Source organism: Ischnura elegans, unplaced genomic scaffold (assembly GCF_921293095.1).
Source record: "Ischnura elegans unplaced genomic scaffold, ioIscEleg1.1, whole genome shotgun sequence".
Classification (NCBI taxonomy): Eukaryota; Metazoa; Arthropoda; class Insecta; order Odonata; family Coenagrionidae; genus Ischnura; species Ischnura elegans.
Window position 1 is genome coordinate 118,544 of NW_025791691.1, and position 72,089 is coordinate 190,632.

The 72,089-nt window shown below is 38.9% G+C and overlaps 2 protein-coding genes across 4 annotated transcripts; both read right to left on the reverse strand.

The window, feature by feature from the left end:
• Window positions 1-4,772: 4,772 nt before the first annotated feature.
• LOC124173508 (chymotrypsin-2-like) lies at window positions 4,773-26,942 on the reverse strand. The gene is made up of 7 exons (XM_046552955.1): window positions 26,770-26,942; window positions 26,026-26,116; window positions 18,224-18,380; window positions 17,344-17,510; window positions 11,476-11,565; window positions 5,383-5,522; window positions 4,773-5,017 (listed from the first exon to the last, which is right to left on the reverse strand). The coding sequence occupies exons 1-7, from the start codon at window positions 26,818-26,820 to the stop codon at window positions 4,856-4,858; spliced, it is 858 nt and encodes a 285-aa protein (XP_046408911.1). The 5' UTR covers window positions 26,821-26,942; the 3' UTR covers window positions 4,773-4,855.
• A 17,114-nt stretch (window positions 26,943-44,056) lies between these two features.
• Window positions 44,057-61,846, reverse strand: LOC124173510 (brachyurin-like). 3 transcript variants are annotated; one of them, XM_046552958.1, is made up of 8 exons: window positions 61,741-61,846; window positions 61,018-61,108; window positions 54,900-55,056; window positions 54,144-54,310; window positions 53,299-53,388; window positions 47,379-47,515; window positions 45,070-45,151; window positions 44,057-44,095 (listed from the first exon to the last, which is right to left on the reverse strand). In XM_046552958.1, the coding sequence occupies exons 1-8, from the start codon at window positions 61,789-61,791 to the stop codon at window positions 44,088-44,090; spliced, it is 783 nt and encodes a 260-aa protein (XP_046408914.1). In that variant the 5' UTR covers window positions 61,792-61,846; the 3' UTR covers window positions 44,057-44,087. The 3 variants fall into 3 exon arrangements, with proteins under 3 accessions (XP_046408914.1, XP_046408913.1, XP_046408912.1); XM_046552957.1 differs by lacking the exon at window positions 44,057-44,095 and having other exon boundaries at window positions 44,975-45,151; XM_046552956.1 differs by lacking the exons at window positions 44,057-44,095; window positions 45,070-45,151 and adding an exon at window positions 45,930-46,168.
• Between the last annotated feature and the right edge of the window lie 10,243 nt (window positions 61,847-72,089).

Consider the following 72,089-nt stretch of genomic DNA (forward strand, 5'->3'; position numbering starts at 1 on the left):
AAGAATTTTCAGATTCCTACTCGAGTATTTGCAATTTTTTTATGAATAAGCATGTATATTTTGCTAGTGTGCGTAATATTTCTATGACCGTGCGGTGTGCATGTAGCGGTCCTCTTGCATGCTGCATGTAGGTGATTTGTCAACCCCTACCAAACACCCTAGAGGTGGCTCGTAGAGTATTATGTAGATGTATTGCGTGGAGGACATTTCCAGCGCAACACTACGTCCGTCGGATGGGACGTTAAGCCGTGATCCTCTTGACGCCTTTCGTTAAGAGCACGCTAACGCCGACGACGGGTTTTTCGCCACCCTTCCTTTCATATTCTTCCTTCATCATTCATGTTTGAAAAACAACGTTATCAGTGACTATGGATTTCGAGGAATCATACCTGTTTAGCAGTACTTACCTTATAAGACGTAAGATGGCAGTTGGTGAGAAAAGGTTTTGTGGGTGAATCCAATTTATCAGAAGAGGCGGACGATGGGCGATTACAATCATTTCCATATAGATTCGGAAAATGAACCGTCAAAGTTTACACAGGGTAGAACGGGGGCCGGGACAGAAGGGGGTTTGGTTTTTTTTGCGACTAGGAGGTGCTGTCAACTATCATAGAGATGTTATTGTTCATCCTCTGCATCCATGTCAGTTTAGATAACTGAGCGTTAAGATGTAAACTGGAGTTGCGTGACTTTTAGCTGTTGTTTTCTAACCTCGGAAGATTTTGTATCGATGGTAAGTCATATTCAAACGTTTAAATTATAGTAACTCTTGGTATGTTTTTGAAGTTATCGTTAGTTTCGTATAACGTAACGTCTGAATAAATGTAATTTTCGGTCAGTCACTGGGCTTCAGTTCCTAGGTAAGCGTAAACGTGTCCTTGGGGCAGAACGGGTGAGGCGGAATGGGGAAATTAGAAAAAACGAGCGTGATGCGCCCGCTCCCAGCGGGCTTCCCCCGCTCTTTTCAATGCAGGTCCACAGAGGGATAGGCGCGTTTCTAATTTTAAAATTTAGAAAAAAAGGCAGGGTCTTATGTACAAATTTAATTGGAATGTTCATGTACAAATTGAGGTCAGAGGACCTCTTTAAACACAACTTTGGAAGTAATTACACTATCCTCTGTTAATACTTGTTTAGCGTTTTCCTTAACATTTACAAAATATTTTGAAAAGATCTTACTCTAGAGAATGCTACATAAAGTTGGCCATGAGAGAATACAGGGTCAGGCAGGAATAAGCCAGCTCTTTGAAAAGTCTGACCCTGAGCTTTGTTAATAGTCATCGCATAGGAAACCTTAATGGGAAATTGTCTGCGAGTCAAATTAAAAGGCATGGTGGGATCCGACAGCGTTAACTGTATTCTTGGGATAAGGACAATCTTGCCGGAATCGATTATTTTTTTATCGATTATTTTTATTTTTTTATTTTTAAAAATCAATTTTAGGAAACAATAGCAATATTTGGAAGTAATATATGCCGTCGCATGTTCTCTGATAAATTCTGTGCATTTTGGTACCTCATTTGTATAGTTTGGTTGCGTATAAGTTGAGAAAAAGATATCTATACAGTTGAAATAATATAGAGGATGGAAAAAAGAATAGGGTGTTTTCCTTCATCAAAGAAAACGAAAGGCATTGAATGCGATTCGTTACCCACAATTAGTGTATTTATAACATACAAATTAGTTGGTTCTATAAATTCCAGTTTAGACGAAAGTTAATGGTCAATTTTAACCTCATTTGAAGAAGGCCACATTGGCAGCCATGCGATGCCACTCCACGTGACGTCACCGGGACCTAGATGCTATACGAGTAGTCAGGAGTTTTACATAGTCTGAGATTACCAATGCATGCATGTGGCAGAGAGCTAAGGGAAACACATCTTAATAATCACCTATTAAAATAGCCTATGGTCGGAAAGTTTTCTTCGTTTGATAGGGTATTAATAATACTTATTTAAGCCAAGCGCTACCTGCTAGCAGGGTAATCTGCTACCTGCATCGTATCAGCGCTCAAAGCCTCGCTCCAAAGTCACCTCACACGGCGACAGCTGCAACAAGAAATACGTCACACTGGCTTTTCCCCGTATTCCAACTTAGCCGACGCGTTTTCGGGCGCTTGAAAATTTTCACTTTTCGTTTAATCACGAAAAATAGATATCGTATTTAAAAATATAGGAGCGTGAATTCCAGGAGTGATAATCTTTCGATTTAGGAAATTAAAAAAATGGGAAACTATCCTATTATGGAATGAAGAGACAACTCTATGTTTATGCTGTGGCGATTTTCATTGAATATCAGTTGAAGGCTGGGTCGACTGTTCCATTGGTAAGAATTTGGCTCACAACTCGTGTGCTATAGTGGATAGCGAAGCAGATGATTCTGTACTTGTGAGTGAATATTGTGATCAGGCTTCAAAAAAGACTGTGTACTGGTATTAAATATTCATTAAAATTAAAAGACAAGAACATACAAATCAAAGACAAAGAACATCCACATTTCCTTCAATTTCATTTCTTTCGTTTGATATTTTAATATCATGCACCCCAGCTTCCTTGCTGTCTGGCATAAACTCGGCGTTTTCTAATAAAAAAAATCATCATCACTTGACGGAGATATCTAGACAACTGAGGACTAGAACTCGTTTCCAGCTTCTTACGTGAAAGGCCGAAAAAATTGCCGGCGCTTGTAAACGCCGGAAAAAAACTGCTGGTTTTCAGGCGCTTGTAACCAGCGTTTTATGTGAACGGCCGAATTTCTTACGCACCGTAAGAAATTCGTCCGTAAGGAATAGTGCATTAACCCTTCAATGGCTGTGCCTTGAAAACTTACGCAAATCTCACGGGGTATGTCAGGTACCCCATTTATAATTCATAAATTATGTGCTGTATTTTAATCTTTCCTGTAATTCAACACCATGACTCTTTTTTAATGATATAATACCTTGTTATACTTAATTTTTAAATACATTGTTGACTGCATTTAGGATTTTACGTTGATTTTGTGATAATGGCAGGTATCTTTCATATTTTGTTTTTGTAACTGCTCAGGGAAAAACGTTTGCTTTGCAACTGCATTGGAACACTTTTGAAACTGTTTTGAAACTCAGTGACCCCACCAATAAAAATTGAAGTTTTCGAAAACAATTCAAATGTAAAAAAATCAGTCGTCGCCTAAATAACGAAAAAGTGGTTGAGCTCGAATGCAAAAAATATCAAGGGCTCAAAATAATAAATAAAACAATTTTACAGCATTAACATTATTTGGGGTAACAGAGCTACCCCGTACAGTTACGAAAGGGCTGACGACAGCTCACAACATCAACAGGTTGTTTTTTTTTGACCCTCAGACAATCTGGAAGAATCAGCGCAGAGAGATTACTTGGACCTCCGCAAGTGTTCGCAACAATTGACTTGGAAACCAGAAATATATGACCGAAAACCTTAGAATTGATTTCAGACTCGGTCTTTTTTCTATCTCGAATGTTTTAGCCTTGAAACCCCTTAAGGCAAATTCAAAAAATTTTGGTTTGGACCACGAACTTAGAATAATAGAGGTTTGGACCCATATTGTTAGATCAAAAGATCGTATTTGTATAATTTTGCTTAAACTCAACGAAACTTAAGACCTTTTCCCATAAGTATGCCAATTTTTAAGAATATTGCTCGAGGGTAAATTGATAAAATTAGGGGTCGAAAATGACACACGGCCAATGGGACAGTCTGTATTGTGCTGCAGGCTTACCCTTGTTAGCAGTTGTGTCTTCCATAACTAAAATAATCAAATGTCTGAAAACTGAAAATAATTTAAATGTTCAAAACACTAAGTAAACTATTAGCTATAACTTTGACACTAGTAGGTTTAAAACACTGAAACGGATCATTCCTGCTTACGAAGTGACTTGGAGGACTACCAGAACAGTGATAACATAGATGGGGTTGGTGAGGTGGTGACGGTGCTCGCGAGGAATATACCTGAACTATTGTATTTCGTGATTACACTCCTGAAAGGTGAAATGAACTGTGATGGATAATTAGGATGAATGTATTGTACTTGAACAAATTAATAATTATAATATTAATTATATTATAATAATTATATTATAATAATTATATTATTTATAATTAATTAGAGAATTCACATTAAATGCCCCCTGATTTCCTAAAACGATAACGACTGAGAAGAAAATGATTAAAATTATTCAATTTTAATGTAACATGATTAAATTATAACTTTAGGTGGAACACATCCTGAGATACTGCAATATGCTCCTGTGACTGTAATATCCAATGATGAGTGCAGTAAATCCTACGACGAAAGCTTTGTGACTGACGGCAGGATGTGTACACGCGGTGATTCGGGTGAAGGAGGATGCACGGTTAGAACCTCAGTTAGGACCCAGTTTTTAATTTTAATTGTATTGCTGATTCACCTCCAAGCAGCTCCATGTTTACATTTCCTGGTAACGTAACACCACCCCAAATTGTAACATTGCCCCTTGTGCGCTATTTTTCGAGAAATCGAATCGAACCATGCATCATTGACTTAGGCTGGTTGGAAGTCCATAGTCCCTTTGAGTTACTGCTCTTGACGGACCAAAATAGCCTTATATCTAGTAATGTGTACTTCGGTAAAATTTATGCGGGAATTAAGGAATTATGGATTGCGCAGTGGTACGGAAAGGCAAAGGTCTGAAAATCAAACCAGGAAAATTTTTTCCAAAGGCAAATCAATATGTCAATTCACGCGGCAGGGTTGAAAAATATAAAGTGTGATTAATTTTTGAAAATTACAAAGCTTGTTAATTTCAATTCATAATACAGTTTCAATGTGTAGTGCCTAAAAATTTTCAGATTATTCATTTCACATTGCTTAGTATCCAATCTCTGTAGTAACTTACTCTCGTGTAACCATCCGGTGCAATGCCACATCCTTTCGAGCTGTGAAATGAGGTTATTCCAATCAAGAGATTTGGACCACCTCCGGATAAATCCTTAAAAAGCGGTCCACCTTCATCACCCTAAGTATAAAGGAAAATATTCGCTGAATGAGGTACAAAAGTATTTCAAATGTGCAGCACTCGATATTTATACCAAAAATCAAATAATTTTTTGCTATTGTTTCATTTTATGGCCTTTAAACTTTAATTTGATAAGGAAAATTGTCTTGTATATTGATGTGTAAAAGCAAAAGTAAAATAATGTTTTCGCTTGACAATTTTAATTGATAAAAAAAGGAAAACATTGTTTACAGGTTTCAAAGAGCTTTCTAAGACTTTTCAACCTTGTTAAGTTAAAAGTTTTGTTTTGATAATAAGTTACGCTCTAGCATAATTATTACTTTTATTCCAGTGGTAATTTTTAAAGGTAAAACTGAGGTTCTGACCGTGCATCCTCCTTCACCCGAATCACCGCGTGCACAAATCCTGCCGTCAGTCACATAGCTTTCGCCCCAGGTTTTAATGCACTCATCATTGGATATTACAGTCATAGGAGCATATTGCAGTATCTCAGAATAAGGTCCATCTATAATTATAAATAATTCATGCTACATTAAAACTGAATAATTTAATTCATTTTCTTCTCAGTCGTTACCATTTGAGGAAATCGGGGGGCATTTACTATGATTTCGCTAAAAGGAGACTTTGCCTAACTGATGTCAAAAAAGAAGATGAAACCTCTTTTATTTGAAAGAAGACACTAGGGTGGTGCGAAAAAAGTCAAGTTCCAAATTCAGTGTCGTAATAGCGCGGAAAAGTTGCGATACGTTAGTACAAGAAAAACAAAAAAAGAATTATTAAAATCGGACGTCATCTTCCGATCCCGCAAAGCACCTGAAAAATTGACAAAAATGAAAACAATTGTTTTTTTTTGTTGTACAAAAAATTAAATAAACTTTATATTTTTTAACGCTATTGCTAAAAATGATTACAAATAGTATAGGTTTTTAGTAATATATACATATTCATGGCTTTAAACAAATATATCCGGTCGCGAAAAATCATTAAAAATGTATAAAAATTGCAAATTAGGCGATTTTTCAGAGTTGTGTAATAATTATTTTATTAATAATATTTTATGCTCAAACTTTTAGTCTAATATACATGTTTGATTATGCAGCTCTTCCTTTATTAAGATATGATTTAATAATATTTAAACATCCCAGAACTCTCCGGGGGGAGGTGGCCTTACTTCGGGTTCAACCCTTTCCCTTCCCTCAATCCAACCAATGAGGGTTAGTGCAACTTAAATATTTACATTTTTTGTCCTACTTTTAGCTTTTAGTTTTTGAACGCTACTTTATACTACGATTTGGTGGTGAAGTCTGACATAATGGACCTTGATTTGAATATAGCCCTAATAAATCCATCTCTGGAAAGATAACCACAAAGCTTAAGGGATGCCTCTGTTACCAATTTCACTCACGGCTCCACTGCTTGCGTGTGACGTGGGAAGATTTAATATCCCAATCTGTTTTATCGCCTGATTCAATGAAGGAAGCTATTTCTTCATTGGTCATTCTCCGAAGAAGAGGTGGAGTAGATAGTTTTACTATACTCCGGTCAATCAATTCTATATATTCAGTTGCTTTGAAGTCCATGGTAGGAGTAATTAAGTTTCCGATGGGTTTGCCTTTTGGTTAAGCCTGTGGCTTTTAATACTCTTTTTAGCTGTTGCTCTCTAATGTGCCTCCTATAATAAAAAAAACATCGCCATCAATACGTTCTCTGGGTGAGCAAAGTAAAAGTTCCGTTCAATAACCGGGAAAACTACTTAATTTTAATCTTAAGTCAAGAATCAAGAGGTTTCTATTGCTCTGTACACACGAACAGGCATGTAAGATTTAAAATAAAAGTAACTACGTCTTCAAAAGCATCTGAGGGGTTTTCGGTACTTACGTAAAGTCGGAGAACTCGATTTGGATAGGTAAGCCATCTAGCATGTGAAAATGGTCCTGGATCACGGTTTGCTAAGTCATTTGGAAAGTCACCACAAATAATTGCTTGACTTATGTTAATAAGGTATCTTTGGCCCTTGCTCAAAATTTATCCATCCACTTGTAGAATTTCATATTCAATTGTTTGGAAATGCAGTAAATAAATTGGAAGCTTTCCAAAATCATTCAGTTTTAGAATTCCCACTTAAAGATTTTTGGCCAGTTAATTCACAATCCAAATACTGAAAAAGATGGCGGAAAAGTAATTCAATGAAATGAAGCAAACAAACTGCCCACTGCAGCGGATGTCCAATGTGTTCTTCGATTTCTCTCATAGTGCCACCTTTATATCCAATGTTGGTGTTGTGCCATCACAGCAAACTAAATCTAAGTACTTCAACGATACTCCTTGATCAGAGAAATGAGATAATATGAAGGCCAAATGTCTTTAGCAGACCCGAAGCTTGGATAAACATGACTTGCATACACAGAGGACGGTTCTTTTATTAAGGAATGGTGTTCCTCTTTAACTGTCCAACGGTACTCCTTCGATTCAATCATTTCTATTTCTAGGGTATCGTCTATCCTTCCGTCAAAGTATTACCCGTGTAGTTCACCTAAATCAATTTGCAATCACAATGCAAAGCTGTAGTTTGTGATTTACCCCTCTGGATTTACTGTAAATCGCTTTTAGTATTTCTCATTTCCCTTCTAATATCACATCATTCAATGAACTTGAAGTATCTCCTTCAGTTATAACACCAATGTCTTCAAGTGCACTAGATTCTATAACAGCAGCTGCACGGTCACAATCACAATGCAAAGCTGTAGTTTGTAATTTTACCCTCATTTGCCGTGGTGACAAATTTTTCTTGGATATACTACACATTTAATCTTCAAAGTCATCAAATTGCTCCTTGATTGTAAAATTTTGCGTGGCGTCATTTAAAACCTTAACATCTTCACTCTCGATTTCAACAGGGTTTACATGCTGCCTTTTTAAAGCACAATTTTGCCTTTCAAGTCTAGTGGTCAGCTATATTGTTTTTTTTTTGATCTACTGGATTAACTAAAACTTCAATAAAATTTGTCATAAATAATTATTACATAACTCTGAAAAATCGGCTAATTTGCAATTTTTATACATTTTTAATGATCTTGCGCGATCGGATATAACTGTTTAAAGCCATGTATATGTATGTATTACTAATAATCTACACCGTTTGTAATCATTTTTAGCTATAGCGTTAAAAAATATAAAGTTTATTTAATTTTTTTACAACAAAAAAAATACAATTTTTTTCATTTTTGTAATTTTTTCAGGTTCTTTGCGGGATCAGAAGATGACGTCCGATTTTAATAATTCTTTTTTTGTTTTTCTTGTACTAACGTATCGCAACTTTTCTGCGCTATTACGACACTGACTTTGTAACTTGAGTTTTTTCGCACCACCCTACTAGACACTCAGATAGGAATACTGTTGAAGGGTTTTGTCCAAATACGCCCGGGTTTAAGGGAAAAAAGCATTTAAAAATTTAAAAATATGGTTACCTAGATTATAATGTTATAATTTTCTTTCATTGTTCAAGGCCGATTTGGCCGAGTGGTAGCGAGTCGAGTTTCACTGTTGAAGGGTTTTGTCCAAATACGCCCGGGTATAAGGGAAAAAAACATTTAAAAATTTAAAAATATGCTTACCTAGAATATAATATTATAATTTCGTTCATTGTTCTAGCCCGATTTGGCCGAGTGGTAGCGAGTCGAGTTTCCGTTTTGAAGGACCAGGGTCGAGACTCTGAGTGAGTAAATTTTTTCCAGTCTGCCAACTCCTCCATTTTTTGTAATCTGTCCCATCGTCTTCAGATTTGTTCATTTCAGACGTTTTACATTTTTTTACTTCACTTCTTTTTGAGAATATGCACTAAACTGACATTTATGTCGCAAGCTAATCCTTGCTTCAAATCATTCTTTCCGTTGCCAAGGTTCATCCAAGCAGGAATCACAAAACCGTGGTGCTGGCACCGAAGTGCAGGGAACGGATTTCCAAAGCAAAAGATTTTAAACATACTGTCTTCGGAGAGTTTCCAAGGCTCCATACGGGAGAAAAATATAAAATCAGGGGGAACGAAACTCGACAAACTTGAAATGATCAACAGATGGGTAAACGATTTGAGGAAGCCAGGAACAGGAATGAGCCGGTGATGACCCGGACGTTACAAGAATATGCTATTTCAGCACATATCTCCAGGATTTGAATTCTCTGCCAGTGCTTCTTGGATTGCATCTTTCAAGAAGAGACACCGGATCGCAGGACCTAAAGTAACATAATACGAGTCAACGAGCGAGCAGGCGTGTGCTGAAGTAATATTGCAATCAGCAGTGACGTTTCAGGAGCAAACACAAAGCCCAATCCGCAAATATAATAGATTTTGTAATTAATACAGATCAGACCGGGTGTCCGTAGAGGTGGATATAAAGAGAACGCTCCCCAAGAAAGGAGAGAATATTGTTCAGGTGGCTCTTGGGAGTGCGGTCGAAGTAACACACTCGTACACAGAGCAGGATGCTACTACGGCCTCAGGAAAGCTGCTTCCTAAAGTTTTTATTGTGCATGTCAGAACCTGGAGGTGATTTTGGTCCGCGAGTGTGTGAAGAAACAGGAGAGTGAATTTTTAAATGTTTCTGTTGTGTATTCTAAATCTGGAAAACTTACGACTGGGTTATATTTCAAGTTTAAAAAAATGTTCTCCAGCCATGCGTTAAGAACAATACATTTTATTGCTTATTGCTGCGTGGGGGACAAACAAATAGTGCCATTTTTGATGAACTATTTATCGACGAGGAAGGAGAACCGATATGCAGCGTAAAAAATATACCACCGAAGTGCACATCCGTAAGCCAACCGTGCGATGTATATTTTTACAGGAAAGTAAAGCTGTTTATTGCACGAATCCAGAACAGCACCTTCCTCCTTCAAGGGAAAAGAGAGATTTCCTCACGTGAGGATGGAATAAAAATCCATTCAATCGTGCATCATCAGTTGTCCCCACCAGCGTTCAATGATAAGCAGACGTATGCATAGTATGCCTCGAAGTTAGTAGAGAATTGAATTGTTTTAAAAAAATTAAGGGAAATATGTTTCTCTCAAGACTTAAAGAAACGCCAGTACGAATACTCAGGTAACAGTTTCATAGAATGATCATGGTGATTTTCAATTGTGTGATTTACTTGTTTTTATGACAATAGGGAAGTACACTAGTGTTTCAAATGCACCAAACACATTTTTAAAATTAGAGTTCAGAATAACATAATGTCGTAAAACCACAGTTTAAATCCTAATTGTGAATACTTGATTCGAGATAACCGTCCGAAATATGGAAAAATTCAAAGGCCGCTAAAGCGGGTGTCCATGTTGAATATTGGCCGTGACGTCACATCGTTTTCCCATCTGTTGATCATTTCAAGTTTGTCGAGTTTCGTTCCCCCTGATTTTATATTTTTCTCCCGTATGGAGCCTTGGAAACTCTCCGAAGACAGTATGTTTAAAATCTTTTGCTTTGGAAATCCGTTCCCTGCACTTCGGTGCCAGCACCACGGTTTTGTGATTCCTGCTTGGATGAACCTTGGCAACGGAAAGAATGATTTGAAGCAAGGATTAGCTTGCGACATAAATGTCAGTTTAGTGCATATTCTCAAAAAGAAGTGAAGTAAAAAAATGTAAAACGTCTGAAATGAACAAATCTGAAGACGATGGGACAGATTACAAAAAATGGAGGAGTTGGCAGACTGGAAAAAATTTACTCACTCAGAGTCTCGACCCTGGTCCTTCAAAACGGAAACTCGACTCGCTACCACTCGGCCAAATCGGGCTAGAACAATGAACGAAATTATAATATTATATTCTAGGTAACCATATCTTTAAAATTTTAAATGCTTTTTTCCCTTAAATCCGGGCGTATTTGGACAAAACCCTTCAACAGTATTCCTATCTAAGTGTCTACTTTCAAATAAAAAAGGTTTCATCTTCTTTCTTGACATCAGTTAGGCAAAGTCTCCGTAAGCTTAAATTGATGGACTACTTGGATGGTAGTAATGTCGCATTAAATATTATTGGTTAAGGTAGCTGACTGGCGATTACTAACTTAATTTCACAGATGCAGAAACTATATTTACGTATATCCACAATGATATACCTACCTTGGAATGAAGAATACCTCATTTTTATATTAAAATAGAATGTAATTGCACTTTTCTGGCACAAGGACTTGTCCCAGATTAAGGCCCTTCGAGTCAAAATGCGTCAGATATGCGGTTAATTTATAATGGAAAATTGCAATTACATTTTATTTTCTATGTTAAAATTCCACTCTATTGCTCCTGAGTGAGTTTTTTTTATAGATTTTTTTCTCCCAGGCAGCTGAATTTTGTGACAGTTGTTGAATTCAAAATTTAATGAATTCTTAGTGCTGTCCAGCTTTCTTTAGTTCTTGAATAATTATCCGTCAGAGGAAATAAGCCATACAAAAACGCGAATAGTCTTACCCTTATAAGAAGAACCCCATCCACTAATCCACGCTGGATCATTGGCATATGTATCGTTGTTTGCTGGAAGCAAGGCCTGTGATATGTTCTCTGGAAAGAGATGAGAAGCCTTTGAATAGATAAGTTCTCATGTAGCCGTTGAAAACAATCTTGCGATGAAATTCTCTACCATGTGTTTTGTGGAATTATTAACTCGGCCGGAAAAAAGGATGATTCCCTATCAGTAGGGCTCTTTGATTTTCGCGAACGCGAAATTTCGCAATTTTTCGCGAATTTCGGCACATTTTCAGTATTTACCCGAATTTCAATGCTTTTGACTTTTTCTGCGATTTTTTCCATGATTTTGAAAGAATTTTTGATCAATAGCTACTTTTTAAATTTCAAACAACCAAAAAGCGCTTCTGTTTTTTTAAAACAAATCCGCGAATAAAGTTGAAGCCGCGAAGTTAAACTACGGACTCTCGACGCCGCCGTATTTCCCCATCCCAAAAACTCACATTCGAAACGTTATCATTGACATCGCTACGCCGCCATTAAGTTCTTTTTTCCTACCAACTAAACATTGCTTGTCCCGACAGTGTCGTGAAGAAGAGCTCCCAAAGCGGCCGACAGTACGTTGAAGACACAGGTTCATTCAGGAGGAATTTCCCCTAGTCCCCGATGCACATTGGAACCGGTCTCTACGCGAACCTCAATTGCCCTCAAACATTGTTCCGAAAAATAAATCCGCCCTCGAAGTGCGAATGCGTTGAGGGCCGTGGCTACTACTGTTGCGCTCTGGGAGCCCCCAATCCCAGACTGCGTGCGAAGAAGGTGGTATGGTGACATATTTGGAATCAAATGCACACGTGCTGCGATAATTTCCACTAAGATCGAGTATTTTAATTCGTCATCAAAACGATCTTTTCATGATGGCCGCCGTGCGCAACAATTTTCGAAGCTCCTTTTCCAGCAGTCCTCCGTTGCGGCCAAAGTTCGTTTGCGGGAAATGTCTGGATTTTTGTTATCGATAGGTAAGTGGTTAATACGTGGGTTAAAAGTGAAAGTCATATTCCTTAGTGTGATTTTTTGTCGTTTGGAATGCTGAAATTCGTTAACGTGTTTACGAGTAAGCTGGCGAAGGATTTTATGTTTTTGACAGACAAAACCAAATTGTAATATACAAATTCTACAATGCCGGAATTGATTGCATCATGAGGATTCCTGACAGAAGCACCTAGCCACAGTTCTTCACAAAAGCAAGGAGTCCCATGACGCTGGACCATCGGCATGACAGGTGTCACTGCAAGACTCTTTAGGTAAATAAAAAATAACCAAGCTAGATAAAGAACAGTTCAATTATGATTTAACATAATAGAAAATCTTGCTCTAAGAGGTTCCTCAATAAAAACTGCCCTGGTTAGTTTTTCTTAGGAGTTAAAAGAGGCTGTAAAAGATAGGCCATTTAGAGTAAAGTGCGACGAATCATCTGAGAAATGCATCTTCATTGTCATTATAAACCCACTTAATTGCTCAAGTAAGCGGTGTATTTATGTAATGTTGACTCTGTAACAGTTTGAAGCCCGTGGTATTTTCATGTGCAGATTGCCAAAAAAACAGGGCTTTTATTGTTTTTTAATAAATTATTTCCTAATCTGAAAATAACATTTAGGGGCCACTAAATGACACCACCTGCCATACAAGAAGACCGGATAGCTATAGAAAGAGGCTAAATAGTTCAGGACAGAGAAATATGCGGGGAATATTTTTCCCCAGAATCAAATACGAAAGCCTGAGCTCTACTCAGGCTCGGGTCCCTGGCTGAAAATATCCATCCCAAGGAATATTTGGGCTTCAAAGTGTTAATGGAACCATTCCATGAAGACACATATATAGTCTTGGGGCTACAAGCTCAACTTAGTAGCCAGCATGGTCTACACAACTTCAGGAGCTCAACATGTATTACACTATGCAAACTTATGTCCTTGAAGAAAGCATCAATACCTGTCACACCTAAGGAGCAGGTACCCTAATGGATCACATTGTGCCAACTTGTTCCTATTCCTGTATTAACGAGGTGCATTAGATGGGATACGTTAGCGGAATACATTAAAGAATATTGTAAGGACTTAAGAATTTTGGCCAACTTCCGATGAAGAGATTAGTTTCATGGTATAAAATTGCAAGCATAAGTAGACTGTTTATTATTTTATATGTTAGGAAGTTGATAAGTTAAGTTTGAAGCTTTAAATATTTTGCATTATCTTGTGATCAGTATTCTCCCTTTGATATTAGTTGCTTAGTAGTATTTGGCTCGATAAAAGTTCATTTTGTTCTTGAAAAAGTATGTTTTATTCAACGATATTTTTACCACCTTTATCACAATATGATTCTTTTTACCGACTTTAGATGCTGAATTTTGGTCCATTTTTATGCCGCCAAGTGAAGATTTTATTTACCATAATTTAGGAGCCCTACCTATCAGTATCGGCTTGAATTCAACGGAGACCCCGGGTGAAAAAGAAAATATTAGGCAAAAATGCTGGGGAGACGGTCGGGTAATATGGCGTCAGTGAGCGGAAGGCTTGTGGGTGATGGTGGATGATGGAGATATCGGCATCTAAATTTACATTATACCCTGCGAGAAAACCTCTGGGGTGTTTGGCAGGGGGTGAACAATTACCAGCATGCGGCATGCAATAGGATCCCCACATGTACACCACACGGTCCAAAAAACATAACGCATAATAAAAAATCTTACTATCACATTCATGCAAAGGCAAAACTTGCCAACTACTCATTATGGTTTTTTTGCCAATAAAACTAGAACACACGACGCATGCTATTAGGCATAACAAAAAAATTAAGAAACATGCAAAGCATTTTTTTCGAAGATGAAATCACCTCCTATGAGTGAAAGCTTTTTGTCCACGACTGCTTATACGACGAGTGAACTCGCTTTTCATGAAGCTATATTTTGGGGTCGATCCACAAGCCGCAACCCGGTGGACGCACACGGTGACTTTAGCCTCAAGCCGCTAGCACGCCGAGTTAACACGGTAGTAATCTGCATGCATCTACCTGTACCTTCTTCCCTTCTCCTTTTCCCGAATCTCTATATATATAAAAGAAAGTCGAAAATCGTGTTAGTTAGAACACTTATAACTCGAGAACGGCTGCACCGATTTCAATGAGATTTGGTTCTTTAGATTCGCCTTAGGCGGGGTTAACATATAGGCTATTAAAATAAGGATAATTTCACAAAAAAAATTCATCTCTTTCCTATGGACATGCTTTTAGGAGTTATAGTAACACAACAATTGATAAGTCGGTCAAAACTACAAATTAAATAATTTGTTTTGTTTTTACCACTTTAATAACTGAATTTAGTAACAATATAACATTTTAATTGCTAAATATATTCAAAATATTAATTAAATTGAAATTACATTTAAAAAATTTAATTCGAGCTAATTGTAAGCCCAGCCGTGGCCCAGCTCGAGTTGACACTTCACTACCGTGTTTGTAAACAAATCTCCAAGCAATTGTTTACAAACGTAATGTCCGTGTTCCTGTCGAAGAATCGAGTAGTTTTAACTCATTTCCTTGGAATGAATACAAATTAGTTTCAGCGAAAGGTGAGCTCATTAACAAAGAGTTCCAGAATATGATTGATCACCAGAAGAATCAAAGATGGTTGATTTAGCGAGCAAGAACGAAGATGTGGATGACTAAAACGAGGTAAATTCAAATAGTTCGTACTCTGCATGGATTCGAATCTTTTAAATGTGTAACAAACGAAGACGAAATCACCAACTATCTATCTGAATATTTTAAGTCCTTGGACGTACCTGGCTTACCAAGGCACGATTTACAGCAAAGTGTAATTTCTGTGTTCATGATCTTTCGAAGCCTAAACCAACCATAACTATCCAACGGAACGTGTTTGGTGATTAAAAAAATTGGTGATGAATGTGATTCACGCAACTTTACTCAAAGGAAAATTCAAAGGTTAGGAAGTCCTTATTCCGTAGATTCCATGATCTCAACTCATATGCCCTTTTGAGCTTAAACGTATTAAATTTCCAATTCGTGTTGCATTCGTGATAACGATTAAAAAAATCGCAAGGTCAGTCTTTCAGTTTTTGTGTTGTTTGTGCTCATGTACTAATGAAAACCCATGATTTTCTCATGGTCAATTTAACGTGCATGTTCACGAGTCGATAAACCATCCTCTGTATTTCTTCCTTCGCTTCAAGTGCGTAGCTAGGATAGGGGGTTTTGGGCGCAGCTAACACCACGGGTCTGTAGGGTATAGAAAACTCGCTAAGGTAAGCGGGAAGTGTGGGGGCACTTCCTTCAGACATTTTTTAAGATAAATGGTTCAAAATAGTGGGTTTTGCGACTGTGTGAATAGTTAAATATGTTTTATTTGTTAGTCATCCGTCCCCCTAATATTAATGACAAAATCTTTCATAAAAAAATTCTCTAAGCTCTTTGGGGGGATGGGGGGGGAGTTTATCTCCCAAAACCTCCCCTCGCTGCGCCACTGCTTTGCTTCGCTATATTTATTTAGCTTCATCTTGCGCCTGATAACAAAACAAAAACTGTTGTTTATCAGAAGGTGCTTGACGCAAGATATTAAACCCGAATGTGTAGGGCTCACCGTGGTGCGTTTACGCATGCAGTACGTTTAAGCAGAGCATTTTTTCCAAACAGAGATACTGAAACTGGCGCGCCTTAGGTCATTTAATGCGAATGCTGCCTCATAGGGGCTTTTTTTGCACGATATTGAGCATCAGTCAAGCGTCGGTCTGGGGTTGTGTCAACCTCCCCCCTGAATGGGCCAAGTGTATGCAACAGACTTGGGCTTAAAAACATTTTTTTTACAGCTAATAACCAACCATAGCTAATAATAGCCAACAACTGAATGCGTATAATTTTTATTTCATGAACTGCTTTATTAAACCACAATGCCCAACATTTCTTAACCAAAAATGTAAGAAAATTTGTTGAAAAAAATCCGCGTAAACGTACTCCGATCCACCCTATGTAGATTCAATAAAGAAAATGTCTTTCTGACAAGCAATTTTGGTACTCATTTACGTAGTTTTATTGAATTTGTATCCTTATTTTATTATAATAAACATGGTTAAAAACGATACAGCCGCTCTTGATTTATAAATGGTGTAAGTAAACTGTAAGTTCATTGATTGTTAGGCGGTACGAAGTTCGCCGGGTCAGCTAGTATACAATAAAAGTAATGGGTGATTTTCTTTAATTCATTTTTCTCTGCATCAAGTCCCAATCACAACAACTTTATTTGGTGTAACATTGGAGTTGAATGCTTTCGGAAAGCGGTTACCAGTTAAAAAAAGACGGATATTTCTTGGAATTAACCAGTAGCAAGTAAAAAATAATAACTAACGAACACCACATGAGCAATCCAATTTTTTCCTTAAGATTATCACACAATCTCAGCTATAGATATGGAATATTTCGCGTATAGGTCCTACCTTACCTTACCCGGTACCATGATGAGTACCCGAAGGTGACGCATGAATGCGTCGAGACTAGTTTTCGAGTAAACATTAAATTGGACATACACCACATCCTTTGCACTTCATTTTACATCATTATGTTCCACTACATCTCGCCTCACACCGCATTGATTACATTTAAAATACCTATGTAAAGCTCACCATATCACAATTGTTTCTTTAAGCTGAGGAAACTTTTCTAATAGATAATTGTATAGAGTAATAGGTAGTATTTGTAAAGAATAAAAGTGAGTTTGTTTAATGAAGGCAAAGCGCATCCTTAGGAGATCACACCGTAGGCAAATATTAGTATTATCAGTTTTCGTAGTTATTCACTACTTATACAGACCATTAAATTGGAGTTGTTCTGACAGCTTCAGCAAGGCAATATCATTCACAAGATAGTCGTTTGTATATCCATCGTGAATAATGGGCTCCGTAGATTGCACAATAACTCGCGAGCTTTCATCGCCGTGAAGATTTGTAACTCCCGCGTGGATGGTGAACGTGGAACCCCTGAAAAATCCACACATGAAATATAATTTTACAATGAAATCGCGATCATGAATTCCAAATTTATGGCAAGCAATATGACTTCCTGAAGGAAGTAAAAAAAATCAAATATCCTCCTCAGCCATGTACTACTCTGAAAATCGTATTAGGATACGTAATGTACTGTTAGGCCACCCGGCGTTGCTCGGGGAGGATAGTACACAGAGAAGAGGGAAACTTGGAACTTGGACTTGGTGATCATAAAGAATTTTTATGTTCTCTCTTGGGGCGTGTCAAGAGTTGTGGTTAATAGGTTAACCCCGTTGGTTAACCTATTTTTTACATCATATTTGATAATAAACCAATAGATTTTAATTGTAATTTAAAAATTTACTTGCCTTATGTTGATGTTCAACTTCGAAAATCAATACTTCATTCTCGTTGAATAAAAATATTGCCATTTGGCCATGCAGTCTTTTTTAATGAAATGACAGCCGCAGTTTAATCTAAGTTGATGATTTCCTCACTTATCAGTGAGAAATCGGACTCAGGTCACACTTTCAAATCCTTCATAATTCTCCCACATAATACTGTAAGCTTTATCTGGAGCTTTAACAACGTTACCTCCTCACTTATTCTTTAAGTTAGGATACCTCTAGGAAAACGTTGATTCTATTACGGTAATCTATCTTTTTTAAAGTAATTACTCCTTGACACCTTCACGAAATTCGACTCACCCTGTTGCACATAGAGCCGATGTTAGCACATATGAAGGATGAATGATCACGCCTCCACAGAATTCATTTGCATCAGAGTGTATGGAAACCTGGAAGGGAATTTGTCCTAGTTCAGCTGAGAACCCACCAGAAATCTTAGGCTGTACTGATTCGTACCCTGAAATATGATAATCCACGTATTAGAATGCTGACAGTCAAGGATTAATTTCTAATAAGTGTATGTATAATCATGGTTAGAAAGCTTTATTGATTTTGGCCACACTTAAGACCTGCAACTCTTTAGTTCTTCTGCTGTGTAAATGAACTTTATGAAGAAGTTATACGTAAAGAAAATCTATGATAATTATAGTAGGAGTAGAAGAAATAAAAGCTTGGCTATTTTCACATGGTAATTCATTGTGATCGACCATGATTTCAATACAGCGTATCATTGCCAAAGTGGTTATCATCACAATAAATTACCTTGTGGAAATTCGCGAAGTTTTTATTTCGTCTATTCCTACGATATAGGATTTCCACAAAGTTACGCCCGTTACTATTTCTTATACTATAATAATTTGCTATTTGTGATATTTCAACATGGAAAGGATCGAAAATTTCATTTTTTCATTTTCATGATACTGCTTCAATTTATTGTAACAAATATGTTCTCGAAATTGTGATGATAGGAAAAAAAAATGAAGTTGATGATGATGATAATGATAGAGGTGTGAATCCAGCTGTAATGATAGATTTTTACAAAAAATATTATTTGTTCCGATTCAGGCAACAATTCGTAAGTAAAAAAAGAATAGTTCATTTTCGTAATCAACTTCACTGTACTTAAAATTTCATAAGTAGCATTCAGGGGTAGGTAAATCGATATTAGTGAGTTGTACTTTAAGTTCTCTCCAAAGCTATTCTAAAAACAGTGAATGGCTCTATTTCCAGGAGTTGGACAACGTTAGGCACGAAAAAATTCGGGCACAGTGTTTTGAACTATTACTGCAATATATTTTGACATATTTTCCCAAGTAACTATCGAAAAATAAAAAAAAAATCTCATATTCGAAGTTATGGGGCATAACTCGAGTTCCTAAAGTCAACGATAATTGAATTAGAGGTGGTGATGATTCTCGGCCAAAACTCATATTTGGGTTTCATGCCACAATTTGAATCTGGTAATTTAGGTAAAATTTATTTAATCATTTAGGTAAAATATCTAAGTTTGACTTGACATCTAACTCTTTTTTAAGAGAGCAATAGGGAGGATATTTACCGCCTGACCCGAAGCATATTATATAACTCTGATATTATGCAAATCATGAACATAATTTAGTTTTTAAACCCATAGCTTTTTTATCCTGCAAAAATATATAATCATAACTTGGTATTCTTTGTGTTTATTTTCAGTTGATGTTTCCCATTATCTTATCCATATTAGCCAGAATATTTTTTAAAACCTTCTCTGTTAATGCCATGGTGGCTGTGTCATCGGAAAATCTTAGCATGTTAAATTTTTCTCCATGGATATTCACTCAAGAAGCCTTTTTATTGATTTCATTAATTGCTTTATCGATATGGCAAGTGGCATTACGTGTCATTTCATCATAACTAAGTTATGGCCACTGTCCACAGTCGAGACGGAAGCGTTCGGGGAAGTGTGCTGGAAGTGTTGCGGGAGTGTTCAGGAGGCGTTTAACGGCATGTAGACGTTCCCCGGCAGCTCCCCGAAAACTTTCTTATGGCCTGGTTACACGATACATTAACACGTACGGGTTAATGTCTAAATGTATGAACGCGAGAATGAACGCCAAAATGCACCGTGTAACCACCCAACTTGTGCAAATGCATGAACGGAAAATAGAACCTGTTCTAATTTGATTCATGCATTCGTACATGTTCCGTTCCGGTCCACCAAAATCATTCACGCAAACGTACATTAACTTGTACGTGTTAATGTACCGTGTAACCAGGCCTTTAGAATGTATTGACAACCACTAGCCTGTGTTTAGTGCAGAAATGAAGTAACCTTTCACCTCATTCACTTAGTATCTTATTATTCCGCTCTATTTCGATAGTGAATTTGATGCTCGGGTGTTGGTCGTTCCTTTGGTCCAAAAAAGCGTGAATAGCGTCTAGTCCATGAGGCCATATGATGAAGGTGTCATCAGCATATCTTGGGAAGCATTTAGGGCGTAACGGAGCAAATGAAAGGGCTCTCTCTTCAAAATCCTGCATATAAAAGTTGGAAATGGCTGACTACAAAGGGGATCCGATTGCAACTCCATCTGCCATTTCGTAGAAGCTACCGTTGTATTTAAAAAGGTGGATGTAAGCGCATGATGGAATAGCATTACTGTCCCACTGTCAAATTTCTCCTCCATAAGTTTGAACGTATCAGCAAGAGGAACCCGTGTGAACACGGAAACAACATCCAAGCTGACTATGATATCCGTCTTCTCTAAAGTAAGCTTTTCCAAGATGCCCACAAAATGCGATGAGTTTTTTATGTGGATTCCTCCCAGATTTTCCCTTCTACTCCACGGATCACTTATAAGAGACCGCTTAATCTAAGTACCATCTTGAAAGCCACCCGCCCTCTTCAAAAATCGCATTCAGTCACCACTACCCCACCCTCACCGTGCAACCGTCCCAGATGTAAAACCGTCAAGATTTTCTCTCCACCTCCAGCCTCTTTCCTCCCCAAACTTAAATGCCTGCCGATTTTCCCCTCCACTACTTGTACGTCCACCAATATCATTTACCTCCTCCATTGCAGCTTCTGCACCGCTCTCTATGTTGGCCAATGCTCCACCCCCCCCCCCCCCCAACCTTTGAATAAATAATCACCGCGCCTCCTGCTGTCCGTCATCCCCCCACGCATCCCTCCCAATCCCCACACATTCTTTGTCTCACGACTCCTTCTTCAGTGAATGCTTCAAAGTATCAGTTATTGCATCCCTCCCCCTACTGACTCCGCCCTCAATCTCCACACCCTCGAATTGGCGTGCTTTTGGCATCTGAAAGCCAATAGGCATTCAGGGTTGAACATTTCCTGCTAAGCCTCCCTCCTCCCTCAACCTCCCCCCTCTCCCTTTTCCAACGTACTTCTTTCCCGCTACCCATTTTCCCTTTCGCTGAGGAAGTGGTTACCAGGGGCGCAGCTAGGAATTAAGGCTAGGGGGGGTTTTAAGGCGCAACTAATACTTACGGGTGAGGGGGTATTGCATACCTACCAGGGTAAGCAGGAGTTGAGGGGGTCCTCCTCCAGAAAAAATTGAAGAGTAATGGTTCAAAATGGCGAGTTTTACGGCTTTCTGTGGGATACTTGATAAATCCTAACACCATTCTATAACTAATAATGATCCAAATAAGTAAAATGGATTAAACTTAAAAATTTCTCTGAGCTCTGAGGGGGGGAAGGGGGTTTATCCCCCAAAACAAGGTCGGTAAAAGCCAGGTCGTGACACGCTCCCATCTTGGTTCCCGCCTGTCTGTTGTTTACATAGGGCATGTGAATTAATTTCAAAAAATTGTGTGTTGCAGTGCTCCGCATTGCTCCAATTCCACGAAAAACGGAGTAAGAATATTTCGTTTTCCTTCTGATCCTAAAAGAATGGCTCTGTGGTCGATAGATTGCAGAAGAAACAAATGGAAATGTACAATAACATCGCGCTTTTTGCTTCAGTTATTTACATCCATGATTGTCTTGTCATTGTTAATTGTCTGAGTCTAATTGCTCAATTTGGAATGCATTTCCTTCGTGCAGCATTTGCTGCCTCAAAATCAGTGATTGAGTTTGGAATCCATCCTATTCTAATTAGGTAATCCTCTGATGTGTATTCATTTATTGCAGTTATTTGTAAAATCTTAAATGTACCTAAAGGCTCACCTGAGTGCACACTGACATTACTGTGTCACATTATTTGCCATGATTCTTGGAATATTTGCATGCGGATTATTCTAATATTACATTTATTATTGGGATTGGCAATATTTACAATTTCTAACTAATCAACATAGGCCTCAACTTAAGACAATTAATAAGCATTCAATGAGAGTATATTATTATCATATGGAGAAATCATATTATTTTGAGTTTAAAAAATGTATAGGGACCTTGTATTACGAACTAAGAAATCATATTACAGTAGAGTTATCAGTCTGGCGAAAAACCTGACCAAAATATCATGGTAAGTAATAAAAACCGATCCCATGCAAATGGCAGTATTTGCCAATCAGTACCTCGCCAATGTGCCCCTATGCATGCAGAATTCAATAATATGTTGGGACAGCTTTAATACTGACCCCTGTCAACATATAAGATCCTCAATGACCCTCTTTCCGGTAACAGAAAATGAGGTATTGAAGCACATACATAGCCTAACGTTGCCTTCTACGTATTTATATTCATATACCTACCAAGGTCTGTAATGCCCTGCCTTCATGCTTAAAAAATGCTCCTACGAGGGCAAATTTCAACTACAATCTGAAACTCTACCTTGTTAACAAAAGCTATTTTAGCACAAATAATCTTCAAATGTGTATGTATTATTTGTATTGACTTGTACTATATTTAACAATGTAAAGTCATGGGACCAATAAGAATAATTATTATTATATCTATGCTGAAACCCTAATATATTAGTAATCAATCCGGAAAAAGAAAGTAATTAGTGAATCCTACAACCTATGCGGTAGAGCAAAGTGTATAATTGCCTATGGCCATGGAAAATTTCATGCACCTTACTTTCAAAATAAAGTAGAAAAATCTAGATACATTAGAAACTATTCACACAGAGCACTATGATGGGAATGTTTTGTCGCGTGAGTTGGACATTTTTTCAGGGTTGAAACAAGGCCCTGAGACTAAACAACCGCCCAGATTAGGAAGTATACTATAATTCCCTATGGCCGTGTAAAATGTCATGAACCTGAGTTCCTAAATATGGAAATGAGACATGGTTCCTTATACCTATGCACCCGGTGCGCTGTAGTGCGAAATTTTTTTTTCGCGTGGGTTGTGGATTTTTTCAGAGTCGAACCTAGATCCTCAGGGTCAAAAACCGCCCGTATTCGCAAGTATATTATAATTTCCTATGATCGTGGAAAATTTCATGAAGCTGACTTCCTAAATAAGGAAATGAGACATGGTTCCTTATACCTATGCAGCCGGAGCGCTGTAGTACGACATTTTTTTTCGCGTGGGTTGGGGATTTTTTCAGAGTCGAACCGAGATCCTCAGGGTCAAAAACCGCCCGTATTATGAAGTATACTATAATTCCATACGACCATGTAAAAATGTCATGCACCTGAGTTCCTAAATATGGAAATGAGACATGGTTCCTTATACCTATGCACCCGGTGCGCTGTAGGGCGAAATTTTTTTTTCGCGTGGGTTGGGGATTTTTTCAGAGTCGAACCGAGGTCCTCAGGGTCAAAAACCGCCCGTATTATGAAGTATACTATAATCCCTACGACCGTGTAAAATGTCATGCACCTGACTTCCTAATTAAGGAAGTTAGACATGGTTCCTTGTACCTATACACACGGAGCGCTGTAGAACGAATTTTTTTTTCGCTTGATTTGGGCACTTTTTAAAAATCAAATCAAGGTTCTCAGACTAAAAATCTGCCCGTATTGTCAAGTATACTATAATTTACTATCACTTTGGAATATTTCATGAATCTAACTTCATAAATAAGGGAATAAAACATGGTTTCTTGTACCTATGCACCCGGAGCGCTGAAGTAAGAAAATGTTTGTCGCGTGGGTTGGGAATTTTTCCAGAGTCGAACCGAGGTCTTCAGGGTCAAAAGCCGCCCGTATTATCAAGTATACTATAATTCCCTATCACTTTGGAATATTTCATGAATCTAACTTCATAAATAAGGGAATAAAACATGGTTTCTTGTACCTATGCACCCGGAGCGCTGAAGTAAGAAAATGTTTGTCGCGTGGGTTGGAAATTTTTTTCAGAGTCGAACCGAGGTCTGTAGGGTAAAATGCCGCCCGCATTATCAAGTATACTATAATTCCCTATCACTTTGGAAGATTTCATGAATTTAACTTCATAAATAAGGGAATAAAACATGGTTCCTTGTACCTATGCACTCGGAACGCTGAAGTAAGAAAAGTTTTGTCGCGTGGGTTGGGAATTTTTCCAGAGTCGAACCGAGGTCTTCAGGGTCAAAAGCCGCCCGTATTATCAAGTATACTATAATTTCCTATGACCATGGAAAATATCATGCACCTGACTTCCTAATTAAGGAAGTGAGACATGGTTCCTTGTACCTATACACACGGAGCGCTGTAGAGCGTATTTTATTTCGCTTGACTTGTAAATTTTTCCAGAGTCAAATCGAGGTCGTCAGACTAAAAAACCGGCCGTATTATTAAGTATACTATAATTTTCTATAATCTTGGATGATTTTATGAATCTACCTTCATAAATAAAGGAATAAAACATTGTTCCTTGTACCTATGCACCCGGAGCGCTGAAGTAAGACATTTTTGTCGCGTGGGTTGACAATTTTTCCAGAGTCGAACCGAGGTCTTCAGTGTCAAAAACTGCCCGTGTTCGCAAGTATATTATAATTTTCTATAACCATAGAAAATTTCATGTACCAGACTTCCTAAATAAGGAAGTAAGACATGGTGCCTTACAACCCATGCATCCAGAGCGCTGCAGTGCGAAATATATTTTTCCCGTGAGTTGACAATTTTTCCAGAGTCGAACCGTGGACTATAGACTCAAAATACAGACGTATCATAAATTTTCATTTTATCAACTATCTATAACAAAACTTTCACTTCCCTGAATTGATTACGTTGTGAGAAAACCGTGTTTCCTTTTACCTATGTCTCCCGTTTAAATGCACGTAAAATTTGAATTCCCGCCGCGCTAGAGACTCAAGATGGCGGATTACATTGGTCAAGTGCGTGACACGACCTGGCTTTTACCGACCTTGCCCCAAAACCCCCCCTCGCTGCGCCACTGGAGGTTACAACCTCGAAAGCTCCCAAGTTCTATTTTTCCTGTGAGTGTTTCTTCTTTTTTTGTGTCTATGCTTTTACATTAGTGACTTGATACGTGAATATATGTGTATCATGATCAGGGCATCATGCACTTCCTCTCACTTTGCGTCCCTCCCGGTGGCGAAACATGCGGCCACTCATCGGCGCCAATTCAATGACTGTTACAATGTATCAGTTTTGGCCTCCCTTCCCCCACAGACCACCCAATTAAACTAAATTCCATCGAATTAACCTACATCTGGCTGTTTAAAGCATTTCTTCCTCCCGGCTTAAATATCAACCGATAATCCCTCAATTGCCTCAGCACATTCTTCTCCCCCCCTTTGGACCCTACCTCCCCACTATTTCCCCTTCACTCAGCTCTCTTTTATCCTTTACCTACAGTCTCCTACCTAACTCTGAGGAAGGTGGATGTATACCACCGAAAATTTAGTTTAGTGGTATTGTGAATTGTGTATACAACTCACACAATCGATTTTGTTCCTCAGATGTTGAGAAAGAAGCTATTGCTTCGAAAGCTCCGAATCATATATTTTCCCGAGTGAGTTTTTGTTTGTATTTTAGAGACAGTCACTCGCGTTTTAACCATATATGCCTCCTAAGGTTTTGCACTTTATATTACTAATCGTTTTAATGATCAACGAGCTCATACAATGATTTCACTTTAAATTATTTGATGAAGGTATTACGTTTATTATCATTCAAATGCTAATTTCACAATGATTAATGTTATGTTAGAGGTAATGTGGGGGATGAAATATAAAATAATAAAGTGTTTTTACCATCTTCAAGTGCCCTTAGCCGCATGATTCTTTTCGCGGAAACTGCCACCGATTGCCTGCCAATAGGACGAAGTCTTCTAACGTCAAATGCCTGTAAAAAGAATGTCATATACGTTTTAGATGCTCATACTAAATATTGTATGCAACCTTATGTAGCAGTTGCGTTGTAAACAATGTGTAGTTTGAAGAAGGTGATTATTCTTATAATTGTTGCAATGAGGCATGGTAAATATTTTGCTCTGCATTTATTTTACGCTTTTCAGGTTTCGTTTTATTATTAAACTTTTTGAATATATTTGATATGATAGCAAAGAGCGTCGTGTGTCAGATAAATTCATTGGGAAAGATTGTGTTTCATAAAGAAAAAAATATATGTTAGACTTTTTCGGTTTTTATCAAGCCTTCTTCTATGTGAAAATTGGTCTCAATTTGTTGGGCTAGCAAAAACATGGGGAATAAGGGCAATATCTATTTCCCTGTGTCTATTTGCGGGTAGCTGACGTTGACGATTTATTGGATAGACTGAAAATTAACTCAATACATCAGTAATTGGAGAAATAGATAGAAGAAATGTCGTTCATAGCTGATACGAGTAAGGAAATGTATTATTCTATGGAAATGTCAGGAAATAGTTTTGCTGGGAGTGAAGTAAAATAAAAAAAAGGTTTTCCGTTACTGTAAATTATATTTTTTGCAACAACTCAATTAAAGCTATTGTAAGAACTAGGCAAATATGGCACGTACCTGTACTTGGGCACAGATGATCAAGACAACAACTACTAAAAAGGTATTCATGTTTGAAGTAGAACTATCAGTGTGGGCCTACAAAGTGCGAATAAGGGATGGAGACTATCGGAAAATATGCGGAGATAATCATCCACGGATATCGCAGTATGCCGGTCAGTATCTTGAAACTCGGTGATCTTGCGATCAAGGTTTACCTATATTTCAGTTGAAAGCTTTCACAAATCCAATCTTTTTAAGAAAACTGTATATCTGCTTTTCGTGATTCCCATTGTAATAGAGATTATTGGTCACCAATCAAATCCTTCCTCAAGATAATATTATCAGTCCAATGACTCATTTGGTAAAAAAAAATAGTCGTACTCTAAATGACTTTTGATAGCCCTACGAATGACAACATACTATGATGATGATGATTTGGTTTGTCTAATGTTAATTAATTTAGATTTTATTGAGGGTTTCCTATTTTTAAATGGCAATTATAAACATTAAAAAACTCCGAAAGTTGTCTTGAAACTTTATTATCAAGGAAGTCGAAGATTGCAAAACACTGGGCAACACCTTCAAACCCAGCAATAGAATTTTCGAAGATTTTATGTTTTGAAAAACATCGGGAATTATTTATTTTTATTCAAATAAATATGGAAGTGTGATAGTCCAAAGCGTAAAGCGCTTGGGTTCTGATCGAGGGGTCCCGGAATCAAATCCAGGATGAAGCCTTCGGACACTAAAACTAAATCTTAGAACTAAACCAGATCCTAGAGGTGCGAATTGGCCGGGGTGATCTGGGTGAGTTCTACCCTCACCTATCTTGAGCAACCTTCAGGTTGAATCACTGAGTGAATGAATTACAATATGTACATGATTATCGTGGTTGGCCTTGTATTTGAGATTATAACTCATCATCCACAGCCTTCTTCAAGTTGTTTATATTAATCCAATGTATGTTTTTGTAAAAAAATGTTGTCTTTCTCGCCAAGAATTTAGACTGACTAAGCATTACCCTTGTTAGGACAGTGCTGATGTTTTTCTTGTCTGAAATTAAGTAATTCAGTGTATCTTGAGAGCTTCCTTGTAACTAAGTACTTTATCCAAGGCTTGCAGTATTGTCATGAGGGCGAAGATATCTCATGCATAGAAGAGCGTATAATAGAGTCGGCATTTGAAATTTTACCGGCGCAAGTGAAATATCTCAAACGGTTGAAATCTCAAAAAATATACTCATAATGAAGAAACGCATATTCCTCTTTGATGAATAGTCCTATTTATCCTTATTTAAACTCAAATTAGATTTCCACTTTAAGCTGTCTCACTTGATTGGCGCTTAGGTATCATAAATAATTCTTAACCAGTGTACTGTGTGTGTGTATACACGTTGTCCTGAGGTGCACCTGTGTGTATACACCTTTCAAAGGCTTCAATCCCTCAAATATTTCATAAACTAACCACGTCATCATATTATTGCAATCCTAAAGGCCGTTTTAAACGGGGCACGGAATTGCGCAGGTTAGAGCTGCATTAATTTCTAAAATGGCGCGGAATTGCGCGAATGCATGAACGAAATTAGAACAGGGGCTATTTTGCCGTCTCGCATCCACGCATTCTCGCATGTGTTCTAGGAATTCACCGCTTTACACGACGCAATTTTGATTGCGCCCTCGCATGTACGTCAGATTGCGCAATTCCGTGTACCGTGTAAAACGGCCTGAAGACAGTGAAGCCATTCATTTCTCCCTATTTAAAGCTAGTTCTTCTAGAAAGATTTCGTGCTTTCCCTGCGAATAGTCTTGGTGGAATGTTGTCGGGGTCGCATCGTCATCATCGTCCTCAGGCGTGTGAGTCACAGACCTGAGGACGATGGCCGAGTCAAACATCGTAACGTCGGCAGTTATGCAGTTCCTGACCCGGTGGTGATCCCAAGAACTCTCGGGTTAGTTCTTTTACCTCCCTGATGCTCTTCTTCCCCGCGTCCTTCTTGAGCGGTCGTAGCTCCTAGACACTAACCACAGCCTTCCATGAAATATTGCTTACCAATATGCTATCACCGTGCTGAACCTTATCTAAAGCTCAAAATATGATGTTTATCTTGCTGGCCTTTTTTTATCTTGCTATATTGTCTTACATTTCCTATAAAATCGAGAAAATCTTGTGTTTTATGGTACGAGGAGATAAAATGAGAGAATTCTTCGGGATGTACCTGCAGCTAATGCCACCATCAGGTCCGGTTTTAGTTATTTTTCTAGTGCAAGTTTACAACATTCCGGCGCCCTCCCCCCTCATAAATAACCTGATAGGTAGTACGGATTCTCTCTGGAGTATGGATACGTTTTAAAATGAATTCAAATACTTAAGGAATAAGGGTCGAGACTTAAATATCAGCGTTTATTTATAAGTGATGCTGTCATATGTTAAATGTGATATTTTTAGAGCTTAAAAGCAAATTATATACGTATAAACATTCAGGGTACTGTTACGAATGAGTCAGTGGGTGACGGAGCGGCAGACAACTGGACCAGTGCTTTTGGGAATAACAATAACACGAGTAGTGGGGGGGTATGGTTATCCACTTTACGATGTATCCTTACTTCTGCAATAATGATGAAAGAACACAAATGGTAATTTCCACACTTTTCAATTCCAAAACTCAACAACCGACCATGGTCTGAACACATTGTGTCATTTTCAAGGTGATAAAACCAGCACCCTCTAAGTGTATATATACCCAGGCCAAGGTAGGAGGCGGGGGAATATGGAGTTGGTGCCAGGGAGTGGGAGGGGAAACAGTTTGGGCGAACTCCCTCCCACTCCCCTCACGCCAATTCGGTACATAGTGTAACATCCAAACCTGGGTCGGTTACGTAAACTTCTTTGGAACATACAACAATGTATCTTTTATTAAGTCTCCTGTCACCAAGTTCCACCAAGTATGGCCATCCAGTCTTAAGTTGCTAGGTGGAGCAGGCGCCCGAGGTGCAGATATTGAGAGACAAAGGTGTTACATATGTACGTAATAAGGTTGGATATTTGGCTAAAGCGTGCCCTAATACATTGGAAGTGAGATGTTGCAATTGTAATGGCAAGGGACACATGGCTCGCGAATGAAGTAGCCCTATAGTAAAAGGTGTCAATGACGATAATATTACAGAAATAAGCCGGCAAGGAAGGGGTGGGGAAAGCAAATCCAGGGTGATTTCGTTCATTGGTGCGGTGAACCTCTCTGCGTTGCGAATAAACGATAATCAGTGGTTATTGGGCAGTGCCTCCAATGATTACATCTGTAAAGGTCAGGCTATGTTTTCATCTATTAGCCCTGCGAGTGGATTCATAAACATGGGAAAGGGCAAAGTTCCAGTGAAAGGCGTGTGCGTGGTCTCTGTTGAACTGACAAATGAATGAGGCGGATGTACTTTAGAACTCAGGGGTGCGTTATTTCTGCCTGAATTTGGTTACAACTTAATCTCTCGTGCTAAGCCAGCAAAGAAAGCGATTTCTTGCAAGTTTACGGAGAATTTCTGCGTTGGACAACTTAACGGTAACGAGAATTTCAAGGGGCATCAAAGAGATGGGCTGTACATCTTGGAAACAGTGACCAGCGCAGTGATGTCTAACGTGGCAACACAGCTAGAAAGTAAAGGCGTACCGGAGCAGAACGCTTTTGCCCTGCTGAACGCGCTAAACTGGCATGAGGAAGGAATCAGAAAAATTCCTCTGATAGATATAAAGGTGAAAAATCAGGTAAGAAGTGCAAGGTGTGCACCAAAGGTAAAGCTGTCAGGAAAGAATTCCCAGAAAGCAGCTCTAAAAAGTCAGCACAACCATTGGAGCTGATACATGGCGATGTTATGGGGAAATGGGTAAAATCTCTGAGTGGGTCACAATACATTGCAACTTTTTTTGCTGATTTTTCAAGGCATTTAACTGCATTTTTCTGACACAAAAGTCTGAAGTGTTTGAGCGTTTTTAAATAATACAAGTCAGAAGTGGAAATTAATAAGAGAAACTGGAAAATTATGGCTTTACAACCTGATGGGAGTGGTGAGTACATTAATAAAGAATTCAGTCCTTCTCTTAATGCAAATGGGATACTGCATAGAAGAACAGTTAGGGATTCATCAGAACAAAACGGCATTGCCGAGAGGGTTAATAAAACTCAAGCTAATGGTATGAGATGTACGTTGTGGCAATCTGGACTTAACTTATTTTTTTTGGACCGCGGCTATTAATTACATGTGTCACGTCAAAAATTTATGCCCTAATAGAAGTATTCATTTCCAGATTCCCTTGGTTCTGTGGGAGGGAAGAGAAATCACAGCATCGAAAATATGGGTGCCTTCAAGGAAAATATTTGTAACTGTTCATCATTTAGCATTTCATTTAAGCAGTTTTCCATGTGCCGAATCGCTAAACGGTCTAGATGAGACATGAATTGATACTACTTTTCCACATAGAACTTTATTTCACCTGAGTCAACATGTTTCACTGCAATGCAGCATTATCAAGACTAACAAAAATGTTAACCATGCCAGAGTAAATAGTCTCGTACAAATTTGTACACTCGAAAAAATGTGTGAGGTGAGGGTGGAAGTCATCAGCCATCCACACGGAATGCTTAATTCCCAGTCCTGGACGACAGGACAATTAATAATGCCGCAACATCGTAGTGCCTGAAAAGGCGGAATGATGTAATGATAAAAGCAATCATCTGAGTTCAAACGAGAACAAGTTCTATGAAAATAACACATGGGGATAGGAAGCATGGAAGCAATAATTTAAACTGAATGGGAATGAGCAACTTAGAAGTAAGGAGGCGGTGGCTGGGAATCAGTTGTTGCTAAGCATCGCCACCAGAGGTCCAGGAGGACAACGATCCGTGTCTCATGACAACCTCGAGGAAATTGCTAAGGCGTTATCCATCTTGACCTGTGAAATTGAATGGAAGATGTAGATATTTTGAGGAGATCCATTATAAGATATGAAATGATTCTACTTTGCACTTTTCCACGTAAAATTTTATATCACCAGAGTCAGCATGTTTCACTGCACTGCAGCTTTATCAAGACTAACAACAAAGTTAACCATGCCAGAATAAATAGTCTCGTACAAATTTAATGTGTGACAAAATGTATGGCGTCTTACACTGGACAGACGGGGAGAAGTCTGAAGGTCAAAGCAGAAAAGCATAAGAGGGATTTTGAAAATAAGGAAGGGAAATCCCAGTTTGCGACTCACCTCCTAGAAGAATTCATCCCAGAAATGCTGCACTGGGTACAAAAGGGGACAAAAATGGACATTTGTGAATCGTTTCGGCCGTTAGTAGGAAATAAAATATCACTACTGACCATGTTTTGCCCTTCCTTTCCCCGTTCCATGACATCCCTCAGCTAATCGGGAAAAAACCCTCCTAGTACCTGAAAACAGTTACCATCCCACTCTCACCTCAGACCAACGGTCAGTTCAAAATTCCAAACCCTCTTACCGTCTCCCCACACTCTTACCCATCCTTAACGCTCAACGTCTCTTCAACATCCTTAAAAACAAAGGAATATGATAATTTTCTCCATCCACCCTCACCTCACACATTTTTTCGAGTGTACAAATTTGTACCAGCCCTCATTGGTTTCATGAATATTTGAAGGTGAGTGCACAAACGAGAAGTGTGCATACGATAGGCGTGAAGCGCTTGATTTATGTAATCGTACAGGATGTAGATTTATACTAAATATACACCATGCAAGTTTGACCACCGATACAGGAATATTTGAGCGATAATGCCACTGTCTCCCGCCGGCCGCCGGCCAGCCGCCCTCAGCGGAGCGGTGCACCGCTCAGCTTAAAACCCTCTAGATGTCGGATGTCGGATGTTGTAAACACTCTTCCTAAGGATTCAGCATAGGAATCTTCGAGGGGCACGGAGGGGCACAAAACTATATCGACACATTTGACTAAAAATAGGCCCAAAAACAGCTAAAATTATAAATAATTATATATTGTTATAATAAATTCTGAAACGAACAAAACATACTATAATATTGTTAAAAAATAAACAAACTTACCATATTAAAATTGACAAATGAATCCCACGAAATTAAAATAGTCATTTATTAAGTTGAATTACCCTAAAATCGACTATTTCTACGCCTCGGGCGTTTTAGGCTGAACATGCCCATGTTTGACGGGTTACACAGGTCAACATAATAATCACACAGACCTATCAGGTACGAAATATTATAGGCCATATTCTGTAGAATCCGAATACATAATTTAAAACATCCTCGTAAAAAGTCTAAAAAATGACTTTTGGCCAGCTTTTTTCGATTTGGGACCACTGTGCGCCGCCAGGAATTAAGGCTGGGGGGGTTTAGGTGCAACTAAGACCGGGTTTTGTGGTGGTATGGAATACCCACCAGGATAAGCGGTAGGTGCGAGATTATTAAATTATTATCAATCCAATTAAGTAAAATAGATTAAACTTAAATATTTCTCTGAGCTCTGGGGTGGGGGGATTGGGTTTAACCCCCAAAACTTCCCCCTCGCTGTGCCACTGATCCCAAGAATTGATGTTCGCTACTCCGAGGGTAGCAATGTCGTCGATTTGGGAAGATGATGTTTTGTCGTAGAATGTCTCCGCTATGATCTTCAATTTTTCTTCTAGCGGCGATTCCTCCGTTGCCAGATACAACGCGTCATTTCCGTCAACTTCACCTCGACACGTTCCCTGTGATCCATATGCGTATTTGCTTGTTTTATCGCGATCCGAAGCCTGCGCGCATCAAATTCACCCTCGATACCGACTTCTTATCGTCCGGCTCGGACAGATAACTTCGGATAGACATTGAGCGGAATGAGGTTGGATTGCTTTGACACTCGTGAAAGGTATCAGCAGTCACCGCTGGATGGCAGCTTCGAGCTAACGTACACCATCTATTTATATTATCGGGAGGCTGGAATTCTTACGCGCAATTTTTCTGATTTTCGATATCCCGTCGATAGGACCCAGAGAGAAGATAAACAACTTTCACGAATAAATACAACAAAGCGAGGCGGGATAATAATGCCGAAACCCAAAATTATTCTTAGGCGAAGCAATTATATCTGACATGATCCATGATTGATAAATGTTTCCAGAGTGACTTAATACATTCCTTCCATCAAACTAGCTTTCATCCATTTGGTATTGCTGAATAACAACCGAAATTGAAATATGGAGCCAGAATGTGAGCAGGTCTAAACAAGCCCTTTCCCATCGTTTCAGGCCAGAGAACTAAATACTCATGTTGGGGAACTTTTGCTTGCGTTACTAAAACTGTTTTGCAATAAACTATAGCATCATCAATATTCTTTTCTACCCCAGGCCACTTTTTTTCTTCCGGCTGCGTGGGGCTCTTATCAGCTCACGATTCCAAGCACCAGTGGCGCAGCGAGGGGGGGGGGTTTGGGGGATAAAACCCCCTACCCAGAGCTCAGAGAAATTTTTAAGTTTAATCCATTTTACTTAATGAATTACTATTACTTATAGAATAGCGTTAGGATTAATCAAATATCCCTAAGAAGTCCATAAAACTGGCATACCCTTGCGGGTATGCAATACATCAACACCAAAAGTATTAGCTGCTCCTAAACCCCCCCCCCCCAAACCTTAATTCTTAGTTGCGCCCCTGCCAAGCACCACGAGTTAGGGATAGAGTGAAAGTAATGACATTCAGTGTCACCTAGAACCACTACAGCTTGCAGCACTGTCTTGGGTATGCTTCTGCGAAGGATACTATTTATTTGCAGAGTAGTGCTTTAGTCAAAAAGAAGTTGGGTTCGCCTCACAATAATAATTCTTCCTTGAGTGATTAGGAATTGAACATTTGCTGAGCGTTAAAAAAACAACAAAAAAGCACATATAATTTCGAATTATGTCGTAAAAACGACATAATTCGAAGGGCTTGTTTAGACCTGCTCACACTCTGGCACTATATTTAATTTTTCGTTGTTACCCAGCAATACCAATTGGATTAAAGCAAGTTTGATGAAAGGAATTTTTTTTAATTAATGGGTCAATTGAAAATTGAGCTTGATAACTGAGCTTGAAATAATTTACATGCACGAGGACTTCCGAAAAGTCTCCAGTGTCGCTGCCCTATTTGTATTCGTAGTTGAGTGTAACATTCAAAGCACATTGATTGAAACAAATTATCTACAGAAAATTCTTGCGACAATTACGATGCCAACTAGTGAAGCAGAAAGGATTTGTTAAAACATTCTTACGTGGCCAGATGGATGAGGACAGGCTCACTGCTTTGGCAATGTTGTCAATTGAAAAAAATTTCCAGGATGGTATCAAAGGTTTCAATGACATGGTGATAGACAAGTTCGCTCGGAAGAAGGAATGGAGAATGAATTTCACCTACCGTCACTTGTAAAGGTGTGGTTAGAATAATTGTTTCCATTAGCATGCTTATATTATTTGTGTTCATGCAGTTTTAAGGGAAGATTGTACCAGTAATGGTATGTCTTGCATGCTATGCATTCTATTACGACGAAATATTATGCTCATGGATTATAATTAAACATAATATAAATTAATCATCCTGTGTCTGCTCTAATGCACACCCTGGATAAATTACCACCAGCCGCCATTGTCAGCACCATAGAATTTTCTTGTGCAGAGTCCATAGGATTCAAGAAGGATTTTACCCAGGGCTCGAGGTGGACCAAACAGTACCATCCGAATAAGCAGCTGCAATGTGACGCATGGGCGCAGCTAGGAATGAAGGCTGGGAGAGTTTAGGTGCAACTAATACCGGTGTGTGTGGGGGAATGGAATATCCACCAGGATAAGCGGTAGGTGTGAGATTAACAAATTGTGGAATTTTAAGATAAATTATTCAAAATGGTGAGTTTTACAGCTTTCTGAGGGATATTTTATCAATCCTTACACTATTCTATTAGTAATATCACTCCAAAAGTAAACTGGCTTAAACTTAAAATTTCCCTGAGCTCTGGGGGGGTTTTATCCCCAAACCCCCCCCTCGCTGCGCCACTGATGTGACGGTACTACTGACTGTGAGATATAGGTCTGTGAGACGGTCAAACAGTTCCACAGTTCTCTTGGTGCTCTGATCAGGCTGGTTGCTGCACCATGTGACACTACCACTACAAGCTGCAATGTATCTCCAATGTAGCTCACACTGTATTTAGGCTGTGATTCTGATGAAGGTATAAATTACAATAGTGTGCGTTCCTTTGTAATTGTTATCTAATTCAGGGCTACCATTTGTCTTATTTTTAGGAAAAAGTCAAAATATTAATGCTTGTAACTTCAGAATAATATTAAATGAAGAAATTAAAAGCATCCTTTACTCCCTTTTGAGCCACTCCTGCGTATTTGCATACATATGCCCCAAAGCTTCCCATAATACCAATTGGAAATCCCTGGTGTAACACGATTGACGATGACTGATTATTATGAAATTGTGTATTTGGCTATATTGAAACATATTCTTTGTTAAATCCAATGATGGACTTTGTTATAATGAAATGCTAACTTCGTATTCTGAGTGCGCATCTGATTAATTATTTCCTTACTTCTATGCTGGTATGCAAAGCTGAAAGCATATTCTTCTGCTTTGATTGGAATACCCTCTCTACCTCTCTTTAGCCATTCATAAACCTTAGCTCTACCTAGAATAAAATAAAATTACTTTATTCTATGATGAAGCAGTTCCACAAAGTAACGCCTGAGACCGTGTCTTATATTCTTAGCTCTACTATAACTTGTCAATTCTTCCTAATGTATTCTAACTCTCCCATCCTCATCATTGTTACTTTATTCCTCTTTTCTTTGATCTTCTTTTGATACCTTTGCATCCGTTTAACACACTCAGTCTTCATCAATCAATCTTTATTAAAGAATCTGTAATTCGAAATGAAATAGGAGAGTTAGGTAGCCTAGTAGGTGGAACATTAGGCTTCTGAGTGAAGGGTTAGGGCTTCGTATCTTGGGCAAAGCCTTTGGCTTATCTCAAATTAACATCTGTGTAATGTGAAGTGGCCCAAGGAAAGAGACTCGGCCCATTACCCTCATGTATGCCATTCATATGCCTGTGGCTTAGTCTGGTGTAACCTCCACCCTTCACTTATCTAAACCAACCTTACATCCATGATGTATGTATCCAGGGTGTTGTATCTAGGGTGGTAGCCCTGTCCCGAGAATATGAGATGTGAGGACAGGGCACATCTGGCAGTTGTTGGTGGGACTACGCCTTGCCTTGTATCATGCATAGCCAAGAATTAAAGTTTTATGTTGTAATGGACTCCCGTGTTTTCCTGCAACAGAACAATTTGGCGACGAGAATGGGATTGATGGAGTCCGATACTGTTGTGGGTTATGTGTCGTATGGTTGAGGCTGTTACGTGAGTTTCGAAAAAAACTGATCGGTCGACCGTACCTGTGGTACATGCCATTCTGTATCTTCACGGAACTATTGCCTAAATTTGTGTATAGGAACTTTTGATCAAAGTGTCAACAGCATTTCTCGACACTTTGATCAAAAGTTTCATCAGCTTCTGCGCGTAAACAGCTATATGAGGACATTACATCCTCCTGTTGAGGATCTCGGCAGGAAGGATTTCCTAATTGGTCACATAGGAGGGGCAGCATTGGAGAAGCTAACTGTAAATCTCCACCCTCTCTCACCGGACCGGCTGACTTACGAGCAATTAGAGGAGGAGCTTAAGACCATATTTACGCCAATGCGATTCTTTCGTGCCAAGAGGCTGATCTTTCAACGTCGTGTACATGAACCCAATGAAAGTTTTTCCCAGTGTGCTCTAGCGTTAAAGAAGATGGCTGCCACCTGTGATTTTGGAAACAGTATGGAAGATAAATAAATTGATCAATTTTTGTATGGTATCAATAGTGAAGAAATAACCACTAAACTGGCTGGCGAAAATGTTCCTTTTAAGGGATTCGTGGCCAAAGCGTGCTATGTGGAAGGATCTGCGGAATACTCCAAAAGCACTGGGGATAGTCCTGCCTCATTTTCGGTGAATACTACCCTGCAAGCTGTGATGAATCAGCAGCTTGGGTAAATACCTATTTCAGAGTGTAGTACGAGAGCCCTCTTTTTCTGGTGAATATGAAGCTCGGTTGCTATGTTAGGATTGGGAAGTTTTTTTATGGCAACCCACGTTATCGCTCTGTGACCACTGAGTGGTATTGTGGGCAGTGGCGCAGCGATGGGGGGGGGGGTTGTGGTATATAACCACCCCCAGAGCTCAGAGAAATTTTTAAGTTAAATCCATTTTACTTATTTGGATCAGTTTTACTTATAGAATAGTGTTAGGATTAATCAAATATCCAACTCCCACTTACCCTGGCATGTATGCAATACCACCACACCCATAAGTAATAGTTGCGCCTAAACCCCCCCCCCCTAGCCTTAATTCCTGGCTGCGCCCCTGACTGTGGGGGCTTTCTTCTTCTGAGAGAAATGGCTGACTGCTCTCGTTGAAAATCAATTGAGTGCATGTATTCAGCCGGAATACTCCTATAAACTGTTCTCTAAGCTAAGTGCACTCATTGGCCTCACATTGCATTTTGTATTCCTTTCTAGACTACCCAAGTGCAAAAAAACTTAGAGATACATCTAAGCCACATGATTCAATGAAATAAATGTATGTATTGTGGAGGGCTTCTTCTTACTAGTTTTAGGATTGCTGACCAATTATGAAAGATACTGATTACTCTGAGCCCATCTAGGGGTTAGTTCTGCTCCTTAAATCAGATAAGGAAAATGGCTAAACTAATATTTAGAAACTACGTATGATAGTAATAAAATAAGAAATTTTTGCTGAAGAAATTTTGCTGATTACATCTCTTGGTTACTACTCCCAGTGGAAGATTATCCCGTTTCAAGCAAAGTATTGAGAAAATATTGATGGAGGGGTTATAAGGATTAAGTCATATGGTTTACATGGTAGGAATGCATAATTTATCAGGCTGTGGGGTAGCCTCCAATCAACAGTGGTTTGGCATCTCTATTTGCTAATGTTTCATGATGGCCACTGAAGCTTCTGTGGTACAACGTAGGAATAATTATTTTCAATAGGGTGGTTTCCTATAATTTTTTTTATTGCCTAAATCGAAAGATTATTACTCCTGGGGTACGTATTTCACGCTTTTAGATTTTTATATGTGGATATCTATTTTTCGCGATTAAATGAAAAGTGAAAATTTTCAAGTGCACAAAAACACGATGGCTAAGTATGAATGCCAGGAAATCTCCGAGTGACGTCGTTCCGGTTCCCGCTGAGGCAAGTGAGGCGACCTTGGGGCGAGGCTTTGAGCGCTGATACGACGCAGGATGCTAGCAGGTAGCCAAGTACCCTGCTAGCTGGTAGCGCTTGGCTTAAATAAGGATTATTAATACCTTATCAAACGAAGAAAACTTTCCTACCTTAGCCAGTTTTAATAGGTGATTATTAAGACTGAGCTCTCTGAAAGAAGCGTTTCCCTGAGCTCTGTGCCTCATGCATGCATTGGTAATCTCAGACGATGTTAAACCCCTTTCTACTCGTATAGAAACTAGGTCCCTGTGGCGTCACGTGGAGTGGCATGGGTGCCAATCTGGCCTTTCTCAAATGAGAATAAAATTGACCATTGCCATTCGTCTAAACCGGTATTTCTAAAACCAAATAATTTGAAAATTATGAATACACTACTGGTGGGTAAAGAATCGCAATCAATACCTTTCGTTTTCTTTGATGAAGGAAACTACCCTATTGCAAAGCAATGTTCCAGTTTAGGATATTGGGTGCTGAGAAAGTGGAGGAAGTATCTCTTCAATTCAATCTCATCATTGGTTAACAATCCAAAGATTGGTTTGACGCAGCTCTCCACTCAATTCTCCTATCAGCTAATCTTTTCACAACTACGCATTTATTCTCTTTCACATCCTTCTTTACTTGTTCCATATATTTTGTTCGAGGTCTTCCTTTTCCGTTCATTTCAATATTCTATCACCTATGATCGATGAACCCTCTCGAGTAGTTCCCGCCCAAAGGTCTGATTAGGGGACTGGTTCACCTCCGAAATATTTTACTCAAGAGAATTCTATCATGTCATGATTAGTGATCCATGAAAATCACACTTTCATTTTTATTTTATCGCACTTTCAATAACAGCTTATCGCATTTTGTAGTGTCTATTTTTTATTTTCGTAATGAGGTAGATGACGATCAAATGTAGTGAAACAGTTATATGACAAAACACAGAATATTTTTAATAATGATGTTGTAGAACAATAATAAATTAAGAAATAAGGCATATAGTGGCGGAGGTGTATCTTGCCCACGCCCACTTGTAGTTCGCGGCCATATAGAGTCCCAACCAATTTGTAGCTGGCCATTGCTATATGCTATCATGTGCTTTAAGCGGTGAGTGTCGGCGGAGCATTTAAACTGCGCTAGGCACAATATGTATGAATTTTGCCGTCGAAAAGGCGAATTTGCGTAAAAATATCATAAAAGTCCATTCATCGCATCTATGTCACATTTATTTGCGCACATCGCATCTATATTGCATTTATCGCATTTGCGATTAGCACACATCTCTAGTCATGATATAAAGTGATTGGAGTAACTTTGACTCCTCGTGATGAAAATGTGGTGGTTTCCCCTTGCCTTTCACGTCACAATACTACAGCTGTTATAGTAAATGTTACCATGCCCGTAGTGAAATGTGTGTAGCTGTACCGACCAATGGGGTCTCCACCTTCGCACATATTAAGAAGAGCTGCTGCCCTCCCCCCCAGGTGATGAGAAGCATAATTATTGGAGGCCCCCAGTCTCCAAGTCATGACGTCTTCACAGGTTTTGGTATCATTTAAATGGTCCACCTTTCCCAAGGATAGGCCAATACCCCCTCAGAACACAGTTTTTGTCCACGACTGCTTATTCGACGAGAGAACCCACTTATCTCGCAGCTAAACTCTAAATCTAGAGGTTGACCCACCATCTGCAACCTGGTGGACACACTCAATGGGTTTAAGCTCAGCCACGAGCAGTTCAATCTAACATTCAATACTTCTCCTTCATGGAGACTGAGAGCCTCCAGCTCTTGGGGATAAAGGTACACATACGCATGCTGTATCAGAGCATATTTTAACCCTTTAGCTGCAGGAATACACAATGCTGTAGTTGGGAAAAATTTAGGCGGTAGTCACCAAAAATTGCAAACAGCTGAACATGTATTATAATTCTGGCCGCAATTGAAATTTCAAACTCCAACTCTTATATTAGTTCCAAGTTGTGCCACGAGATAACTCTGAACAAGTTAATAATCATTTCCAATATTTCTTTCTGGCTTTTAAGTTCCAGAATAGTCTCAAAATCCATTTTCAGGCATGCAATTTCGTAAAAATATTTAGCGGAGGGAGGGGAGGGGTTGAGGGGAAGTCTCTAGTAAGTGGTGCGGGACGTACCTCAGCGGTGCCGCGGTGCGTGGTGGCGCCCTGGGGGGGGATTGCATAACGACGGACGATATCTCCTAATAGGTTCGAAAATTTAATTTATTACATACCGGAAAACAAAATCTTACATTTTTAATCTTCCCTAGTGGACAAGCGTGTTCACAACTCGGAAATTTGTATCTCTCCTTCTATCTTCTATGGTATTCCGTCGGTTTCTATCATTACCTAGAGGATATGAATCATATCTCCGTGATCAGGGAAACGTGAAGCGATGGAAGTTAGCTACCTCTCACTTACACGTATAGCGTTCACCTTATCGCTGGTTTTCCACATGACAAATACATAACTATATAATGTATAGTACATTGTTGTGCCTGCACCGTACACTCATCCATCAGCCACCCTTACTAATGAACCATCACCTACTTATTCGAGCAGGCGAACAAATGGTGAACGGTTATCGATATCACTGGCGACAATGGAAGTTTCCGAGAATTTTCGAACGTTATCTGCGAGAGTTGTCTCATTCCCATGTCCACTCAAAGACTCGATTCACGAGACTCAAACTGGAGACTTTCAGTCTCCATTGTACACGAAGCTTTAGATTGATCACTGTCGTTGTCAGTCAGTCCTTTATCAATCACTATATTGACCCGCGATCGACCATTAACGATTGGATCATTTGGATGAATGGTGAACGGTTATCGACATCACCGACTTTGCTCATCAATGCCAGTGAGCAAAAAAAGCGATCGGAATGCAGCTCAGCGGAATGGAGAGGAACCACTAGGAAAACATCGCTGCAAATTGTACAATTGTGATCACATCAGGCGGAAGTAATTCAAAGATTTGCACATCCATGTTTCCTTCTCCTTGTGCACAGTAGTGCTCGGCCGTCATGGTACGATTGATCATTTCATTTAAATGATAACCATGAAGTACAATACCAGAATCATCAGTAACACATTTTTGATTTCAAAACAGCCTGTGAAGTATGACAATAGACTGGATTGGCTACAGTAATTATCAATAGAAAGAAAAGTGTTTCACTTAGGAACAACGACACAGTCCTTACAAAATCTCTTAAATACATAAAATTCTTGTGCCACGGTTTTTTGTTTCCAAACTCCTCCGAAACGGCTGGAGCGATTCCTATGAAATTTTGTGTGCATGTTCAATATAACTGAGAATATGCTGTAAACTATTTTTCCTTCCTCTCCAGGGCCAATGAGGCCCTGGAGAGGAATGAAAGTAATTTGCGGTGATTAAAGAAAACATCAAAAAAAGCTGAATTTTTATCGTTTTTGGTTTATTTCCCCTTGGACCGTCGGTATTGTTTATGTGTTTGATATCTCTTCTATCGATACAGTTTGCGATACCAGCGAAGCTTTAAATTATCCACCTGGGTTTTTGAATTAATTGGATTTTCCAGGCAGGCCATCGCACCGTTTACAACAAAGTTGGATCTCCAGTTAAATATGCTTCGTAATTTGAACCCACTACGGCTCTGCCATGGCACGCGTTAAGCCACTAAAATTTTTGAAAAACGTTGTCGATCATTTTGAATGATAAGTGCTAAGGAAAACATGCTTTACCACCACGAATTCCTAATATAATTTCGACAGATGTACCAATGGAATTCAAAAGGCTTCATTTTCCCAATAGATTGGCATACGCAATGACAGTCAAAAAAGTCTCAAGGCCAAACGATATCTGTTTGCGGCTTTGATTTGGGTACACCGTGTTTTTCACATGGACAGTTATACGTGGCATACTCTCGCGTGGGCAAACCATCCAGTTTGTTTGTTTTGGCTTAAGATGAACTCACTGAAAATATTGTGCGCTCCATTGCACTAATAGTCTGAAAATGTATATTTTTTAACTGTTACAATGAAAGAAAAAATTGGTTGCGGTATCCAAGAGTTGGATCCCACATCCAATTTTAATGGTTGCTATGGCCTCATCTATTTAGTTGGATGAGGAAGCCATTTTAAATGGCTGTATAAGAGATGGTTGTGACAACCAACTCTTTGGATACCGCAGCCAGCGTCGTTGGGTCTTCTGTAAATTTATATTGGATGCCACAACCTTGCAAAATTGTTGCCGTAGCGTTTAATGAATGGGTAATATTTCAATGGATATTAATATTAATAGTGTCACCATTTGAAAGTAACATTATAATATCCTTTCGTGGTATATTTCCGCCACTTCCGACGAACATTAGAGTTAGAAAATGCATTTTTTAAATAAAATATTTATTTCCAGTAAATTTTGAGGTTCATAATTTTCACTGCGACTTGTTACCTTGAAGACTTCCTCACCTCGGATCACTATCATGTGGAATTGAATGCCATAGATAATGCAAATAGGTTAAATGATATAAGAAAGCAGTGGTCTTTTATAAAACGTATTTATTAAAAAATGAAGCAACATTTTAAGAAGAAACAAACTTTCAGTTGAAAACTTTTTTTTACACAATATCTGAAGGCTGCATACAATTCTGCTGCTATAGTCCGGCATTATCACATAAATTACTGGCTGAAAAGGTTTTAAGTTTTCGACATTGATGGAGTTTACTATAATGGTTTCAAGAACTTCATAAACATCAAAAATTTGTCGAAATCCAAGGTGTACAAAGCTTCGTAGACGAAACACTCAATCATTTTCGTTGGAAATTATTCTGCCCACTTTTCCAAATTCAGGAAGGCTGAAATCGTCGAAACCAACTGCAACACATTTTCCACTTCGGTAACGAGTGAACTTCCTCCTCACCCAAGGCACCTCAAGGCAAGTTGACACAAACTCACGGGGAATTTTCCTATAAGTTCACAGTGTCCATCAACACCTCACAATCTTCCACTAAGGAACTGGAATAAGTATATAAAAAATTTACATAATTAAACTTGCCTTTATGATTATTCGTTATACTCTTTTGCAATTAGTTACCAACGTTTTACATGAAAAGGAAGCTACTTCCTACTCATAACTTAAGCTATTTATACAGTACATAAATCAGCCGTAACTTCTTGACATGTAAACATCAAGAATAGCTAGATCAGGAGAAAAATTATTTTAAAAATTCTGTGGTATGTTACACCTTGCAATATGGATACTATTGTTATAGGTCTATATGTCATCGATTTGAGTTCTAAATTTCGTGATACACAGCTCTACATTGCAGTTCATACGCATTGTAACGTTTGATATTATGTTTATGTTTTGATTTCTATTATTTATTTGATGTTTATGTTTGGATTGTTGCCAATGAGTCGTTGAAAAGAGAGAGGGAATTGTTGAGAGGGAAGCCATTTAAATATGACCTGGAAGGAAGGAGAGGAGAAAAAGAAATTGTGATATGAAATGAATAAAGAGGTCTCTGGAAAAAGCTAGTGTCTGCTTTTACACTTTGATATTATATGCATTTAGGTTAGTGTCCTTCGCATAATTAGTGCATAAGTATCTGCATTTATACTTGTACAGTGGAACTCAGGTTATCCGGTGTGCATGAAATTGCAATCCAATCCAATTGAAATTGAAATCTAATGGAAAACTACTTGAAACTTTTCATCAATGGATTAAATGAGAATACAAACATTTCATTCAGTAAAAGTGATGTTGTAATACACATGTATTAAGTTAAAATGCATTCATCTATTTAGTAACGAAATGTATAATTCATATGTAGTCATCAAAATTGACCGGAAGTATTTTCGAAAAAAACGTATGGGCTGAAAAATACAATATCCAACCTAAGGATAATATCAACCCCCAAGATAAAATCTTGAATGGTGAAATAAAATAAGAGTTACGCATAATAACGAAACACAATAGGCAAGCTTACCGGTAAATTTTTCCTGGAGAAGGTCCAGGCCCAATGCATCAAGAAAATCCTTAGCTTGGTCATCCTCTCGTATTAAAGTGCTCTAAGATATAAAAAAAAGTATTAAAATTGGCATTGAATGGCAATATTTTCTCACTTGCAAGAGCAAACTTAAAAGCTATTTACTTACCACAAAGCACGCCAAACATGTTCACTTACGAGTTGTTTCTTATAAGAACTGTTTGGGAGACCGTCGCTATAGTGATGACTGACGCACAAGCGATAATAGTCGCCTTATCCATCGAGTTGGCTGTGGGATCCAACTATTGGATGAGGGATATGTTCGAGATTGGTGTGGGGACCAACACTTGGACACTACAACCAAATTATGATTGTCCAATTTAATTAGATATACCACCTAATCGCTTTGGCTGCCGTGTCTGTTGCAGTGGATACTGCATCCAACTTTCACTTATCCAATTAAAACTGGATGTCTCATCCAATCCTTTTTTTGAGTGCACATTTGACGTCTAGATATGAATAATTTTTATTTTCTTGAACTCATAAATAAAGACTGATTAGGGTCACATTGATTGCTATGGAAGAAAATTCACCAGCACCGGAAATCGAACCATTTACCTTTTATTTTTGACATCTAGCATCGTATGCCTCGGTAAAGTTGCTCCACCAATGAGGGAACCTGGACAGCGAAGTGGTGTGCGCTGTGGCCAGAAAAGCCGAACTGGGGATCCGAGCCATGCTAAGCTTAGCCGAACTATGAAATTCGGTCTTTGGATCGATTCTCGGTCAAGGGAAATTTTCTCTAGAGGTATTACATATGGAATCAAATGGTAGGTTTGAAAAATACCAATTGCGAAAAGTCTGTGGAATATACAAAGCTTGTTTATTTCACTGAATCATACAGTTTCAACGTGTATAGCCTCAAACTTCATGTTATTCAGTTCACATGGCTTAGAATCCATTCTCTGTGGTAACTTACTCTCGTGTAACCATCTGGTCCAACGTCACATCCCTTCGCGTTCCCAAATGATAATAATCCAATCAAAAGATTTGGACCTTCTCTGTTGAAATCCTTATAAAGTGGTCCACCACCATCACCCTAAAGTAGAAAGGAAAAAAAATTCTATCTGAGAAGGAAAAATATTTCAAATGTACACAAAAAATAAAACAGATCCTTTTATTGTTTCATTACATGCCCTTAAAACGTAAATATTTAAAAATATTTGCCTCCTATATATCTGTGTAAATAAAAAAGCGAAGTAATGTTCTGGTTTGACAATTTTAAAATATCATCATCAATTGCCCTTCGCTGGCAGGTCCCAAACACCAAAGTGGTGTCCACCTCATTCTGTCTGAGACATTCCATTGTGGTTTCCCTATAGCTTCTTCATTACCTTAATGCGACTGCTATCTTCAGCCTTCTTCCTCCTCTTTTCTTTTCTCTTTCCACTTTTCCCTCGATTACTGTATTTAAAATCCCCTTCCCTCTTAAAATATGCCAGATTCAATTGCTCTTTCTCTTCATTACAGTTTTTAATAATTTCCTTTCCTCTCCAACTCTCCCCAGCACCTTCTTATTCCTCACTTCAGGGACCCACTTCAATCTCTCTCATATTTTCCACACCAACATTTCAAAAGCGTTGGGAGCGTTCCTTTTCCTATCTCTTCTTCCCAAGGTCCGCGTTTAACATCCATATAACGCAACACTCAACTCGTAGCATTTCACTATTATCTTCCTCGTCCCTAAATTCATACTGCTACATAGTACCTTCTTCTCTTCTTATTAAATGCTATCTTTACCATAGCTATTCTCGTCTTTATCTCTCTCACTCCTCCAGTCTTCAGTCGGCACGCTTCCTAAATATCTATCTTCCTTCTGACTTACTGTATCTTTTCCTCATTGATCACAGCATTCACGTTTCCGCCATCATTTACTCTCATAACTTTCGTGTCCACATCATTTTATTTCATTCCTTCCTCTGAATCGTATTATTCTTTGAAGGGCCCGTTTGTAGTCGGCAAGAATCCCCATGTCCTCGGACAACCTGATGAATTTTATCTCATGTCCTCCTATCACTATCCCTTTTTAACTTTTCATGGTTTTGATGACCATCTCCTCTATATATTAAATAGGGTGGGTGAAAGGCAGCAGCCCTGCATTACCCCCCTGCCCAGAAATATATTAAAATATATAAAAACAAAAAAATGGAAGGATCTCTCTAAGACTTTCCTACCTTGTAAGGTAGGCTTTACTGCAATTACATTTTTATTCCATTGCAAAATTTTGAAGGTAAAATTGATGTTCTTACATCGCATCCTCCTTGACCCGAATCACCGCGTGTGCAAATAATGCCGTCTGTAATACTGCTTCCGTAGACACTTCTGCAATCATCATTGGATATTACAGTCACAGGAGCATACTGCAGTACCTCAGATTCTGATCCACCTAAAAAATATAATTTAATCACTTTACATTCAAACTGAATATCTTAATTCTATTTATTATCATTCGTTACCGATGCAGGAAATCAGGGTGCATTTAATATGAATTCGCTAAGCTTAAAGGTGGAGGACTACTTGGATGGTTGTAATGTCGCATTCTTTAGTACTGATTAGCGTGGCTAACTGGCGGTAATGAACTGCTGCCGAAACTATTGTCGCTCAATATGTCCGTTACTCCGCTATGATATACATGTTCCCCTGAAAAATATATTTACTCCATTGTTGTAGATTTTTCCATGACAATTGAGCTTTAGAAACAATTTTTATGTTCGAAATTTAATGTATTCTTATTGCTGATAGCTCGCTCTAGTTCCTGAATAATTTACTCATCTAACGAAATTAACCTTACATTCGAAAAAGGTATAAAAAAATTATATTGTGTATTTTTTAATTAGTATTTCCAATTTACTCTCCTTCTAGCTCTATAAATTTTTTCACGCGTTTTTACAACAATTATAAGCCGTTAAAAAAGTAGAGCTTTTAGATAGCCTCAAAATAGGCAATAATTTGGGTAATGACCTCTTCTTTAGACATAAAACTTTGCCTGTAAGCTATTTATTCAGATTTTGAAATAGTAAAAAGTTATTGGAGATAAAATGTAGTAAATGCACTGAATTTTTTAATGATTGAAACTTTAATTCCGTAATTTTGGCTATTGTAACTAAACAGATGAACAACCGTACATTGTCTTGCTGAAGAAAGAACGTTTTCTGCTCCAAATAAGGACGCTTTTCTTGATTTCTGTCATTAACCGGTCCAATAGCAATTTATAATACTCTTTTGTTATCGTTTTTTCCTTTACCCCGTAATCGATGTGGATTATTCTGCATGCATCACAAAATATCGTTACCATGACCCTAACGGCCCATTTCACCATTTTCGCCTGTTTCGGAGCACTTTCATCTTAAAAATTACATTTTTCACCGGTTATTTTGTCTTTGAAGTGTAGGGATGAGCCCATACTTCATCAAAAGTTGTGTATCGACGCGGAAAATCCTGAGGATTGCGGCTGAAAGGCGCCAAAACAGCCTCAGCGTTGACGACACGATTTCATTTATTCTACACTGTGACCAGTGGCGTAACTAGGAAAATTCTTTGGGGGAGATAAGAGGGCTTTATGGGGGATGAGAGGGCTTTAGGGGGGTGAGTGGGGTTAGTGGGGGTTACTACCCGCAGGAAACGGGGAGTTCGAGAAAATATTTGAAAAAAAAATGCCTGAAAATGCATTTTACATTATTTTGGCACTTAAATGTTAACTTTAAGCAGGTGCAGATTTTATAAATCAAATCCAGACAAGATTTTGGAATATTTTTTTGATTTCTCTAAGGCTTTGGGGTGGGGGGAAATATCCCCTCTTTTCCCCCCCCACCCCATAGTTACGCCACTGACTGTGGCCAAATGTGGCAGCGATCTTGACGAGGTTTTTTTCACACCAAAATTATCGTGCAAAATTAAAGAAATTGCGCACTGCGATAAGCCTGTGGTCTTACATATTAACGCACTTCGTTTCGTCTATCACTGCCTTCGATTCGTTTTTCAGCCGCAAGACCTTATTTTAAAGGGCACAGCCGGATAAAGAGGGTGAAAAGTCCCCCCTCCGGGATTTTTCCCGTACTTGGGGTATGCAATTTAGGATCAAATTGGACAAACCTCCCCACATTTCCAACCTGCTAGAGGCCCACCAGGGCCGGCTAGATCGAAAATACGATTTTCACTCTTTTTTTAATATCTCGGTCAAAAAGGCATATTTTTTGATGTTGTTTGCGGCATTTGAAACCTTATTTAATGGAGCAGATTTCCAATTGTTTTCAAGAACTTTGAGCGGGACAAGATGATATTGCGTTGATTTGAAAATTTCTAACGCATGTTTTTATAAAATATGTTTGCGAGGGCCAAAAAGAAAAAACGTTTTATGGAGGTGTTTTTTAAAACCTTTCGGCTGACGTATTGAAAAAATAATTTTTAGGTGGTGGAACATCGCGAAAAAATGCGATTGAAAATATGCGATTTTGGCCATTTGCCTCTATGCTCTGGCCCTCCATAACACCCCTTTTGATATATTATAGTATTATACCGATTAAGGCGCCCTCCACAGGATCAGAATTGTATGTATACTGGTGCCGAAAATGGCTTCTCTGCCCTTGAAAACACCCGAGTATGCTAAAAAGAATTTCCCGGCCTACAACCCCCTCCGTCACTCCTTTCAAACGTTAGAATTGGTTTGATTTTACCGTAATAAACGCACCATGATAATTTATTGAACTTCCTCAATATCCTCCTTATCAGATATAAATTTATTGAAATTACTTCACCTATGCTAAACCATTGGGATTTAATCATAAGTTAATTATAGCTGTTTGCTGAAATAAAAAAAAATAATGGGTTTCAACTTTTTTCCAGTTGGCATACAAATAAAAAAAATCTGGTGAACAGTATCTAGCCAAACAGATGAATTTTCGGTGAATTTTCACTATATATTTTTATATTGACTCCAGGATGTCAATGAAAATTGGTCTAGAAAGGTTATTCGTCGCCCCCATCATTAAAGGTTATTTGTCATTGATGCTTGTTATTATAATGGCCGTCAAAACAATTCTAGTTAAAATTACGGCCGGTCTTTCGATTTTATCTTGGTACTGCCCCTTGGATAAATAATAAATTGCTGCTACTATATGAGCGCAACACCGTATTCTTCTATTTCCATTACCACAATCACAGCAATATGTCAATATGCTGCCTCATACGATGCCATTTGCTGTAAGTATATTCTAAATAAAAATTACCTACCCGTCTTAATTTAGCCACGAATCACAATTGATTCAATTCTTAAGTCGTTAACTGAGCTCGCTTGCCTTTCAACTTCGGCATCAGCACACTGAACTCTAAATCATCTTCTAAATATGACACAACATCCCGAAAGCCTCTATCCAGAATCCAAAATGTCACACTTTTTCATGAAACTTTTCATTGGATATGCCGATTGCAAGATTGATTTTAGAGAATCGGCGTCATTTTTGATTGGCCAAAAAAGGTCCGGGCATATGAACCATAATCCATCAAGGGTAAAAATAGGGAATGGTTACAAAGGGGAACTAGTACTGTTCATGTGTCCGGTTTGAAGCTTGAGCAGAAAAACTATCAGCCCTTGACTAACTGACCTAACATCCGAATTTCTCGTCGACGTTACTCTATTACTTGGTCCCAAGGCAAACCAGTAAAAGTTCGCGGACAATCAGTTGTCTGGAAAATTCAAGTCACAATGTTTCACCGTCAAACTGCGGTTAGATAAATATGCCACTTTGTCCACAAATAGACTAATTTTAGATACATGCAAGGAAATAATTATGCAATAGATACGGAAAGTGGTAATTTCATAGGTAAAAACCGCTTATCATGTAGATAATCCTTACACACCACATTTTTGAAAGGAATGATCAACCTTCTTTCACCTGCAATCTAGCTTCTACGGTAACAGGATGGAGGTAATTTGTAGCGGTATATCCACAAATGAGACAGCATTTGTGCGTAGATACAACGCGGGGAAAACTCAAATCGAGCTCATTTTCTTAATCTATATTCTGAAATTCCGGCGGTTTTTGGAGGCCCTGAAACCATTTTCGGCACCAGTACACATACAATTCTGTTCCTGTGGTGTGCGCCTTAATCGGTAGAATACTATAATATATAAAAAGGGGTGTTATGGAGGGCAAGAGCATAGAGCCAAATGGCCAAAAGTGCATATTTTTAATCGCATTTTTTCGCGATGTTCCACCCCAACCAAAATTAACCCAAAGAGCTGCAACACAAACATAGATGTGCGATAAACTTAATGCAACCTGCAGGGCTATTCAGTAACTCTTTACGCGGTCGCGAAGACGAAAGATTCCGTTTACGTGGTTACGCCGCGTAAACATTCGAAGACGCGTAATTTGCTATTCAGTAAGCTTCACGAAAACATTTTCGTGCCTTCCCCTCCGCGGTAGTGGGGAAGTCGAAGATACCCGAAGTTTTCCTGCAATACGTCACTGCGAGCCAATCAGAGAAAATCGGCATGCAATTGTCCTCGACAAACAAAAATAGAGCGAGATTCAGCTGGTAAATGCAATGCTATTATGAATTATAACGTTGATTAATGAAAAGTATGTTGTACACTTTTAAATATAAGTGAGAGCTCAACGTGTATATTAATGTTGAAGGTGAGTGCGTTGGAAATATGTATGCGATTAACCACCTAAGATTACAGTGAGTAATTGGGATAAAAACTTGTAAATGAGAGGAATTTGGCGTTATTATGCATTTGCTTATGCCAGATTTTAGGTATGCCTTTGCTTTGATGGACCCATTTTAATGATAATACAAGTATTTGAATTGAAGTAGTCAGTTTCGTCATATCGTTTATCGCAGAATTGGCCGGATAATTAGTTATAGGCAATGAAAATAGTAATGTAAACAGTCCTCATGAGTGTGGTAAAATGTTTTGAAAATTATTATCAACCGCAAGCAGGGGCGGATCCAGGATTTTTTTCTGGGAGGGGCACAAGCAAGGCTTTATCCAGGATTTTGTTCTGGGAGGGGCACAAGGATACCTCGTAATACAAAACGAACGCAATGATAATGGGACCGTATTAAAAATCTTGCATATTTTTGAGGGTCTGGGGGGGGCACGTGCCCCCGTGCCCCCCCCCCTGGATCCGCCTATGACCGCAAGCGATGTCCTAAAAATAGTTTGCTTAATTATTGGAAGACTGTAGATAAGAAAGGATAACTTTACGGGATAAGAGCTGGTAACAGGGTGCTAAGAAGACGGAAAATAAGGTGAAGAACTAAACCCCTCAAAATAGATAAAAATAAGAATCTATTTACAACGGACTGCCTATCGTTACGTTGCAACCCTGACTTCAATGTTCACAATTTGTATCCTGGCATTAACATTTAAGAGTTATGGTACTGACGAAATGCGTCTCAACATTTGTCGCTAACGTATATAAGTACACTTAACTTTTTAGAATAGAAGTGACATTAAGTTCATATTTTTATTGAATAAATTCAAATTCTTCATTTTGTAGTGGTTTCAATTTAAGAGATACCTTGGGAATTTTTAAATTATGTACAAAGTCAAGTGAAGGAGTTTATACCTCATAATTTTGGATTCTTAAAAACCAATCACGCTATAATATTATATAGGTAGCAAATTTGCAGCAACTAAAGTCATCAGCACACCTAAAAATATCACTTTCTTACTACCGTTCCCAAGAAAAAGGAAGCACAGCCTGAATGGGTTGACTGAGCCTAACTTAGTTTTCGTTGACAACTCTCGTCGCGTAAACTGAAGCACGAAACTTACGTGGCGAAATGTTCGAAATGGCTTACAGAATAGCAACAATGTGATTTTCGCGATCCCGTCACGAAATCTTTCGTCTTCGCGACCGCGTAAACAGTTACTGAATAGCCCTGCTGGTTTTGATTTCCTTTTCAGAGTTAACTCTTTCACGAACGAGTGTTTGATCATCGCACGAAATCCTCTTTTATCTATTTTTAAAAACAAATTAAAGTTGTTCACTGCAATCGGGAAGAGCAATGAAAGTATGGATACGGTTGACACTTTAACAATTGACTTGTCACGTATGCTGCTTTCTGGTTGACAATATTTTTTTACACTAAGAGAGCAATTTCTCTGAGATTCTAAGGACTATTGAACGACCCTCGTAGAACGAGGAATAGACTTACCCGCATAAGAAGAACCCCATCCACTAAGCCACGCTGGTTCGTTGACGTATGTATCGTCATTTGTTGGAAGCAGAGCCGGAGAAATGTAGTCTGGAAAGAGATGAAAATTTTTTGAATGGTAAAGTTCCTTTCATCAACTAACGGTTGAAAACTATCTTGCGACAACGTTCCATGCCACGGGATTTAGCATATGACGAATGATACGACGAATAATAATCGTGAACTAGTTTCGATGCATTCATACATATAACAGTAAAGTTTGAGTCAATATTAAAGTGGACATATACTACATCCTTTGCATATTTCGTATTACGTCGTTGTTTTCCTTAAAATCTCGCCTCAAATTGTTGATTTCATATGTAATTATTATTTAAATGGCTCACAATTACACAATTGTTGTCTTTAAACTTAAGATACCTTTATAGTAGATAATTGCATAGAGTAGGTGTTAATTTGTATAGTTAAGAAAAAGCGCGTATTTTGGAAATCACACATATATAAGAATTACTCAGTTTTCGGAGTTATCTACTTCTTATACATACCATTAAAGCGGAGTTTCTCTGACAGCTTCAGAAAGGCAATATCATTGGATAGTTCTCTGAATCATATCCTCCGTGGATAATGAGATAATATACTCAAATAAATTGCTGTGAGGAAAAATTCCCCTGGATCGGGAATCGAACCACTGACCTTTGTCTTTCCGGGCTACGCTGTCCAGGTTCCTGAACTAGTTAGTCCGATGACCCTCGGTACAATTGCAATGGGATCTCAGGAACCTGGTTTGCGTAAATAAATCTCTCAGCTTTCGTAGTTATTAACTTTATAAAGTTACTACTTATACATACCATTAAAATGGAGTTGCTGTGACAGCTTCAGCAAGGCAATATCATTGGCTACTGCATTTGGATCGAATCCATCGTGAATAATGGCCTCTACAGATTGTACAACAACTCGCGAGCTCTCATCCCCGCGAAGCTTTACAACGCCCGCGTAGATGGTGAACAGCTTCCCCCTGAAAAATTCACAAGTGAAATAAAATTTTCAAATGAAATCGCTGCCATGAATTCCAAATTTATAGAAAGCAATATCCTCATTGAATGCAGTAAAAAATCGAATTTACACGATAATTTTGTGCTACTCTGAAACTCGTATTTGGTTTGATACAATCTGTTTATAAGTTTTTTCTTATCTCGTATATACCCTGCCTTGGAATTGTTATCTGTGAGCGTACACGTCAAATAAGTAAAAAATACCATTTAAGTGGAACTCCTCTGACAGCTTCAGTAAGGCAATGTGATTGGTTAAATGGTCAGGATTGTTTTTTATATGGCCTAGTGGTCTTTCTTCATTTTTTGAGTGCCACAGTTTCATCTAAATTTGCGATTATCTCACTTACCTACGAAAACTGGGGCTATCGTCAAACTTTAAGTCATTCGTATGTATTCCATATAATAATGTAAGATATATGAGGAGTTATAGCAACGCTGCCTGGTAAATTATCTCCAAGGTTAGAATTGCCTCTACGGCAAAATCGATGCTACTACGGGAATCAACCCTTTTCAAGTAATTTCTTCTTGACATTTTCACAAAATTCGACTCACCCTACTGCACATTGAGCCGCTGTTACCACATATGAAGGATGAATGATTACGCCTCCACAGAATACTGACGCATCAGAGTCCACAGAAACCTGGAATGGAATTTGCCCCAATGTAGCTGTAAAACCACCAGCAATCTTTGGCTGGGCTTTTTCGTGCCCTGAAATATGATAATACACATATTAGAAAGCTGATAGCAAAGGCACAATTTTTAATCAGTGTGTATGAATATATAATCATAGTTATACTATTGGTTAGTAAACCACGTTGATTTTGGACATTTGGATTTTTTTGATTTTGTAAGTGCTAAAATGTTCTGCCGTGTAAATTAACTGGATAAATAAGTTTCAGGCAGGGTAAAAAGTAAACAATAATGGAAAATGAATTGCGTACCCTGTTTTTTCATTTTTATTCTAAGAGCTAATTATGATACCCGGCTAAAAGTAGCCAATCCGTATCAATATTACACGCTTGTTTTCCTTCCCAAAACTATAAATAGCATCTTTCCTGGATATTTTCAAAAAAAAAAAACAAATTAAAATACAACGATTTTCCCCAAAATGCCGTTATTACAATAACAACAGCAGTCTCGCGTTGAGCGATACTTGGGGGCCAATGCTGAAAACTATGAAGTCATCGGAGGCCGAAAATCGGCGCCATCCAATAGGAAGACCCTTACACAAGGATAAAATAATTAATAAAATGGACACTCTCAACCGGCAGGAAACCCGAAAAATGTCGAGAGAAATCCCGAGAAATCTATTTCACCTAAATTATTTATCTAAATTGATGGCCTTCTGAATGAACTCTCTCCTTAGACGAAACCAGCCCCAAACTTCCTAGCTGTGGTCTTGCCTATCACTTGCACTAATTAAAATATGTAGGAAGCGATGAGTGACATTTTAAGAACAAGGCTGTCAGGAAACAATAAAACTCTACTAGTTCCGTTGTAATTTATTCACAATCGACGGGTTTCACCTTCTGGCCAGAAGTTGATACGCTGTATAGAAACCGGTCATTAAGGAGTTCCATCAAGTAACGCCTCAAAACATTGCATTTATTAGATCAAGGAATCAAGATGAATGGAGAATAAATAGCCATGCTATGATTCGCAGACATTGGACTATGTACAGTACTCCATGAATAAAACTGAATAAGTGTTTCAGGAATACAATGCGAAAAAGAACAAAGCACTGAGAGAACAGGTTTGGATGTTACACCCTAAACCCTTTTTGGCGGGGAGGTTTGTATGCGCCATCAAGAATGATACGATGTGAGAACTAAAATATTGGATGTGAGAACCAAAGGCAAAGATTGTCCAACCGAACACGTCTTGCCAATGTCCTTTGGATGGGAGACGCAAAGTTATAGTTGGTGCAATTTGCCAGTTTTGGTATGAAATCTTAATCTTTCCAAGTAGCCTTCCGCGGAGATTATGATGATATTTAGTGATTTTTCCGGGTATTATTCCGCGTTTATCCATTTTGTAAGACAATATTTCGTCAACGTTCCAGTTTGGCTTCCTCAGGTCCACTGAAGTGTCGATGCTCAAGCATTAAGTGATGCGCCGCAGGCGCGTTCCCGCTGTCCCGGCGAAACCAGTTCACCCTAACCAGCCAGATAATATTTGTACGATTTTTTTGCGCATTTGTTTATTTTGTGGGTGTATTGTTTTGTTTCAAATATTCATATTAATTTTAGGATAATATATATATTTTTTTAAATTCGTTAAATTGACAATATGTTTGATTACGTTTGGAATAAAGTTTACATTGGAGTATTAATATATTTACAATTTGGCAATAGTATTAATGATACATTATATTTATTATTTTAATATTTATTTTCCGTTATTAGTTTCTTTGAATAATATGTATTTTTTGATTGATTACATGTTTTTTTTATTCTTTTGATGTACATATTTCTTTTTTTGTTGATATAATTTTTTTGTTATTGTTATTATTTTTTTCCATTCTTTTTAAGTATTTTATTATTTTTTAAATCATTTTTGTATGCTTTATTTTCATTTTTTATCATTTCTTTTTTGATCGTTTTTTCATTTGTTTTTTTAAACATTTTTTTACGTTAATTTTTATTTGAACACTTTGTACTAGGAAATAGACAATTGTAATACCTTCTTACATTGAGAAATTTATAATACCTTTTAACGATAGTGACTATATCTACAAGAAAGGAAGACATAGGATATACTCATAGCCGAGTTATTTGTTGAGGCAGTTTGTATGTGGTGGGGATTGCTGGATCATAATCCCATATGCCTGTGAGTGATGTGTTTTGGGTTACCCCGAGCCTGGACTTGAAATTGTTTGCTAGTTTAGAAATAAACTGATTTACGTTGGGAAGCTTGCGTGTTGTCAGCACGTCTGCTATTTGGACAAATCTGGTTAGGTTAAGGAGTAGGCGTAGGGATTTGCTTTTGGAATATTTCCAATTTACGTCTTATAGTTTGCGATAGTGCAAATATCTCGCAGCCGTATAGAAGGGTGGGTCTAATGGTGGATGTGTACAGTTTGACTCTGCTGTTGTGGGAGAAAGGTGAGGTTTTGGAGCATAGTGCGGCAATTGCCTGTCTAACTCCTACAGCCTTGCCGGTACAGTAGCGTAAGTGAGGTTTGTAGGACAGCTTTTCGTCTAGCAGAGCTCCTAGGAATTTGTGGGTGGGCGCTCTTGGTATTCGAGTTTTGTTTATGAAGGGTGATGTCTGTGGTGTAAATTTGCGTCTTTGTGAAAAGTTTATATGTGTACTTTTGGTGGCGTTGATTTTTATTTTCCATGTATTTGTCCATTTGTTGATGAGTCTTTAAGTGAGTGTTGAGTTTGTTTATGTTGGTGTCTCCCCGCCGTGACGTCGCTGCTATAGCGGTGTCATCAGCGTACATGTGTAGTGAAGTGTTTGATGTGTGTGGCATGTCGTTTACGTATAGTGTGTATAGCAGCGGACTAAGTATCGATCCTTGCGGAACACCTGCCTCCATTGGCCTTAGGGATGAATGAGGTTTGGTTTCGGCGACTAAGAATTGCCTTTTGAGAAGGTATTAATGAATATAATGTCAGGAAGGGGGAATTTTAGTTGATTGAGTTTGAATAGAAGGCCTTTATGTAGAAAGTTATTCATTATATACACCCCGTTTGCCGCCTTTTTTGTGGAGGTATGCCCTGATTGGTCAGGATCTTTGAAGACCCTTTTCCACGTGCTGGCGAGATTGTAGCCACCTTCACGGTTTAAGTTCTTTGTTGTTTTGGCTATTTCAACTGCCTCCCTGATTATTCTCGGGTAGTAGCGGCCTTCTTTGTTCAATAGAGTCGCGTTGTCAAAGTCAATATTGTGTGTCGGTCCACTCCATTGGTGTTCCGCCACCGCTGACTGGGTGAAATTTCTATTTTTTACGGCCCTTCTGTGCTCTTGGACTCGGCATTTCAGTGCTCGTGATGTTTGGCCGATGTAGGAATCACCGCAGCTGCATTTAATCTGGTATACTCCTCCACAATGTCTTTAGGGTGGTGTTCTTTCGTGTTGACGAGGATATTCGACATCTTGGTGACGCATTTGAATCTGGTCATGATGTTGTGTTACTGGAGGGCTCTCGCGATCTTTTCCGTGGTACCGGCGACGTAAGGTAGGATAGCGTGAGCTCTCGACTTTTCTGTAGTAGGGCTCTCTTCATTAATCCTTTTCGGGGGCCATCAGCGACTGCTTACGTTCCATTTCGTGGAAAATCTTCAAGATATTTTCTCATCGGAAGCTGTTCATCTGGAAAGTTTCCATTAAATGTCGCTTTTCTTTTTCGATGGAGGCAGCGTCTAAGAGGGAGCATGCTCGGTGGAACAATGTTTTAATTACTCCGAATTTCTGTTGTGGGTGGTGATGGGAGTCTGCATGGAGATATCGGTCCGTGCGGGTCTTTTTACGAAAAACGGAGTGCCCCCAAGTCCCATCTCCTTTCTTCTCGACCAGTACGTCTAGAAAAGGTAGGCGGTTGTCCGTTTCCGTCTCCATGGTAAATGTTATGGCAGCATTTTGTGCTTTCAGGTGGTGCAAGAACTTCTGAAGTTCATCTTTTCCGTGGGGCCATATCACAAATGTGTCATCTACGTACCTCACACAGAGTTTTAGCTTTTTGTTGAAGGACTGCAAGGCTTTCCGTTCAAAATCTTCCATGAAAAGATTGGCGATTACCGGGGAGAGTGGGGACCCTATTGCAGCACCATTTATTTGCCTGTAAAATCTTCCGTTCCACGTGAAGTAGGAGTTTCTCAGAAAAAATTCCACCATCTTTGGGATGTCTTCTGGCAGGCCGTCACTTGTGAATGTCTTGATTATCTCCACGGCTTCACCAATTGGGATGTTTGTGAAGAGAGATACTACATCGAAACTTACTAAAATATCATCCTTGCTTATTTTGGCCTTTTTTATAATCTCAATGAAGTGAGCGGATTTCTTCACATGCGTAGACGTCTGACCGGAGAACGGTAAGAGTTGATGGGCCAAATATTAGGCGAGTTTATGAGATGGAGTGTCTATTGCACTCACTATGGGTCGTAGAGGGACACCTTGTAACATTTGAAGTTTTTATCGTGGATATCACGAGAGCACGTGCCGCATCACGCTTAAAGGTTTGAAATTTTGGTATTTTTGGGTGTTTTCCGGACATAAATGAAGATGATGTCATTCTCGGATTATTATATCCCTTTTTTGTCTTCTACAACGACTTGTTAGACCACTCCAGAGTATCACCTCAAATTTCTTTCATTTCGGTCCTTTGGTTCCCGAGATATCGCACCGAGAGTGAACGCGCGCCACCCCAGTCAGACAATTTGGGTGGCTTGCGGGTTGCATATCTCGATATTTGTTGATTATTCTCACCCGTCGTTAAAGCATAAAATTCTCTAGATAAACGTTAGACTTCGGCAATATAGCCTTGAATGCTATATTTATCTCTATTTATAGCCAAAATGGAATTAATAGCAGTGATTTGTTCTTCAAATCTAAATTTTGATTATTGAAAATGATACTGCTGAAAGAGGAGTTAAATTGATAGAGGAGTTTTATAAAATTCTTACGGTGGGCAGCAGTTACGTGGGAAACGAAAAGGAAGTAAAAGTTCATGGAAAAGTCCTCAGAGGAATACCTTGGGACAAGTATCTATAGGACCAGTGGCGCAGCGAGGGGGGATTTTGGGGGATAACCCCCTCCCCCACCCCAGAGCTAAGAAAATTTTTAAGTTTAATACATTTCACTTAATTGGATTAATATTACTTATAGAAAAGTGTAAATATCAATAAAAAAATATCCCTCAGAAGGCCGTAAAACTTACCATCTTTAACCATTTATCTGAAAAATTTTCTAGAGGAGGGTCTCAGCACCACCCGCTTACCCTGGCGAGTATTCCACACCCTCAGACACCCCAGTGTTTTGCGCCTGAAATCCCCCTAGCCTTAATTCCTAGCTGCGCCCCTGTATAGGACAGATATCTACCGATTCGATCGATATATTTTTCTTCCTTATAGGAAAATCTACTAGAATTGGTAGAATATATAGCGTATTGCTTGGTTTCGCTAATAGTAGGGCCCGCCCGCCTTTGTGACGGTGCGGGACTCCTCGTCCCCGCCCTTCCTCCCCCGTCCTTTCCCTGGAGGTATCGTCGGGCTCTCATCGCGGCGATGCCTCCAATCCTTTTTTCCTTTCTGTCCTCCCCCCTTCTGGGCGCAGAGGTGAAAAGCTCGCGCTTATAGACCCTGCCCTAGGAGTGTAACCCGCGAGCCCGCCCCAAGGGTTTCGTTCCACTTGTATAGGACAGATCAAGGAGGATACGATTACCTTAGGGAGGTAAGATAACTAACTTGATATAGTAAGGAATGGAGGTTTGCTCTTAACCAATGTTTGGTTTGCAATACCATTTATGAATACAGCCTTGCTTCCTGAAAATTCGTGCTGCATGTCACCTAATAAATAAATAAATACCTTTTAAAGCTATTTTCCTCTAAGTTCAATACTGAAGGTTTTACGATTATCAGAATTCAAACGCACATTTCACCACGATTGGTGCAAGGTTTGAGGTATTATGGGGGATGAAATATAAAATTATAAAGTAGGCTTTACCATGCTCCAGTCCCCTCAACCGGATGTTTTTCTTTGCGTATACCGCTTGCGATTGTCTGTCGATAGAACGAAGTCGTTGAACGTCAAATGCCTGTGAAGAGAATATCAAATCCCTTTTTAGACGCTTATAAATGTGGCATCGAAGTCTTTGGAGTTGAATATAATGTATGCATCGAGGCAGGATTTGGTGAAAATTCTTATAATTGTTATTACACGACATAGACAAAATTATCCTCTGCATTTATTAAACGATTTACAAATTTAGTTGCATTATTCAAGTATTGACTATGCTATGTTAGAAAACAAAAAGCGTCGTTAGTAAAATAAATTGATTGGAAAAGAATGTTAGTATTTCATATAAAAAACGTTTATGATAGATTTTTCTATTATATATTCAAGTCTTCTGCTCTGTGCATATTTGTATCCATTTGTTGGTCCAACAAGGACAAAGGAAAACTTGTGTCCATTTGTAGATGATTTACATTGACTATTTGCTGGCCTAGATGGAAAGTTAACTCGATCAACCAGTAATTGGCGAAAATGGATGGAAGAATTATCGTTGCTAGCAAATTCTAGGCAGCAAATCTATTTTCCTTTGCAGTATCAGGTAAGGGTTTAGCTGGGATTCAAAAACATAATAAAGATCGTCTGGTTCTGCAAATAATATTTTGACATAAAATTCAATGAACACTATTATAAGAAGAAGGAAAATGTGGTAAATACCTGTACATGGGCACAGATGATCAAGACAACAGCTACTAACAAGGTTTTCATGTCTGAAGTAGAACTATCACTGTGAGTTCACCAAATACGAATAAGGAATGAGGAGTAAGACAAATTATTTACATATATATATATATATATATATACGAAAATTTACCCAGATAATTATCTACGGAAATTGCAAAACTTCGAACGGTATCTTAAAACTCAGTAATCACGCGATCGAAGATTACATTTTGGTGGAGGTATTTCACGAATTAATTCTCATTAAGTACTCTGTTTATCTGCTTTTCATGGGTCCCATTGTAATTGAGATATAAATAATTAATCAAATCGATCTTAATCATGATAATTAGATTAATCCAGTGTCACATTTGGTAAAAAATATGGTCGTACCCGCAAAGACTATAGATAGCCGCGTGAATTTGTTTTTTTTTTTTAGCATTGATAAATTCAGTTTTTCTTGAGTGCTTCATATAAGCAAATTTTAAGTATAAAAATTGCGAAACGCCGAATTGTATCTTGAAACTCTGTTATCAGGAATTCGAAGACTATATTTTGCTAATTATATATTTCGGGGATTACTTCCCTGGAATTAATATGTCTATCTGATGTCAGCGGTTGCCATGTCATTGTATTTGAGATTATAGCTGATCAATCGGTTTCCTTTGAGATAACGATATTAATCCAATACATCATTTGGTAAAAGTATGAATGCACTCGAAATTATTTAAGAGATTTTACTTGTTATGAATTATAAATGAAAGAATTGCAAAACACCGGATGGTACTTTGAACCTCAGTTATCTAGCATTCGAAGATTATATTTTGGTGAAAAGTTTTCACGGATTAATTATCTTCAAGTAAACTGTTAATCAACTTTTCATGGTTCCCATGGTAATTGAGATTATATATCATTAACAAAATCCCTCGTCAAGATAATAATATCAATCCCATATCACATTTGGTGAAAAATACAGTTGTACTCACAGTGACCTTTGGTAGCCCTACCAGTAACCCTTTATTATTATTTTGTTTATATATATTAATTAATTCATTTTTTCTCGAGGGTTTCCTATTTTTAAATTGTTAGTATAAAAATTGAAAACCTCCCTACGATAACTTGAACCTCTGTTACATGGAGTTTGAAGGCTGTATTTTTATAGAAAAATTTTGGGTATGAATTCTCTGTAATTAAATTACCTATTTGATTTCAGGCTGACAATGTATTTGAGATTGTAACTCTTCAATCAGTTTTCTTGAAGATGTAAATATTAATCCTTATATTATTTGGTTAAAAAATGAACGTGCTCGCAAAGAATAAAGACAGACTCATGACAGCAGTGCCCCTCATCAGGGTAGAGTGAATTTCGTTTGTCTATTATTGATTTATTCGGTTTATTTTAGAGTTTTCTCGCTGCAACTTATAATGTATGAATCGGAAAACGCCGGACGGTTCCTTGAAACTCAGTTATCAAGTTTTCGAGGATTACATTTTGGAAAATGATTTCGGAAATTGGACCATTTTAATTAAAAAATATGGGAGCTTATCAACACTGTGGGTAGATCGCTTGGTTTCGTATCGAGGAGTCCCGGGTTCAAATCCAAGTTGAAGCCTGCGGATACCCCCAAACAAAATCCTCGAAGTGCGAGTTGGCCGGTGCGATCGCGGTGAATTCTACCCTCACTTTTCCTGAACAACCTTAAGGTTGAATCACCGAGTAAATGTATTAAAATATTTACCCGATTTTCGCGGTTGCCATTGTATTTGAGACCATAACTCATCAACCAAAGCCTTCTTCAAGATATTAATATAAATCCAATGTCAGCTTTGGTACATTACTCGCCAATAATTATGACAGCCTCAGCTGTACCCCTTATTAGAATAGTGCTGATTTTGCTTGTTTGAAATTAAGTAAATCAGTTTTTATCGATAGCTCCCTTGCGGTAAGTACTTTATCCAATGCTTGTAGTTTTGAAATGCAGGCGGCGGTATTTCTTGCATATAAGAATCTATATGAGAGTCTGTATTTGAAAATTTATTGGCAAAAGTGAAATATTACAAACGGTCGAAAACAAACTGTTCTGCAAAAAAAAAAAATAGTTCAAAAAATGCCTGGCTACAATTTAGGGCGTTTCTGGCTAATTTTGGGTCGCTAAATCCGAAAATGACCTCCGTTTTTTTCTATCACCCTCCATTTTTACGCAACCCCTAAATTGGAGAAAACAACCCCTTATCTAAACTTATCGCTTTTCAAGGGACTTTTAATAATGTTATCTGCTTCTGATTGGTAAAAACTGACGTTTAAAGGCTATCTGGGTTAAAGAGAGACAAACTTCACTGGGGTTGAAAAGATTTAGGGGGTGGAAATTGAAAAAAAAATCAATTAAATTAATTGAAATAACAATTTTTCTTCGTTTTTTATGACATATGATGTGGTAGCTAGTGGAAAAGGTTTTAAGGTATGAATACAGAGTTCACCCCCCTATTTTGTAAAGGAGTAATATAACATAAAATGTAAGAGGGAAGTGGTATAAATTTCTTCCAAAAATATCTGAACACAAATCAGATTTGTCAAAATATAATTGTAACAGCATTTGGGGGCTCCTGAATTGACTTCGTTGTCCTCCTTACTTTTAGAGTAAGAGCTGAGAACTTTCCATTATATACATTGGATAACGTTGGGAAGTACATTTTAAATACATAGGGAAAAATCAGGAAATACACTGTAAAAGTTATTCACCACATGTTTTGACACGCTTGGACACGTTTTGACGTGTCTTCATGTGCCTTGGCAGTCGCACTTGATGATGTTCATCAATAATTAAACCAGTGGTCTATTCAGTACGTCACACTCTTTCCTGCGTAGACTAAAGGAAAGTGATGACTGCAATTGTGCGAAAATCTTATGAACTTTATTTCGGGTGTAAAATTGGTGACCAAGACAAATCGTAGGCCCCCTAAATTCTGTTGCAGTTGTTGTCATAGAAGTCTTTGTGAATGGCTAATCTGGGGAAATCGTTCCCTAAATTTCGGAGTGCCAATGGTTTGAGTTGAACCCACTTGCCATTAAACGAATTGCTATTTTTGCGAAACCGACACTATGGGTTAAAAAAAACAATCCTGAAATCATTTATCTGAATTTACCGTCAGCAATTCGCCTAGTCATCGAGATGAATATTACAGCCCAATGTAGACATGATGTAGAAGATTCTTGATGAAGAACTTGATATAGAAGAACCCCAGACTAGTCAAAAAGGGCACCTCATACCATAACACGAGGACCTAAGTGATCTAATACAAGATTTAGACTTACCATAGGGTAAAGCACAACTTCTAGGCTCGCATTTGCAGCAATGGAATCTTTTGGCCGATAGTGTGAATGTTTCTTACTACAGAGGCAGACAGTCAACCCTCACTCAATTTTTTTCAACGGATGATGAAAATGATGATCTGATTTTCTGCACTGATATTGAAGGATTGGTGAGGGAGTTAGCGATCCAGAGCAATGAAGGCTATTTATCGACTCGTCGAAGACAAGTTTAATAATTGTTTTACTGAACAACGGCCACGATTTACCTTCGCTTCCTGTTGGATATGCCACTGTTTTAAAGGAAACCCATATTTACAGATTTTTGTGGCAGCTCTTTATACCACCTCCTAAACCCCCTCTTATACCCCCCTAAACGGAGGTCATTTTTGGATTCAGCGACCCAAAATTAGCCAGAAACACCCTAAATCGTAGCCAGGCATTTTTTGAACTATTTTTTTTGTAGAACAGTGTAATGAAGGTGCGCACAATCCTCTTTGATGAACACTCCTCATTTAAACTCAAATTATATTTCCACTTTAAGCTATCTCACTTGATTGGTGTTTGGTAATAATCGAGAGAGAGGCCGCTAGGTGTCGGCCTATGACACAACAGCGCCCAGGGTATAGAGGAGGAACTGATTGTTGAGTTGTATTGTCGTGTGGGCAACGGAGTACGTGACAGTACGGTGTTGTGCGTGGTGTGACGTACTCCGTTGCCTACACGAAAATACAACTCAACAATCAGTTCCTCCTCTATACCCTGGGCACTCTTGTGTCATAGGGCGACACCTAGCAGCCTCACTCTCGATTACTACCAAACATATTGGTTGCTAGAAGTCCCTTGTCTCCATTGGCTCCCTCTGTAGCTTCACCGGTGCCTAAAACCACAGGGGCTGTCAGCAGAGCTGTCACATTTGCATGTGGATTGTAAGGGCACTTGGCTGTCCCATCCACCCACTCCAGTAAATGGCCCACGCGATCCATCTCTCGCCACGAGCATCGTGGTGAGTAAGCATTGGTTCCGCATGCAAAGAGCAGTTGTCGTCCTGTACCACCCGCCACCAGGATGCGCACGAAGTTGTGTCAGTCTGCTTCGGACTGTCCCTTGGTCATGCACAGCGAAACCTTCTGATCTGGTGCCTTCCACGATGCCACCTCTAAAGGCCTCAGTCCATCCAGGCTCAGACGAACTAAAGTGTCCCTGGCGCCGACAATCAGCTGCCTCCGGTTGAGATCGAAGAGAAGTTCCTTGTACGACGTCATCTTCGGGTCGAAATACACTTGCGCGCCAGCGAGGACATCTCGGTGTGAGATGTGTCTGAAGTCCCGTTCTCCGCCGTCCGACGAATCTCCGACAATAGCAGCCTCCACCGCGTACGGATAGAGTACGTTCCTCAGCAAGATGAAGGTGCAGAGAAAGAGCAGAGGTGCCGCTCCCAGCACCCGACCGGAGAACAGATCCATTATATGCTGCTCGTCCTCACATGTCTGACAAAATATCCTTCAGCGACACCTTCCGGCCTCTCTCTCGATTATTACCAAACATACATACCAAAAAATGTCTCGGCCAATATAATTTCACGAAAATATGAAATTTAAAAATTCACCCCAAAATAATAGATAAAAAAATGGACTGTATTTTGAATGGGAATAGGAGAGAGAGAGAGAGAGAACGTCCACCTACCTTCCGCTGCTCTGCCTTCTCCCCTCTCCCCCGATGAGTTCGGCTCGCGGTCCGCGTCACACCACGCACAACACCGTACTGTCACGTACTCCCTTGCCCACACGACAATACAACTCAACAATCAGTTCCTCCTCTATACCCTGGGCGCTCTTGTGTCATAGGCCGACACCTAGCGGCCTCTCTCTCTCTCGATTATTACTAAACAATTGGCGCTTAGATATTATAAATAAATTTTCACCCGTCAATGTACACACGTTGTCCTGTGGAGCACCTTGCAAATGCCTAGCAAAGGCGTCATCCCCTCAAATATTTCATAAACTAACCACGTCATCATATTTTTTCAATCCTAAGACAGTGAAATCATTCATTTCTCCCCATTTGACGCTAGTGCTTCTACAAATATTTCGTGCTTTCCCGGTGAATATATTTGGTGAAATGTTCTCGGGATCACCACCGGGTCAGGAACTGCGTAACTGCCGACGTTTCGATGTCCGACTCGGCCATCGTCAACAGGGCTGTGAGTCACATCGGTCGTAGTTACTTGAAACTAACCACAGGCTTCCATGAAATATTGCTTACCAATATGCTATAACCGTGCTGAACCTTATCTAAAGCTCAAAATATGATGCTATATCTTGTTGACCTATTCTTATCTTGCTATTTTGTCTAACATTTCCTATAAAATCGAGAACATTTCCGAAAATCTTATGTTTTATGGTACAAGGGGATAAAATGAGAGAACTCTTCGGGAGTTATCTGCAGCTAATGCCACCACCGGACCCGGTTTTAGATATTTTTCTAGTGCAAGCGGACAACATTCCGGCGCCCTCCCCCCCTCGTAAATAACCTGAGAGGTAGTAGGGATTCTCTCTGGATACGTTTTAAAATGAATTCAAATGCTTTAGGAATAAGTATCGACTTAAATATCGGCGTTAATTTATACGTGATTGCTCTCATATGTTAAATGTGATATTTTTAGAGCCTAAAAACAAATTATATATGTATAAGCATTCAGAGTACTGTTACGAATGAGTTAGTGGGTGACGGAGCGGCAGACAACTGGACCAGTGCATTTGGGAATAACAATAACGCGATTAGTGGGAGTATGGTTATCCACTTTATGATATATCCTTCTGCAATAATGATGAAAGAACACAAATGGTAATTTCCACACTTTCTAATTACAGATCTCAACAACCGACCATGGTTTGAACACATTGTGTCATTTTCAAGGTGATAAAACCAGCACCCTCTAAGTGTATATTTACCCAGGCCAAGGCAGCAGGCGGGGGAATATGGAGTTGGTCCCAGGGAGTGGGAGGGGAAACAGTTTGGGTGAAATCCCTCCTACCTCCCTCACACCAATGCGATACATAGTGTAACGTCGAAACTTGGGTCTGTTAAGTAAACTTCTTTGGAACATACAACAATGCATCTTTTATTAAGTCTCCTGCTGTCACCAAGTTCCACCGAGTATCGCCATCCAGCCTTAAGTTGACTGGTGAAGCAGGCACCCGAGGTGCAGGTATTGAGAAACAAAGGTGTTACAGATGTACATAATAAGGTTGTACATTTGGCTAAAGCGTGCCCGAGTAAATTATAAGTGTGTTGTTGCAATTGTAATGGCAAGGGACACATGACTCGCGAATGAAGTAGCCCTGCAGTAAAAGGTGTCAATGACGATAATATTACAGAAATAAGCCAGCAAGGAAGGGATGGGGAAAGTAAGTCCAGGGTGATTTCGTTAATTGGTGCGGTGAACCTCTCTGCGTTGCGAATAAACGATAATCAGTGGTTATTGGGCAGTGCCTCCAATGATTACATCTGTAAAAGTCAGGCTATGTTTTCATCTATTAGCCCTGCGAGTGGATTCATAAACATGTGAAAGGGCAAAGTTCCAGCGAAAGGCGTGGGCGTGGTCTCTGTTGAACTGACAAATGAATGAGGCGGATGTACTTTAGAACTCAGGGGTGCATTATTCCTGCCTGAATTTTGTTACAACTTTATCTCTCGTGCTAAGCCAGCAAAGAAAGCGATTTCTTGCAAGGTTACGGAGAATTTCTGCGTTGGACAACTTAACGGTAACGAGATCTTCAAGGGGAATCAAAGAGATGGGCTGTACATCTTGGAAACAGTGACCAGCGCAGTGATGTCTAGCGTGACAACACAGCTAGAAAGTAAAGACGTACCGGAGCAGAACGCTTTTGCCCTGCTGAACGCGGTAAACTGGCATGAGGAAGGAATCAGAAAAATTCCTCTGATAGATATAAAGGTGAAAAATCAGGTAAGAAGTGCAAGATGTGCACCAAAGGTAAAGCTGTCAGGAAAGAATTCCCAGAAAGCAGCTCTAAAAAGTCAGCACAACCATTGGAGCTGATACGTGGCTATGTTATGGGGGAATGGGTAAAATCTCTAAGTGGGTCACAATACATTGCAACTTTTGTTGATGGTTTTTCAAGGCATTTAACTGCATTTTTTCTGACACAAAAGTCTGAAGTGTTTGGTCGTTTTTAAAGAATACAAGTCAGAAGTGGAAAATAATAAGAGAAACTGGAAAATTATGGCTTTAAAAACTGATGGGAGTGGTGAGTACATTAATAAAGAATTCAGTCCTTCTCTTAATGCAAATGGGATACTGCATAGAAGAACAGTTAGGGATTCATCAGAACAAAACGGCATTGCCGAGAGGGTTTATAAAACTCTAGCTAATGGTATGAGATGTACGTTGTGGCAATCTGGAGTTAACTTTAAGTAGTGAGTAAGTAACTTTAAGTGAGTAATATTGTCACTATGCAACGTAACTCTAGGAGGTAACGTAAACAAACAAAGGTGCTCAACCGGTGTGAAACTACGATATGTTGGCAGCGTTGTCGAGTTGGTGGTCAGCATTTAAATAAACCATTTTTCCAAATTAGGTTGAAATTGACAGAGCAAAAGGTCTCATTAGTTAAGTTCATTTCATTCATCACAAATGATGTAGTTATAAAGCTTAACTGTATTTTCAGAGAAAGTACTTAAATTCTTCCGATACCAAAGAGTCAATATAACAGCCATGATACCATTATTAGATAATATGATATTAGTACCATGTATAACAGCCATTCTTCATATCACTAGATTATTCCATTTTAAGTAAAATTCATGCATTGTATAGCTATTTTAATTGATTTAGCATTACTTTTAAATTTTATAAATGACTAAATTAGCGATTATAACTCGTTGTTATCGAGTTTTTCTAACTAATGGAAACAGTATTTCGAAGCGCAGGTTCCTCCTTAATTACATGTGTCACGTCAAAAATGTATGCCCTAATAGAAGTATTGATTTCCAGATTCCCTTGGTTCTGTGGGAGTGAAGAGAAATCACAGCATCGAAAGTATGGGTGCCTTCAAGGAAAATATTTGTAACCGTTCATCATGTAGCATTTCATGAAAGCAGTTTTCCATGTGCCGAATTGCTAAACGGTCAAGATGAGATATGAATTGATACTATTTTTCCAAATAAAACTTTATTTCACCTGAGTCAACATGTTTCACTGCAATGCAGCATTATCAAGACTAACAAAAATGTTAACCATGCCAGAGTAAATAGTCTCGTACAAATTTGTGCACTCAAAAAAATGTGTGAGGTGGGGGTGGAAGGAGAAAATTATCATATTCCTTTGTTTTTAAGGATTGGAAAGAGCGTTGACGGTAAGAGGGTTTGGAATTTTGAACTGACCGTTGGTCTGAGGTGAGAGTGGGATGGTGACTGTTTTCAGGTACTAGGAGGGTTTTTTCCCGATTAGCTGAGGGATGTCATGGAACGGGGAAAGGAAGGGCAAAACATGGTCATTAGTGATATTTTCTTTCCTACTAACGGCCGAAACGAATCACAAATGTCCATTTTTGTCCCCTTTTGTACCCAGTGCAGCATTTCTGGGATGAATTCTTCTAGGAGGTGAGCCGCAAACTGGGATTTCCCTTCCTTCTTTTCAAAATCCCTCTTATGCTTTTCTGCTCTGACCTTCAGACTTCTCCCCGTCTGTCCAGTGCAAGACGCCATACATTTTGTCTCACATTTAATTTGTACGAGACTATTTATTCTGGCATGGTTAACTTTGTTGTTGGTCTTGATAAAGCTGCAGTGCAGTGAAACATGCTGACTCAGGTGATATAAAATTTTACGTGGAAAAGTGCAAAGTAGTATCATTTCATATCTTATAATGGATCTCCTCAAAATATGTGCATCTTCCATTCAATTTCACAGGTCAAGATGGCTAACGCCTTAGCAATTCCCTCGGGGTTGTCATGAGACACGGATCGTTGTCCTCCTGGACCTCTGGTGGCGATGGTTAGCAACAACTGATTCCCAGCCACCGCCTTAACTTCATAATTTAGATATCCTCCTTACTTGTTGCTCATTCCCATCCAGTTTAAATTATTGCTTCCATGCTTCCTATCCCCATGTGTTATTTTCATAGAACTTGTTCTCGTTTGAACTCAGATGATTGCTTTTATCATTACATCATTCCGCCTTTTCAGGCACTACGATGCTGAGGCATTATTAATTGTCCTGTCGTCCAGGACTGGGAATTAAGCATTCCGTGTGGGTGGCTGATGATACGGATCTCCCGTAGAAGATACCGGACGGCAGTAGCGATCCCAAGTAGGGGCGCAGCCAGGAATTAAGGCTGGGGGGGTTTAGGTGCAACTAAGACCGGGGTGTGTGGGGGTATGGAATACCCATCAGGATAAGCGGTAGGTGCGAGATTATTAAATTGCGGAATTTTAAGATAAACGGTTCAAAATAGTGAGTTTTACGGCTTTCTGAGGGATATATTATTAATCCTTACACTGTTATATTAGTAATAGTAATCCAATTAAGTAAAATAGATTAAACTTAAATATTTCTCTGAGCTATGGGGGGGGGGGATTGGGTTTAACTCCCAAAACCTCCCCCTCGCTGTGCCACTGATCCCAAGAATTGATGTTCGCTACTCCGAGGGCAGCAAAGTCGTCGATTTGGGAAGATGATGTTTTGTCGTAGAATGTCTCCGCTATGATCTTCAATTTTTCTTCTAGCGGCGATTCCTCCGTTGCCAGATACAACGCGTCATTTCCGTCAACTTCATCTCGACACGTTCCCTGTGATCCATATGCGTATTTGCTGGTTTTATCGCGATCCGAAGCCTGCGCGCATCAAATTCACCCTCGATACCGACTTCTTATCGTCCGGCTCGGACAGATAACTTCGGATAGACATTGAGCGGAATGAGGTTGGATTGCTTTGACACTCGTGAAAGGTATCAGCAGTCACCGCTGGATGGCAGCTTCGAGCTAACGTACACCATCTATTTATATTATCGGGAGGC

Bases quoted from the DNA above. Each gene is read 5' to 3' on its own strand.
- LOC124173508 (XM_046552955.1), bottom strand. From the start codon at position 26,820: ATGAATACCTTTTTAGTAGTTGTTGTCTTGATCATCTGTGCCCAAGTA. The intron at 17,511-18,223 runs GTGAGTCGAATT...TGGATTTTTCAG, and splicing joins TCGGCTCTATGTGCAACAGG to GGGTTCCACGTTCACCATCC. The intron at 5,018-5,382 runs GTCAGAACCTCA...CTTTATACTTAG, and splicing joins CGGGTGAAGGAGGATGCACG to GGTGATGAAGGTGGACCGCT.
- LOC124173510 (XM_046552957.1), bottom strand. From the start codon at position 61,791: ATGAAAACCTTGTTAGTAGCTGTTGTCTTGATCATCTGTGCCCATGTA. The intron at 53,389-54,143 runs GTATGTATAAGT...ATCTCTTTCCAG, and splicing joins ACAGCAACTCCATTTTAATG to ACTACATTTCTCCGGCTCTG. The intron at 47,516-53,298 runs GTAAGTCTATTC...TATATTTTTTAG, and splicing joins ATGGGGTTCTTCTTATGCGG to GTGGATCAGAATCTGAGGTA.